Below are 72089 nucleotides of genomic sequence, written 5' to 3'. Positions count from 1 at the left end.
TTAGATAGGGAAAGTAGATGGGGAAACAATGGAAACAGTGACAGACTTTATTTTCTTGGGCTCCAAAATCACTGCATATGGTGACTGTAGCCATGAAATTGAAAGACACTTGCTCCTTGGAAGAAAAGCTATGACCAACCTAGACAGCTTATTAAAAAGCAGAGACATTACTTGACTGACAAAAATCTGTCTAGTCAAAGCTATGGTTTCTCCTGTAGTCATGTATGGATGTGAGAGTTGGACCATAAAGAAAGTTGAGCACTGAAGAATTGATGCTTTTGAACTCTGGGGTTGGAGAAGAATCTTGAGAGTCCCTTGGACAGCAAGGAGATCCAACCAGTCTTTCCTAAAGGAAATCAGTCCTGAATATTCATTGGCAGGACTGATGCTGAACCTGAAACTCCAATACTTTTGCCACCTGGTGCAAAGAACTGACTCACTGGAAAAGACCATGATGCTGGGAGAGACTGAAGGCAGGAAGAGAAGGGGAGGACAGAGGATGAGATGGTTAGATGGCATCACTGACTCGATGGACATGAGTTTGAGTAAGCTCTGGGAGTTGGTAATGGACAGGCAAGCCTGGCATGCTGCAGTCATGAGGTTGCAAAGAGTTGGACACTACTGAGCAACTGAACTGAACTGGACCTCTGTTAGCTGCTGAAAATAAACTTAGAGTAAGTAGAGGGGGAAAGTGTGACATGCAAGAAGCTGCCCCCAGAAACATTCTCCTTAGGCCTCCTGGGATGTTGTCTCACTTCTCTGGTCCATCACCATCATAGTCAGCAGTGTCATGGTCATCATCATCTTTGTCATCCGTAGCAGCAGCAGTGGCTCTCAGTGACCTTTGATGGAGCACCTACTGTGTGCTGGACCCCATGAGAGGCTGCAGAGGCAATGACCATCAAAGGCTTGCAAATGGGCAGGGAAGAGAATGGTTCCCATGCCTTTAGTTTTATCTGTGATGATTAAAAATTAGGCACATTGTTACCTGTGCAATTAGAAAAGTAAGCATGTGATCTGTGTTACTGTACCCCTGAGCTGATGCAGATCCTTCAGTCTCAGAGCTGGAAGACACCTTAGAGATGATCAGATGCACTTTTCAGATAAGGACATGAAGGTCCTGAGAAGTCGTGGAGAGTAGGCACTGGACCTTAGATCTCTTGAGTTCAAGTACTAAGAAGCATTTTATATATATATATATATATATATATATATATATATATATATATTATCATATATATATCAGATATGAAAATAATATTAGTACTCCTGGTAGAAGTAGTAAGTAGAGAATATTTCTGAAATTGTGATGGTTGATCTAATTTTCTGGGGTTCCGTTTTTCCATGACTTAACGTTTCGAAGTCTCAAATTTTGTTAGTAAAGTGTATTTGTCACTGCTGTTCAGTTGCTCAGTCATGTCGAACTCTTTGTGATCCCATGGACTGTAGCCCACCAGGCTCCTCTGTCTATGGGATCTTCCCAGCAAATTGGAGTGGGTTGCCATTTCCTCCTCCAGGGGATCTTCCCAACCCAGGGCTCAAACTCCTGCGTTTCCTGAATTGGCAGGTGAATCTTTTACCACTGAGCCACCTGGGAATCCCTGTATATGGAATAGATGCAGGTACAGTGCCTGAGACATAAGGCCTCTCATTGAATGACAGCTAATTTTAAAGTTGCTAAAGGATCACTTTCTATAGACCAAAAGCTCTAATTATTATTTCATTTAATCCTCATAATTCCACTGCAGGAAAACTCAGACTGAGAGAATTTGGGCCATTTGCCCAGCACCTCCCGTGGGGTAAGGTCATAAAAGAGGCAGAACTGAACTAAGCTTGACTTGACTCTCCAATCGAGGGTAAATGTACCTTTTTTGAAACACTCTAACGGCTCAGGGGATGGTATGGGAAGGGAAGATGGTGAAAGCTGGTGGACCTTCAACTTTGCAAAGATTCAGTGCCTCTTTCTCTCCTACTCCTTTGTACTTTTAAAACAGAATGCCTTGGAAATCTTTGTGTTCATCCGACGTGTGTCAGCTTTTCCATATGACTCTGTATTTCTGAGCAGACTGCAAACGATTCATTCCAAGCTCAAACCATGCACTCTGAGAGGAATTCAATTCATTATTAGGAGACAAGGGTAGTACTCCTGCTAATATCCCCTATCCTTCACCTCCCAGCCTACTTTCTGGCTGTCAGCATGTTCATCTTTTTGCATAAAGCATCCAAGAGCTGACAGGTTGGCACGATAATCGATATAAAAGAGAGCAGATGATTATCAAGGGCACAGAGACAAAGGTTATCACGACGAGTTTTAACTTCTGTTTAAATCTCATGGGACCTGCACGTGGAATGGTGAGCATGAAATAACTTGCTAGAAAATTCAGAACTAATTAATCTATTACCATATTCCATTAAAATACATTTAAACAAGGCACCTACTCTCTTTTGTAAAAGTCATGCATCCAATTCTAACAAGCTGTTTTCCCTCTTTTGCAATGTGGAAAAAAAAAAAACTATTTTCTACTATGCTGAAAATTAAATTGGCTATGTGTACAAAAAAAAAACCCCACAAAACAATATAAGGCCCATGGCACTAAAAACTCATTAAGATTTTTTTTTTGGTGGCAGTGCACAAAATGCTATAAAATAATGTGAAGTCCAAATATTCCTAAATAATCAAAAATTAAATGAGATGGGATACACTCTTTCAGTACCAGAAGGAAGTTTCTTTCAGAAATCATCTGTAAGTATTATATTTAGAACCAGCTTTGGTAGCATTGATAAGAGATAAGATAATCTGTGGAGTGTTCAGTCATAAGAAATAAAAAGTTGTGTTAGCTTTCCTGTAAGATATATCATTCAGAATATTGTCTTAAACAGTTAAATATCACTATAATGTTTTTAAATGCAGTTTTTTTCCTTTGGTGTCTCACTCCTACAGTGGGAGCCCTAATGAGCCTCAGCCACAATTATTTGGCTGGGTAAAATGCTCAGCTTGGTGAATGATTTGGGAGAGATAATATGACTAAAAGCCAGAATTTTGTCTCTTATTACCATTCAATGGTTTGCCCTAAGGTCACTGATCAGATTTATTAAATTCCCTCATGATAAAACCCAAGGCAGTTCCACCTTCCCCTTAGGCAGAGTTAATTTTTGCAACTCTGAAATGATTTGTAAGTTAAGATGTTATTTTTGCTGAAATAGCAAGTACCTCTCAGGCCAGTGATTTTTTGAGTGTGTGAGTTTCTGGACAACATACTCTTTGCTAAGGATCAGTTTGATTGGGGGGTGAGGTAGGGTAGAGAGGCGATTCATTGAAGACCTAAGTCTGGAATGCAGAGCAGAAAGATCTCTTTGGAGACTGCAGTGGGCATCTGTTGTTCTGTCCAAGCAAAATTCATACTTTGCCTTCTGGTCAAAACCCCTCAGCGTCCTTTTTGGGGAATTCCTCTCTCTCACTGCCTACAATTCTGATGAAACTGTCCAATAGTCTGTCCTGCCCTCCTCAGGATAAGGATGAGCGCATGACATTAGCCAGGATATTTGACCCTCTTTGGAATTTAAATATGAGAGCATGACAAGATTAAAAAAAAAAAAAAAAGATTGGAGTTGATTCCTCCCGAGGCTGGCATGCTGCAAAGATAGTCACTTACTTCCTGACATATTAGGTCCTTGGAGCAACTCATATCTTTCTATTTTCTGTCCGTAGCTTTCGATTTTTATAAACTATCCTAAAGGTAATTATTGAAAAGATACCTTATTCTATCAACAAAATCCTTTCAGTGAAAGCAGTCACAGTGTCGCTGTTAGTGAAGGACATAACACCCCCAAATATGCCACTTTGCTATATTGATTATTTTGAGCTGTAGGCACTTGAAAAAAAGCAAATGTAGGCGAGGCTCTCCTTGAATCCGCTTTATTCTCCTGAAGACCAGATCCTCTAGAAGGAGCTCCCATTGTCATGATCCCCTCCCTGGGAGTGTATACGGTCTTGCCTGCTGACTCAGGATAGTAAAGAATCTGTCTGCAATGCAGGAGACCCAGGTTTGGTCCCTGAGTCAGGAGGATCCTCTGGAACAGGGAATGGCTACCCTTCCCTCTCCAGTATTCTTGCCTGGAGAATCCCATGGACACACCATGGGGTTGCAAAGAGCCGGACGTGACTGAGCAACATGCACTTCATTGACTTGGTAGTATATTTAACTAGGGAAGAGCACCTCTTATCCTGGAGACAAAAGTAGGCCCCATACCCAGACAGACTTTGCCACAAACCGTCACACCTTCCACCCATCTATTCTTCTGGGGGCTCTTTCATCTTCTCTAAAAATCATTTCCTCTCCCTTAGGAGGCATACATCCTCCCTCGCTTTTCCTGATTAAGATGGTATTCAAGTCTGAATTCTAAGCCACCCCTAAAAGTTACTCATTTTTCCCTGGGTCTCTCCCACATGATACACATGTTAACAAAATTTTGTTTGTTATTTTCTCTTGTCGATCTGTCTCCAGTCACAGGGGTCTCAGCTAAGAATTCAGAAAGGTAGAGGGAAAATTATTTTCCCCCTTTACACCAGCAACACGGAATCCTAACCAGCACAGATATTCTTAAGGAGATGTAGACAACATGAGTCACTGGGAATCTGGGAATAAGCTCTACCCATAAAGGGGTGTTAACTTAAAAACACACAACATAAAAGTTATGAGTTGAAGTGTTATTCAGATTTTTACTGGGGACTATAGCACAGGAGACAATTCTGAGAAACTGCTCCAAAGAGGTAGGAGAGGAGCCAGTATATATTGTAAATGAGTTTTTTTTTGGCTAGGAAATACATGTAGTCAAGCATACATTTTGAGAAAAGATTACTACTAATCACAAAGAACAGATATCTCAAGTTTATGGTTTTAGTGATGTTCTAGGTACAGGAAAATGCAAGAATATGGGGTCTTTGAAATTCTTCCTGAGACATGCATCTAACTTTCTAGGGACCCATTTATTTAAAGCACTGAGTGCCTCATCCTAGTTTTCATCCTGAGTTCCCTCAGGGCTCACTGTTGGTGAGTGACTGCAGTGGGTGGCGACTTAACCCTTGTATAACCAGATGATGAATGAATGAATGATGAATGATGCTTTGTTTTCGTTGCTGTTCACAGAGGTGTGGGGTGCGCAGTGTGGAGGCTGAAGACTGCCAAAGGCAGCCTTCAACCTTGTGCAGTCTGGTCTACACTTTTGATAAAAGTAAAGTGACCCTGAAAATCGAGACTTTTGCTTTTCACAGAATTCAGTGCCCTCCATAAATCTATCTTCTCGTTAGAAGATCTGTGAGATCATTTGCAAAGTCACCAGGGGAAAGAATATACATATGTGCTTTCTCAGAGTCCTTGAAAACCCTAGATAAAATGGGTTTCTGTCCTTGTACAGAGTCTTCCCAGCTGTGGGAGTCTAGAGGCAGGAGAGAAGACTTAATCTTTCCCATCTCCCAGGTCCTCCTAACGTCATCAAATTTGTGTCTACCGTAAATCTCTTCGCTCTTCTGTGACCAGGGTAGTAATCCAACAGAAACCTTGTGGCAGCATGGATCAGTGGCTCCCAGATTTTGATTTCAGATGCCAGTGAAATTAAAATAAAAATTAGGCTGACTTGGAATTGCTACTTTTTTTGTTTTACCAAATGAGGATATTAAAGTAGAAAAATGAACAAATATTGTTTGTATAATTGTTCAAATATGTATATATGTAACAAATATCATTGTTACATAAAAAAGGTAAATTTAAAGACCAAAAGCCACCAGTTACATAAATTTACATACACATACAAAATCAATTGTGTGAACTTTAGGAAAAACCTAGTTTTCTTCAGTTTGCCGTGTGAAAGGCCCTGGTCCAAGACATGATGAGTAGTTGCAGGCCTCTGAGAGCACCCTGGAGGCACAGATCAGACACCTTGCAGAGTGTCAAGGATATTCCCAGGTCTGGGCTCCTGCTTTCCAGGCTCACCCTTCCGGAGGTTGATCACAGCCACACACCCTGGTGCAAGGGCTACAACAGTTTTGTTCATGTCAACACATAAACACCCTAGGCTGATTGAGGGCTTAACAGGTTTGGTTTCTTAACAGAAACCTCCATCCCCAAGGGCAACCAAGAGCATATTACGTGATGCCTCAGGGCTCAGCAGAGCTTCTGGGAACCTCATGCAGAGTTCCCTCCCTTTCCCAGCCTTCTTCTGAACCCTGGTTCCAGGTTCTTCATTATGCCTGAACCCCACCTCTCTGCTCAGTGTATTCACTTAGGTGCCAATTCCGTGACTCCATCCCAAGAGATCACTGGCCCTACCCTGTAGACTTCTAGCCAAGGCTTCCCCACCCTTGACCTAAAACTAAGTTCTAGGAACCTCTTCCCAAGTACAGTATCCCCTGGCATGCACTTTCCAGGAGGGATTTAGGACAGCTAACTTGATTCCTTTTGGTCATGACAGATTGCAAGCTCAATGTGACTGTGTTATCACCATGTGCCGGCACTAATGTACTCTAGTCTATATCAGCAAATCTTGAAATATTTTTTAGTCCTCTGAATTCTCTTTTTAAAGAGACCCAGGAGGGAAGGACACTGTACTGGAGACATAAATAGAAGATCACGTAGGCAGGAGAAAGGGACATATCATCAGCCTTACATGCAGAAGTAATGGTAAACACATGCTGTAGGTCAATCCAAAGAATCATGTGCAGATAAAAGAGAAGGGTCAACGGTAGCTGAGACTAGTATGTATATCATTGAAAACCAGTCCTCTTATCATCATTTGTTCAGGTTCATGGGTTGCCAGTGTTAAATGTTAATGTTAAAGTAATTAGAATGAAATAGTCCATATTATCTTAAACATGTGTTATGATCTATATCAGCCATCTTAAGGTAAATTACTCTGCAGTAATAAATTATCCCCAAATCTTTGTGGCTGACAGCAGAAACAGTTTAGTTTTGCTCAGGTTACATGCTTATCATTCATGGGCTGGCTGGGGCTCTGCTCCACATGTCTTTGTTCTGAGATCCAGGCTGAAGGAGCAGTCCCTCTCTGGGATGTTCTGACCTCATGGCAGAATCACATGACAGCTTTTAGAGCTCACGCTGAACATGGACAAGTGGCACATTCAGTACCCTCTCAATGGTCAAGTCATGTGGTCAAGCTTAGGGTCAGTGGGGTAAGGAAGCATTGTAGAATCCATTAGAATCCACCCAGAGGGAGAGTCTGGAGAAGGAAATGGCAACGCACTCTGGTATTCTTGCCTGGAGAATTCCATGGACAGACGAGCCTGGAGGGCTACAGCCCATGGGGTCGCAGAGAGTCGGACACGACTGGGAGAGTCAATGGATAGTTTAGGTAATAATACAATAGACCCCATGAATACTCTACTTTTCTACTCTTCTTAAGTAGAGTAGAATACTACTTAAGAAGAGTAGAATACACTACTTCTTATTGAATATCTCCTTGAAGTACAAGTATCAACAGTCTTTAAGGATCTCGTTACTCTGGAGCTGCAACTAGCACATTTAAGCTGAGAGCCAATCCTTCGGAGGCCCTGCGTTCTGCAGGGGAGCCGGCCTACAAGATGGCAGCCATGCCGCCACGTGGGTCAGTGTTTAGAGTGCATAATGCAAGTGCAGCATTTCACCACAGCCCTGGTGGAGTTGAAAAATTATTTATGGCTTCCCCATTTATGGCATGCTGCTCAGTTTCCCGTGAGTTGCTAGGAAAGATTCCTGATAGCTACTATGAGCCATTGAAACCTATGAGACTTCATTTATTATGGCATAATATCCACATTACCTCACTTGTGCTAGACCATATGGAGAGCTCTCTGTTGAATTTGGCATAGTTACTGGGGTGAAACGGGAACGGATTCTGTTCCTCGTCCTCCTCAATTATGCTGTATGTTGGATCAGGCGGCCAACTTCAACAGATCATCTGGGCAAAGCAGTCAGTCCTCCGGACTGCGTCATTGCCGTCACCTATGCCAGTGAAGGATAACAGACGTGATCCTGAAGCCTGTCTGAGTGGTAGGGAAGAGCATCATCTCAAGAGTGGATCTGTAAGAGTCCTGAGGACCTGAAGCTTGTGCTTGAAAGTTGAGGGAGAAGCGGGACACCCGTTTGTCACTCATTGTGGGTGGCGTTTGGAGGGAGAGGCAGGAAGTTCAAGAGACTCTGAGAAGCAGAGCCGATTCTAAATCCCAATGAGCCACCAGCAGCAACAACTTCAAGAGAGAAAGGTGCGCGCGGGGCAAAGTCGGAGCACACAATCTGCCATGCCAGTTTACCTGGGAATAAATCAATAGGAATAAAAGGGAATAAATAAACAGTTGGACTCTGTGAGCATTGCGAGAAGGAATGTTTATCCCCATAATGTAGCTATAAGCTAGGCGGTGAGGGGTGGGGATAGGGGCCACTATACAGATATTTCCATGTACCTTTCCTGATTTTGGGGTGGTTTATGCAAGACTGGAGAGACTTAGTGTGTTCCCTTGTACACATGATTGGAAACCCTTTGGGGGAGGGCTTTTCCTATTTGGATGGTAGTGGGGAGCACTAACCCTTATAGGAACTCTCAGGCATTTTACTGACAATTACAATGAATTCACCTAAAATAAAAGCAAGCACATTAAAATTGGTCTGAAAATTCACATGATAACTGGAAAAAAGAATCCTATTAGTTTTCTCCATTTACAAAAGAACTGTTCTGTGGTTTCCATTATAATGCTATTCCATCTAAGATTTTTGTGAATCTGTCTGTGTGTCTGTCTCTCTCTCACATGCAGACCTAAAAATCAAAGTAAAACTCAGCAAAATATAAGAAAAGTTACCAAGTGCTTTAAGAAACTTGATGTATAAGCTCAATCCATCCTCATATTTCTTTTTCCACTTGGCTTCTTCTATGTTTCTCATCTTTATCAAACTGGAACATTAATAATTGAAGAGTTCCCACTGCACGGTATTATCACTAATAATGAGCTGTGGGTGAAACAGACCCTTCCCTTCCAAAGGACAAGCTCGAACCTTGCTTATCATTAACTATTTAAAATAAAATCAGAAGATTGGCTCCCACCTTCCTACCCCCCCAAAAAAAGTCTAATTAGTGTTCGTCTATTGGAGAGGAAGCTGAGCACGCTGCTCCACCACTGCCAAATGAAATTAGGGCCCAATTATTGATAAATGAAGAGTGGTTTGAGCTGGAGCCTGGCCTGGAGTCGCGGAAATACATCTGTCATTTGGCCTGTACAGGAGTCATTCATGTGTGACATAACATCCTGTGCATTTATCATGCATCTGTAGATTTTTGTTTTAATTCAGTTAGCTGTCTAACTCGATTCGGTGCTAGATGCCCCGAATGGAGTCAGGATTTGGACTGACAGATGCAATTCTAGTCTGAAATGGTGTGTGACAGGACTAGCTATCCTGCATATTAATTATTATTGAAACCATTATAGGCAGCGCTTTTACACTAATGGTCGATTCCGTTATCTGTTTTGTGGCTTCTATGGTTAACAATTGCCCAGTTGCTCCAGGGCAGGTAGGAGACACGCTGGATCAATGGACCATTGTTGTTAAGTGCACTTACTATTACCATGAAAATTAGAATGGAAGTGCTTGAAAGGCAAGAATGAAAATGCCCCTGTCTTACCATTATGCAAATGACACATTCTAGAAACGAGATAAGTAGGGGGAGAAACACTTTTCATAAATCTTAACTAGGTAAAAGAGTTTATTAAATCCATTGTCAAAAACAAATTGAAAACAAACATTTGTTAAGTTGATAAAAAAAAAAAAAATAAAGGAAGAAATGTCTGCAGGGCTATTCCCAGCCTAGCTCTGCACAAAAGCTTAGTTTGGTAGCAGGCTAAGGTTTAATTTAAAGTTCCTGTCATTTTATCATTTGATTGTGCAAAATATTGAAAACAACTGTTGCCTTCAAAAAGAAGTCACTAATGCGATTTTTTGCCCAAATTTCTGAGGAAATATTGTATTGGGAGAACTTGAATGGGACCAAGTCCAAGGGCAGCCATCTTGCCTCAGCCGTTGGTTTTCCTTCATTCTTTCATTGTTTTATTCGGGTATCCTGGTCACTTGCCCACCCCTGTTGCCCTTCTGATTTAAACCATCGAATGAACTTTGTGAAGCCTTGCAAAACACATTCCAGTGACAGGACTGAACAAAGTAAATGTTGCTGAAATTGAATGAAAATTGTCGTGAAATTGTGTGAAAGTTTTCTTGTCATTTGCTTATCAACCTCCTGTGACAGGAATTGTGTGGTTACCAACATGGGTGAGTACTGGTTCAGACACAGCTCAAATTGCACATTTCCATTCCTTAAAGAATTTGTAAAGTTGCTGAGGACTTTGATGAAGCAAAGTACAAAATGGTAATACAATGAAATGTAATATTTTGTATTAAATAGAAAATTAATGGTAGAGTTGAAGTCATAATGTTGAATTTGCATCTTTTCAAAAGATTCATACTTGTTAAAGGGCATTTCATATTGGTATTTCAGGTCCAAAGAAGCTTCTTTTTTTCCCTAAACAATTAAAAATTTGCATCTTAGCATAAGTGCTTTTTCATCTCCCGATGTTTGAAAATGAGGTGCTTATAAAGAACCTGGCTTCAATTTAAAAGTTCAATAGCTTGATTATGATATTGGCTTACAAGATTTTCGCTGTTAAAGAACATTTTGAATAAAAGAGCAGATTAGAAAGCAAAGATATATCTTAGTATAAATAGATCTTAAAATTTTAATAGTCATAATATTCAGGAAATATAAGTAAATTTTGACTTTATAGTTTGGAAGCTATTATCATTTTTTGTGTGATTAGCTCCTCCAATTTACAGTGTTTGCCTCACTGCTTTATTTCTTTCAATAGGTTTTTTTTTTTTTTTAAAAATAAGGCTCCAAAAACTTAATTATGGCTTATGCAAATATCATTTGAGGGAAAAGAGGGTAATATTAAATCTTTAAAGGCATTGTTACGTTAATGCAAGAAAAGTCGTTGTAGGTATTAACTGGCATTCAGAGGAAAAAAAATTGAGTGGAGGTGGGGAGACCTCTTGGAGATACTCTCATTTCTTTCTTAAAGCTATGTACTTGGATCAGTTTTTCCCAACTTTTTATCAAAGGTGAGTGTTTTAGAAACCTGAAGTGGAAAAAAAGAAGAGATTTTGCTTCTGAATTCTGTACAGATTGAAAGCCAAACTAAGTCATATGATGCCAAAACCACTGAATATGAATACATGAAGCATGGCAGTCACTTTCTTTATAGGCATGGTGCAAAGCTTTTTTTTTTTTTAATTTCTTTATTGAATCACCTACATTTTTGCTTTATTAATTGGGATCTCCAATAATATCCAAAACCTACAGAAAAACACACAGGTGAATCGGAATAACAATCATGTTTAATTAAGCTGGTGAAATTAAAATTTTCACCTAAGAAGACACGAAGTTGGAAATCAGCCACATATTTTGAAAGCACCCATAGCCTGCTGAGCACTGGGCTTAAAGAGTGAAGAATGCTTAATATCATGAAGTTGCCAAATGATGAAAATACTGTTTGGGAAGTATGGGAGTGACATGATAGGAAGGAAAAGAGGTTGGTGGACAGGATGGGGACCAGGACAGATTGAGTTACGTGGCTGTAGGCCAGTGTTTCCCCAGCTTTCTGACTCTGGACCAGGATGAGTCTATGAACATTCATGGCGCTGCTGCCTGGAGAGAAAACGGAGTGTCAGGGGAGAAAACTTGACCCTCGTAGATGTAGTGAGTGGGGATGTGTGAATAAAACTAACAAAAGGCCGATTAACAGGAGAAGAGGCACACGGGTTTTACTAAAACTAATGTGCATGAGAGTTCACAGAAAAGAAGTGAAACTAAAAAAAGCAGTTAGACCCAAGGGCTTTTATTTATCTTTTTATTTTAATTTTTTTTCATGATTTTTAAAAATTTATTTTAATTGGAGGCTAATTACTTTACAATATTGTGGTGATTTTTGCCATACATTGACATGAATCAGCCATGGGTGTGCACATGTCCCTCATCCTGATCCCCCCTCCCACCTCCCTCCCCATCCCGTCCCTCTGGGTCATCCCAGTGCACCAGCCCTGAGCACCCTGTCTCATGCATCGAACCTGGACTGGCGATCTATTTCACATATGATAATATACATGTTTCAATGCCATTCTCTCAAATCATCCCACCCTCTCCTTCTCCCACAGAGTCCAAGAGTCTGTTCTTTACATCTGTGTCTCTTTTGCTGTCTCAAATATAGGGTCATCGTTACCATCTTTCTAAATTCCATATATATGCATTAATATACTGTATTGGTGTTTTTCTTTCTGACTTACTTCACTCTGTATAATAGGCTCCAGTTTCATTGACTTCATTAGAACTGATTCAAATGCATTCTTTTTAATAGCTGAGTAATATTCCATTGTGTATATGTACCATAGCTTTCTTATCCATTCGTCTGCTGATGGGCATCTAGGTTGCTTCCATATCCTGGCTATTATAAACAGTGCTGAGATGAACATTGGGGTACATGTGTCTCTTTCAGTTCTGGTTTCCTTGGTGTATATACCCAGGAGTGGGATTGCTGGGTCATATGGCAGTTCTATTTCTAGTTTTTTTAAGGAATCTCCACACTGTTCTTCATAGTGGCTGTACTAGTTTGCATTCCCACCAACAGTGTAAGAGGGTTCCCTTTCCTCCGCACCCTCTCTAGCATTTATTGGTTGTAGACTTTTGGATAGCAGCCATTCTGACTGGCATGAGATGGTACCTCATTGTGGTTTTGATTTGCATTTCTCTGATAATGAGTGATGTTGAGCATCTTTTCGTGTGTTTGTTGGCCACCTGTATATCTTCTTTGGAGAAATGTCTGTTTAGTTCTTTGGCCCATTTTTTGATTGAGACCCAAGGGATATGCTACCCACTCCAGTATTCTTGGGCTTCCCTGCTGGCTCAGACGGTGAAGAATACACCTGTAATATGAAAGATCTGGGTTCGATCTCTGAATTGGGAAGATCCCCTGGAGGAGGGCACGGCAACCCACTCCAGAATTCTGGCCTAGAGAATCCCCATGGACAGAGGAGCCTGGTGGATTACAGTGCATGGAATGGCAAAGAGTCAGACACGACTGAGTACCCAAGCACAGCACAGCACAGTGGCAAGGTTGGCTTTGTTAAGTTGTTTTTTTTTTTTTTTTTGATGTGGTGGTGTTGGTTTATTCACTAAGTCGTGTCTGACTCTTGCAACCCCATGAACTATAGCCCTCCAGACTCCTCTGTCCATGGGATTTTCCAGACAAGAATACTGGAGTGGGTTGCCATTTACTGATATTTAAAGTCTTTATTGAATTGGTTACAATATGGCTTCTGTTCTGTGTTTTTTGGCCGTGATGTGGGATCTCAGCTCCCCAACCAGGGATTGAACCATATCCCCTGCATTGGAAGGTGAAATCTTAACCACTAGACCACCAGGGAAGTCCCATAAGGTCTGTTTTAGTAAGATCTGTTTATGAAAACTCATCTTGCTCTTGGCTACCCATCTTCAATGATGAATCTTTCTCTGTCCTTGGTTGGGGTAAGGGTACCTTCCTCACAAAGAAATTTATTCCTTCTTTTTAGGCAGATAAGGGAAAGGCTGAGAATTTTTCTTGGATCTGTTGATTCTCAGTTGCCTTCAGCTCAAAATAATCCTATGCCAAAGTGGCATATTTTGGAGTGGCTTTTTCTGATATTAATAGTTTAAAAAGATAATTATAAATGCCTTAAATTAAATGGACTTTTATCCTAAGATTTTCTTTCCTCCATTTTCAACTTTTAAAATAACATGTATTTCATGAAAAGATGTCTGTAATTGGGGGCATATATTTTCCTCTAATGTCTTTATTTAGCAAAATAAAACCTTAGGGACTCAATGCTATTCTCTCAATTTTTTTTTAATTTATTTTTTATTTCAGTGGTCCATGTTTTAAGGAGAAGGGGTGGCAGAGGGTGAGATGGTTAGATAGCATCACTGACCCAGTGGATATGAATCTGAGCAAACTCAGGGAGATAGTGAACAACGGGAGTCTGGTGTGCTGCAGTTCATGGGGTTGAAAAGAGTCGGACACAACTTAGCGACTGAACAACAGCAGCAGTGATTTCTCAAGCACCTGGAAACACTGCCTACAGTGCATTTTCTGAAAGAAATAGTAACAGTAGCCACTTTTATTGAGTCCCTGCTATGCCTCAGGCAATGGTTGGGGAAATGCACATATATTCTTGATGACACTAACACTGGTCCTAGGAGGTGGATGATATTGTTCTGATTCAATAAAGGAGGAAAGCAAGGCTGACCGTTGTTTGCTTCAAGTGGCATAACCTGGGGGTAATCTTAGCATCTGTCTTTTAAACAGGACAGTCTTGGAACTTCCCTGGGGGTTCAGTTTTTAAGACTTCACCTTCCAATGCAGGGGATGTGGGTTTGATCCCTGGTTGGAGAGCTGAGATCCCACATGCCTTGTTGCCAAAAAATCCGAAGCATAAAACAGAAGCAGCGTTGTAACAAATTCAATAGAGACTTTAAGAAAATAAACAGGACACTCTTTAGAGTAAAAGAAGGTAATAGTCACAGCTACCCCAGGACATCAAGTACCAATGGGGTCTTTCCAGGACAACGCAGCACAGTCACCCTTCCGAGCTACTTCACATCCTCTGTAGGCCGGGATTTCAGCCAGCTGGCATCTGAAGGCCAGGTGTGCTCTAGTCACTGTATGAGGCTGCTTCCGAAAGTTCTACAAAAATAGGGATATAGGCTTCCCTGGTGGCTCAGTGGTGAAGAATCCACCTACCAATGTAGGAGACACGCGTTTTATCTCTGATCTGGGAAGATCCCGCATGCCTTGGGATGCCACACTAGTAAGCCTTTTCTCTAGTAGCCAGTGAGTCGCAAGTACCGAAGCCCAAGAACCTGTGTTCCACAAGAGAAGCCGCCGCAATGAGAAGCCCACACGCCCGAACCACAACTAGAGCGTAACCCCCGCTGGCCACAGTTGGAGAAGAGCCGACGCAGCAACGAAGACCCAGCACAGCCAAAAATAAATAAAATAGATAAATAGAATTGGAAAAAAAAAATAGGGAAATCAATTCTGGGGAGACTGAATGTACCAGACTGTTTCATTAGGGTGGACAAAACAGTCCTATTCAGCACTGTATTAGGGATGACTGGATCATAGGACATCTATTTGCCATGGCAATTTGGCAAGTAGTTTGAGGTTGAGAAGGCGATTCACCAGCCTGTAGAGAACTATGTTAGTGCCTGATCTTAAGAGAGGAATTGATTTTCCACATGTCGAAGGTACATTAAGGTAGTGGTTGGTGGGACTCTGATTTCATCTCCGGGTGCCCACGGGACAGAGATAGGAATAGATCCTTTGGTTGTCATGACTGCAGCCCAGCACGCCAACCCCAGAAATGATTCTGGGAGGGACTGAGCCTAACTCTGGAAGGGAAGTAGGAGTCTGGCAGTCATTAATATTTTCCTTGAAATGAGAGCCTGGGACTCTATGGGAGTTACTGCTATGTGCTTGACTTGCCCTCTGTCATCCAGGAAGATGCAGGCGAAACCTGCCTGTCTTGAATAGATGAAGATGGTGGTGGGAAAGCAGCCCAACGACCCTGAATCCACACGAGGCCCCATCCCTCTCTGCTACCTCGTGTTGTCAGGAGTAAACGCAGTTCAGCTTCGGGGCTGACTCCTGGTGCTCTCACCTGCACCGTGACCTGTAACCTTCTAATTTTGTGTTTTTTTTTTTTTTTTTTTTTTGGAGAAGGGTTCTTCTCTTGCCAGAAAGGGCTTTCTGTTTGTGAAAGAATATGTAAAACAGCACCAGGTGAAGAATGACTTTTTCACCCAGTCTCGAAACCATCACAAAGAGACAAATTTTGCTGCTTTTGCTTCGTGTGTGAATTTTTTTTTTCCACACAGCTCTATTCATCGCCTGAAACAATGGGGCCAGTGTTGGCCAGCAGAGAATGGTGCTATTCATGTAGCCCCATAGCCTGAACTTGTTAGTCTTGGCTGCCCTGCGCTGCTGGCTGCTGGCAAGAAAGCCGGTCTGTGTTGTTGGCCAGAGCAGGGTAGATCAGAGACTGAACGTTGGCAGCCAGATTCCCAGATAACCTCAACTCCTCTGGAACACTCTTGTTGACATAAGCCTGTGCTTTAAGGGGTGTCTGGAATTCCAAGACCTTGAGCCAGGTGTGCGGGCAGGTGCGTGTGCTCTCAGCATAGCGATCCCCACCATCCCGGGCCATCAAATGTGCTTGCATTAGGGGTTAAATGACTGGGGTAGGAATCAGACACCAGATCTGAATTCTCGCTCTGGAGCTGATTGGCGGTAGGAAGTGGGATGACTCTCAACCCCTCTGAATCTCCACGCCTTCATCTGCAGAAAGCGGCTACCCGTGCCACCTACCTCATGGGGCACCATGAAATTCAGTGATGTAATACTCTGCTCTGATCAGTGTGGAATGAATGTTAGCTACCATGATCATGAACCAAAGGGTGACGCAGTGATTACTGTTGTGGATGACAGCCTGGTGTAGGGCCAGGTTTCTCTGGGTGGGAAGGTACCCCTGTGGAAGGATGAACAGGCTCACTGTCATGCAGAATGGATTGGGGTCGGGGGCAGAGAGAAGACAAGCTTCCAAACTCCATTTCTAGTGCCGCAAGGGTAGGATGTTTTGCAGAGAGGAAAACGCGCTCTGGCTGAGGCCACTCCATTCCTCTCAAGGACAGAACAGAAAACTCCTTTGCTTTCCCTCGGCGTGATCCCGCAAGAAGGGGTCTGTTAATGTATGCGTGAGATGGTCTCACTCACCATCCTTGTCCTTCCTCTCCAACACAGCCTGAGTGCAGTGCACAAGCTACACCCTGCTTATCATGTTCTTTTTCCGAAACGAGGTGAAGTCTTAGAGGTCTTATTTGGCTTCGGTGGAGGAGCCAACTGCAAATTATAAGCAACCTGTGGGAAACTTCGAGACCGGTAAGGTGGCTCCGCCATCTCTAGATTCACCCCAGTGCACCGCCCCGCAGACTGTTGGAATCCAAATGTGTTACCAAGATTAGTGCAGCCGTTCCAAATCAAGTAAAGTCTAAGATGGATGTAGGGCTGGAAACAGACAGTCTTTCAAGTTCCTTCCAAGCCAGCATGTTGTGATTTGTGAAGTTTTCCTTTGAATCAACATTCTTGAGTCACCTTGTGTCTTGTGTGAGGTTGCCACCATGAAAGCCAGACGCACTTGGCACTGATTTGCTTGGCATGGTTTATGTAGCCATACACTTGTTATAGTGTCAGCACTTGGGATTCTGCTAATGTACTATATGAAGCATAAACCGTACTAATCACAAGGGCAATTTTCTATGTTATGTACATTACAGAGAAAAGATAGCGTATCCTTGGTGATTCTGGACATCTCAACCGGTCGTTCTGGGAACAGCAGACTTCACTTGGTGTGATCCCATAATTAGAAGACATTATTGTGGTTCATAAATGGCATTAATTAAAATTTTAATTAAATTTTCAAAAGATAATTTAATAAGAGTGGGATTGATTAGAAAATTATCAATGAATTTACAGATTCATTTAAGACATTTATCTCTGTCACTTTTAAATTTCATTGAAATCTGTTCAAAGCTATGGTGGATATGTCCACAGTAACATTTAAATAGTCACTGTATTGTTTTGAGATGCCAGTTGTTTGGAAGATGTGTCTTGATGTGTTTTATTGAGCAGTGAACTTTACACTGTTTATTTTGATGAACATTGTCTTGAAACAAATTGACAATAAAATGAAAACTGTCCAGTGTTCATTCTAAAACCAAAATCTTTAGCCAAGTACATTTTTCTTAAAAACATAAATAAGGATTTCCACACAAATGAATGACTGTGGCAAATTTACTAATGGTCAATTTGAGTCTTGGTCAGGGAGCTGACATGAGTGATTCTGAATTCTAACATAAGATGGATAATAGGTGTAAAATCTATAAAAACAGTAAAATAAGTGGATAAAGAAGTGAATAAATGAATCAAGTACTGGGCCAGAAAGCAGGAGATATGGTACTTAAACAACATGGTAAACAATATTTAACTTAGGCCCACCTTATTTTATTTTATTTATTAATTTTTTTAGGCCAACTTGAACCACAACAGCAAGACACACAGTTTCCATTTCAGCAATGTAAATGGTGTCCGTGAGTACCTGGAGGCAAGACATTCATTCACTTATCCATTGCTTCACTCACTCCCTCCACAAATACAAAGCTAGAGTGATGCAGTCAGTGAATCCGCTGGACTCTGCCCTTAGAGTGCATCTAGAATCCAATCACTCCTTTCCACCCCTGAGGTCACTGATGGACTCAAGCCACCATCCTTTATCTGCCTAAACAATTGCCTCAGTTTCCTAACTGGGTCTCCCTGTTTCTACTCTGGGGACAAAAGAGTCATCAGTGGTGGTCTTCTGAAACGTGAGCCAGATCTTTCAAAAATCTTACAGGGGCATCAAACCTCATCCATAATGAGACTCGAAGTCCTTCCTGTGTTGTCCTGCCTGGCCTCCCGTCTTCCCGCCGCCCACCCTCCCCTCCCACTGCCTTCTCCCCAAACACAGTGCCTGCATCACTGCAGGGGGCTGCGCCTCTCCCCCAGACACACCTCTGTCTGCCTCCCCATCTCACTCAGGTCTCTGGTCAAGTCTTCAGAGCTCAGATCATTCTATTGATCCCCATCTCCTCACCGGGCTTTATGTCTCCCCAGAGTGTTTATCTTCACTTGTGTGGACTGTTCACAAAAACATTTTTACGCTTGTTCATTTTTGGTCTCCCTTCCTGATGGACAGGAGACAAATGATTCTGGTAAGGCACCGTGGTAATTATGACAGGATAATAGAAAATAGAGTAGTGGGAATAGAAACAAGAATTGTCTGATTTTTCTTAAGGAAGTATTATTTAAGTGGAGGCTGATGAATGAATATAAGTAAGCCAGACAGAGAGTTCTGGGAAGGGCAAACAATGCATATATTCTAGTTTCTGAGTTTGTTAATTTCCTTCTGCTGCTGCTGCTGCTAAGTCGCTTCAGTCGTGTCCAACTCTATGCGACCCCATAGACGGCAGCCCAGGAGGCTCCCCTGTCCCTGGGATTCTCCAGGCAAGAGCACTGGAGTGGGTTGCCATTTCCTTCTCCAATGCATGAAAGTGAAAAGTGAAAGTGAAGTCGCTTAGTCGTGTCTGATTCTTCATGACCCCATGGACTGCAGCCCACCAGGCTCCGCCATCCATGGGATTTTCCAGGCAAGAGTACTGGCATGGGTTGCCATTGCCTTCTCCTAATTTCCTTCTAGATCATGTCTTTTTTCTAAAAGTTTAAAATTATTTATTATTCATTTTTGGCTGTGCTGTGTGGCTTGTGGGATCTTAGTTCCCTGATAAGGGATTGAACAGGTACCCTTTGCACTGGAAGTCCAGAGTACCAACCACTGGACCGGCAGGGAAACCCCATCTACATCATGTCTTCTTGTCCTTGTCATTTTAATTCTTGTAAATGTAACATCTGCTTCTTGCAACAGTTTGGATTAAATAATATGAGAAAGTTCTTGCTAAAAAATAAATATATCAGAAAGGTGCACAAAATATTTAGAAACATGTTTCTAAGTAGACACTTGAGTCCTTAAAGAAGTAAAGAGTGTGAGAGAATCTTCAACCCAGACAAGAAGGACTAAAGATCTGAGCATGACAGCATTGTTATCCTGGGGTGGGGCGGGTCGCAGACCGGAAAGATGAGTGCCCAGCCCACAGTTATGAAACAGGGAGAAAATAATCTCTAACGGATAGCCCACCTACACACAAAATAAAAGGATTAGAGCCCAGAGAACTTCAAGTCATAGACTATTAGAGGGAGACTCTAAAATATGTTTAAAGTGATTAAGGAAAGAAATCAGAATAGCATCAAATAGTATAAATAAGGAATGGGAAGCTTTGAGGTTAAATTTCTAAAACTGAAGCATAGTGAAGTGAAAATCATATCAGAAAGTTTAACCAAGGGATCCTAACAGTTCAGTCAAGATTTTCCCAAACTGTAGCTCAGAGAGATTAGGACAAGAAAAATAGTTTTTGAAGGAGAGGAAGAGTGCTCTTAGGAGAGTGCCAGAAGCAATAAAGGAAAGGAGTAAATAAAGAGATAATATGGGGCAGCGGGAGCCTGAGAGGAGACGAGGCTTAGAATCTCCCAGGTTTGATGAAAGATACGAAATCTCAGGTTTAGGAGGCCTGAGTGGGGTTAGGTGATATCTGGACACAGCTCATAAAAATGCCAAAAATCAACAGAAAATCTTAAAGAGTTGCTGTTGTTCACTTGCTCAGTTATGTCCGACTCTTTGTGACCCCGTGGACTGCAGCATGCCAGGCTTCCCTGTCCTTCACCATCTGGAGCTTGCTCAAGCTCATGTCCATTGAGTCAGTGATGCCATCCAACCATCTCATCCTCTGTCGTCCCCTTCTCCTCCCGCCTTCAATCTTTCCCAACATCAGGGTCTTTTCTAATAAGTTGGCTCTTCACATGCACTCTTCAGGTGCCCAAAGTATTGGAGCTTCAGCTTTAGCATCAGTCCTTCTAATGAATATTCAGGACTGGTTTCCTTTAGGATGGACTGGTTTGATCTCCTTGCAGTCCAAGGGACTATTAAGAATCTTCTCCCCAACACCACAGCTCAAAAGCATCAATTCTTCAGTGCTCAGCTTTCTTTATGGTCCTACTCCCACATCCGTACATGGCTACTGGATAAACCATAGCTTCAACTCGACAGACCTTTGTCAGCAAAGTAATGTCTCTTGCTTTTTAATTCGCTGTCTAGGTTTGTCGTCATTGACACTGACTGTAACCTTCTCAGAAACAATAGGAGAAGGAGGAAGACACTGGCTTCAAAGCACCAAGGGGAGCCACTGCCGACCTGTAGATTTTGTATCCAGCCACACTATCACTCATGAATGAGAGTGAAAGAGATGACCAGCTAAAAACTGAGTGCTTACCACTATCGGCCCCATGCTGGAAGCACAGAGTAAGGACTGCAGCTCGGGAGAGAAAGGGATTTAAACTCCAAAGGAAGGAGATGCAAGATGGTAAGCAAAGGAACTGGTAAACATGTGAGTTTATATGGGCAACAGATGATTTTATAAAATAGCCATAACAATTATGATAATTTGATAGGATATGAAAATAAGGAAGAAAAAATTACTGGACAAAATAATGTGTATGGTGGGAGGGTGGTAATCAGAGTTAAAGTATTTGAAGGCTCTTGCCATATAAGAGCAGAATAGAAACATTGATTTAACTTTGGCCTTATTGTGTCTGGACTCGTGTTAAAAATTTAAGAATAGCTGAAACAATAGACACAAACCAATAGAGGAAAACATGAGAATAGAGGAAACTCCATCATTCCAAAAGAAGTTAGAAGTTAGCAAAAAAAAGAATCAGATAAAGTATGGTAAGGAAGCAAAAAGTAAGATGGAAAAAAGTTGAAATACATGTGCAATTACAATAATCCTAAACTCACTAAAATGATACCAGCAATAGCAGCAAAAATATACTTCGCCTAGACATTAATAAGATGACTAGATTTGACAGTCATCTAATATGTAGATATTAGAAGGTCCTTGGTCACTGTAACATTTCTTTCTTTATATAATACACATAGAGATGTAGATATTATATAGATATAATATGTACACACATATAGGTAATGTGTATGCATGTGTGCTTAGTCGCTTCAGTCATGTCTGACTCTTTATGACCCCCTGGGCTGTGGCCCGCCAGACTCCCCTGTCCCTGGGATTCTCCAGGCAAGAGCACTGGAGTGGGTTGCCGTTTCCTTCTCCAGGGCACATGTAGGTAGGTACATAGTATAAATGGGCTTCCCTAGAGGCTCAGCGGTAAAGAATCTGCCTGCAGTACAGGACACTTGGGTTTGATCCGGGAATTGGGGCGCTCCCCTGGAGGGGGAGACGGCAACCCACTCCAGTATTCTTCCTGGGAAAAGCTCATGGTCATAGGAGCCTGGCAGGCTGGGGGATGCACAGAGCCAAACATGACTGAGCATGCATGCACAAGGAAGACAGTTTATCTATGTACATAATATAAAGTATATTTCATGAATAGATGTTACATATTCATATCTATACCTATATCTGGGCTTCCCTTGTAGCTCATCCGGTAGAGAATCTGCCTATAATGCAGAAGACCCTGGTTCGATTCCTGGGTCAGGAAGATCCTCTGGAGAAGGGATCGGCTACCCACTCTTATATCTTGGACTTCCCTGATGCCTCAGATGGTGAAGAATCCCCCTGAAATGTGGGAGACCTAGGTTCAATCCCTGGGTTGGGAAGATCCCCTGGAGGAGGGCATAGCATCCCATTCCAGTATTCTTGCCTGGAGAATCCTATGGACAGAGGAGCCTGGTGGGCTGCTCACAGGGTTGCAAAGAGTCAGACATGACTGAGCGACAAAGAACAGCACAGCACGTACCTGTATCTGTCTGTCTATCTAATCTATTTCAATTCACCAAGCACTATTTCGCCATTTTCTCGTGTAGGAAATCAATATGGTCCAAGGATATGGGTCTCCAGAAAGGCAAGTTAGCCCAGTATCAATCTGATTGAGCAATGGGAAGTGTGCTCAGTGCAGAAATTCAGGGTTCCAGGCAGTGATCAGGAACTCAGCATTTTAGGCTACAAGTTTCAAGGACCTCAAGGATAGAATGATGAGGCAAAATCAAAGCCGTAAAGTTAATAAACATTCAGACAAATAAGTACATGAGTGCCTATAGGAGACACAGGAGTTTCCCCTTCAGAAGAGCCCTGCGTAAGAAAAAGCCTACATAACGCCCTGTATCTCACCGATCTGGAGACACTTTGAAATCTGTTCCCCCAGGTTTGTTTTTCTTCTCCATCACACCTCACATGGAACACAGAGAGTGATGTCCTGTCACTTTGATCTCTCTCTCTACTCAAATGGCAGAAACCAACCAGGTGAGTTGTCATAACTTAGGTGAGGTTGGGATAAAAATACACCTTGGAGAGCTTGCTTCCTGATGACAGACTGAGAGTGGTTCTTTTTGATTTGAGTTATTTGGAGCTTAAATTCAGTGCCAACCCATATGAGTGTCTCAGAACACCGGGTTAGAAATGAGATTATATTAGGAGCATAAAGCCTTTTGTCTGTCTTTTCATAGAATTTTCTTTGACTGATGGATGGGGTAATCTTGTCCAGTATTGTGATTTAAAATTGTTGGTGAATGCAAACAGTTGAATTTTTGAATTCAGAATTCATTTCTGGGTTTACCTTTAAAAGCAACTCGACTAGTGCAGAGTTAAGCATCTTCATTAATGACTCCATCCAAGAATGCGGCTATTTCATGGATTCAATTTAAATCATTTAGTTTTATGAGAAGCAAAGCACCCTTCCCTGCAATTTAATAATTGAAAAATCCTTAATCCTAAACCCCAAATCTTGGTCTTCCTTTGGAGTAAATTGTATGAGCTAGTTCTAAGGTGTGTCTCCCGAGTTGCTCAAAGAGGAGTTGCAGCCAGCAGTGGACGCATGCCATGGCACCAACGGGCAGAACCTCCAAGTGGCCTCTTAGCGGGCCACAGAGAGATGACGCTGAAGTGAGCATCTGCTGTGCTCGGGGTCCCCGTGATTGCTAGCGAAGTGGAGGGGATGTCTTTCTTTCACCTTTTGAGATATCTTTAGGTGGTAATGACCTTGAGCTCCTCACAGTTCATGGCTGTTCATGGCTGGCATCAGTTCTGATTCAGTGATAGCCTTCTCTGATTTTATAAATGTTCTGAAAAGCATCCCCTGGTTTTCAGGGTATCCGTGCAGTACTGTTGCTTGCTTGTTTCTGATTTATTGCAAAGCAGCTGCGCTGTGAAAGTCGTGTCCAACTCTTTGTGACCCCATGGACTGTAGCCCGCCAGGCTCCTCTGTCCATGGGATTCTCCAGGCAGGAATACTGGAGTGGGTTGCCATGCCCTCCTCCAGGGGATCTTCCCAACCCAGGGATTGAACCCAGGTCTCCCACATTGCAGGCGGATTGTTTACTGTCTGAGCCACAAGGAGGCCCATCAAAGGAGCTATTTTAGTTTTATTTATGGGCTCCCTTCACCCAAGACCAAAAAGAGAGTCCATGAGATTGATTTTAAAGTAGACTTGAATAACTTAAAACCATTTCTTCCTGCAATAAGAAACCTTTTACTTTTTGTCTTTTTTTTTTAACTAGAGTCTGTTGCTTTGTTCATTCTTACCTTAGAACACATGATCTACCTAGAGACCTTCGGTCTCCCCGAGGGTTATCTTACTCAGCATTTCACTAAACGTGTTCAATCGCTTCTGAATCCCCAGTTTAGATTCAAGTGAAGACTTCAAAACAGTAACAAAAAATATTGATGTGTGCCCACTGTATTCTGGGCACTTGTCATTTCATGTAATCCTCACACAACTTGTTTTATAGGAGAACATCACATAAAGCTCAGATTCAAATTCAGATCCAGGGGACCTGGAAGCCCAGGCATGGTCTCTCTGCTTTGCAGACGGTCTCTCCTTCCTGCATTAGGTTCTCAAAAGACTGGGACACTGGGGGACATTAAGACCTTATCTTTCGTGTTTGCTGAAAATATGCTGTGCGTTGGATATTGTACACTTGACTCATGGAGCTCTTCCAGAAGGTTGGGATCCTGTTTAATTCTTGGGGACATTGGAACACTGAGAAGGAACACGACGGGGTTCAGAGTTACAGGCTGACACATTCCTGTAAGACCAGTGCTAAAGACTTAAGGTTCAGGAATACCTTCTGCGTGCCCTTTGTCCTTATCTAGTTCTTTGCTGCCCCTCCACAGTCCTGAGAGGTGAAGTAAATGTGGCCACTCCATGGACCTTCCTCTAGGCACGGAGGCCAGGCATGAGGCTGGTCAGTGAAACCTGGCCTCACTGGGGACAGGCTGCACTGTTTTATATATATATAAATAGCAGATATACAACATGTATATATACAAATATAACATGTACATGCACATACATACATACATATACATATATATAACATGTATACACACAAATATATGTATATATGCATGTTGTGTATATACATATTATATATGTGTGTATATATATGTATGTGTGTGTATATATATATGTGTGTGTGTATATATATATATATATAAACTTTCTATTCTGGAAATTTTCAATATGCATAAAGATAAAAGGGCTACTTTGATAGATTCCTATGTATCCATCACTTAGTTTCAACAGTCAGCATCTGCTGTTCTGATTTTGTCTATCCCCTTGCCATCCCTTTTTAAATTGTTTATTTGTTTTTAATTTGTTCTCATTTATTTCTTGACAAATCATTTCACTTAGACTTATTTCAGTAAGCTGATCTAACTTTACTTTTTCTAACATAACCACAATATTATTATTAGATCCCCCCCCAACCTCACAATTCCTCCATATACTCAGTTTGTGTTCAGTTTTTCCTGATTGTCTCAAATATGCCGTTTTTTATTGTTGTTTTTGTTCATTTCAGAGTCTAAACAAGATTCTGTGGAGATTGCATATGGTTAATATGCTCTTACATCTTTTTTGTTGTGTAATTATTTCTCTCCTTTGTTTGGTGTGTTTATTATAGAAATTGAGAATTGAGTCTTTTGTCTTGAAGAATTGCTACATTTGACTGATTATATCTTTTTGTTGTCATTTAATATGTTCCTCCATCCCCTATAAATCAGTAGTTAGAGATAGATTCTTGATTAGATTGAGTCATGGGGTGGGGTGGGGAGTAGGGTAGGAATAATGTATTTATCCCATTGTCCTTAATATTAAGATTGATTGATGGTTCGGTGTTGTGATTGGCTGAAAATAGTCCCATAAAACAGCAGCCCACAACGTTTTTGGTACCAGGGACCAGTTTCATGGGAGACACTTTTTCTGCCAGGATGGGCGGGTTGGGGAGAAGTTCAGGCGTCAATGAGAGCACTCGGGGGACGGGAGCAGCGGGTGAAGCTCTGCTTGCTTCCCCAACGTTCACCTCCTGCTGTGTGGCCCCATTCCTAATAGTTAGGGTTACTAGAGATGAATTAAAAAGCAAAACTACCGTCCTATCCTAGCTCTAATGCCTCTGTTTGGTATTTTAAGGCCATATTTAGTCTTTCCTTCTTGGTTTTGCCTTCCTTTTCTGAGGACTTCATCGTCTTATGTCATTTGTGTCCAGTGAAATCTCCAATAAACTGTATGTAGGGGTTGTGTCTAATCCACTTTTGTAGAGTTACTTCCTCACACACGGAGCAAGATTTAAAGATAATTGACATTTAGTAAAGCTTGGTTTGTTGCAAGATCATTACCTGGATAAAATTCTATTTTTTCTTCTACAAATCCTTGCCCCTGCTAAAAGTAAAATCTTATTGGTTTCTCTTGGATAAATGAAGAAATTTCCATGCACTTTATCTACATAAGGTATAGATAATTACTCATTTTGCTTCAATGTGTGCAGTAAGGACTCTGGGTAAAAGATTCCAAATTTTACAAAGATACATGAAACTTAATCTGCGTCTCAACTTTGAAAAGTTTTTCTTTTTGAATATATCCTGTGATAATAAAGGTAAACAGGTGTTTGAAAACATACTGTCATGAAGTACCAACCTGGCAGAAAACCTGTAGCATTTATAATGAGAACACAATCCAATTGAATTTGTAATTAGCACTTTTGAAATGTGCTCATTATTATTGTTATTATTAGCTACAAAACTATGCAGCTTTGGCTCACACCCATTGGAATTTTAGGGTGTGAATCTAGCCAAATCAGTATAGAACCCAATAAAAGAAATATGTTGCAGATTTTATGGAAGTAATTTTAAGTTAAATATCCAAGCAGGAATATCAATTACGTAGAAATTATTCACTGTCTGTATCCAAGACAATGTTCACTTTTGAAGCTACAGATCTTTACAAAAAATATCCTAATGATTTGAGAAAACTGAACACACTCATTAAATAAATTCTGCTTAATGTTATGTGGCAGCCTGGATGGGAGGGGAGTCTGGGGGATAATGAACATATGTATATGTGTGGCTGAGTCCCTTTGCTGCCCACCTGAAACTATCACAGCATTGTTAACCAGCTCTCAGTTCAGTTCGGTTCAGTCGCTCAGTCGTGTCCAACTCTTTGCGACCCCATGAATCGCAGCACGCCAGGCCTCCCTGTCCATCATCAACTCCCAGGGTTCACCCAAACTCATATCCATGGAGTCGGTGATGCCATCCAACCACCTCATTCTCTGATCCCCTTCTCCTCCTGCCCTCAATCTTTCCCAGCATCAGGGTCTTTTCAAATGTGTCAGCTCTTTGCATATAAAATTAAAAGTTTAAAATAAACAAATGAATACATTCATAAATGGATGCTAATGGATTGAGAAGTAATCCTGAAAAAAGAATAGACATAATTGAAGAGACATATCCAATGGAGCAGAAAGATTTCCAGAATTCAAAGACCTGTCTTCATTGAGCTTCTGGAGAAAGCTACCCCAAAACACTTCCCAGAACATAAAAGGGTTCTCTGACTGACTCATGCCAGGTGATTCAAATAGGAAGAGTGACTGGACACCCAACAAGTTAGCAGTTTACTCTATTAACAGACATGGATTGACCAACCATAGTATACTATGTTAGGTACTATTAAAGAAATATAGAAGATCTGGTAAATTGGATACATATAAATAGGAGGGGATTCTGGGGACAATCTTCAGTAAGTCAAAGCAATAATTGTGAGCCTAATACCAAAACTAAGGGAGATACAGAAAAAAAGCAACTGGGTAAGGGCCAGGCATACCAGGAAGAAAAGATTTCTGGAGAAGAGTCATTTTGATTTAGACTCTAAATGATGCCTTGGCCTGATTGGTGGGAAAGTTGAAGACACCCTTTCAATAAGAGAAATGACATGAGTTAAGACATGGACTTAGTGTTGTGTGAGGCTTGTGGAGGGAAGGCCACCGTATTGTTTTGTGTAGTATGGAAGAACTTAGCTTGGTGCTATGCTGGGATACTCAAAAAATAAGAATAAGTTACTCAAAAGAACAGATACTCCATAAATAAGAACAAGAATTGTTCAGTGGCTAAGTCGTGTCTGACTCTTTGTGACCCCGTGGACTGCAGCATGCCAGGTTTCCCAGTCCCCCATCATCTCCTGGAGTCTGCTCAGATTCATGTCCATTGAGCTGACGATGCCATACAACCATCTCATCCTCTGCCACCCGCTTCTCCTTCTGCCTTCAATCTTTCCCAGCATCAGGGTCTTTTCCAGTGAGTCGGCTCTTCTCATCAGGTGGCCAGAGAATAGATTCTCAAAAAAAGTATTTAAAGGTGCTCAATGAATATTTGAGACATCCGTGACTTTTGCTTTTCTGTTTTCCCAGGAAGGTATATAAATAACACATTAAGGGACTCTAACTTAACACTTAACAGTGATGTAATCCAATGCTACACAGGGACGTGCCCTTTTGATTTCTGTCTTTCATGAATCTGTTGTCACTCAAACTCTGCTCATTTGTATGACCTGTGTGACTGTGTGTCATTGATTGTATGATCCTTGGTTTGGGAAACATGGACAGACTGCGTATTGAATTTACCTGTATTACCACAATCCTATATTTTGAGACCACGGTGACATTTTCAAAGAAAACACAATAAGCACTTACGAAGTCTGCCTTGCCTTTCACGTGACCTCTTGTCTCAATCTCAAGAATAGGTTCATGGCCATCATGTTTCTAGTCTTATCCTGCCCCTTACCGCAACCCTCCAGATTTTTTTCCAATGAAGAATTATTGAACTCCTTTTGTTTGCCACATGAAAGTGAAAGTGTCTGTCGCTCAGTTGTATTTGACTTTTTGCAACCCAAGAACTGCAGCCAGCCAGGCTCCCCTGTCCTTGGAATTCTCCAGGCAAGAATCCTGGAGTGGGTTGCCATTCCCTTCTCCAGGGCATCTTCCTGACCCAGGGGTCAGACCCAGGTATCCTGCACTGCAGGCAGATTCTTTACCATCTGAGCCACCAGACTGACTGTATGGTATGCATATGATATTGCCATTTGCCTCCCTAGCAAGAGAGCAAACTACGGACATCTCAAGGCCATCAGTTTTAAGAGATGAGTCAGTGGAGCAAATAGACAGTTCCAGAGAGTGTGAGGATTTCTGTGAATGGCTGTCTAGAGCAGCCCCCCTCCCCAGAGATTGTTATTTCACAGATCTGCTCACCCCAGGTGGAGAATCACTTGGGTTCTCAAGTATTTTTGTCTTCGGACCAGCAGCATCAACATCTCCTGGTAATTCATTAAAGATGCAAATTTTTAGGCCTCCTGAATCAGAAAGGCTGGTGAAGCAAAGGACAGGCAATGGTATGTTTTAGGAGGCCTTGCAGGTGACTCTGATGTACACGCAGATGGAGACCTAGTGAGCTAAAGAAATGCAGATTGGTCCTCTGTCCAGGCACCCTCTCTGACCCTGTTTCCCCCACCAAACCTCTATGCTATTCTTTGCAGCTCCGTTAGTCTCTTCTGAACTTACTCTGTTAATCAACTTCTTTTTCTTCTTCTTGTTTTTTTTCCATACCTGTATGTTCAGGGCCCGGAGGAGGCCAAACTCACTCAAGCCCAGCTCAACAGGTGTCCATGTGGGAATCAGTTTCATCACAGGAATTACATAGGATATTTAAGAGTATATGGAGTGGATCCTGGAACCTTTGAGGAGTCGGGAGTCTTAAACCAGAGCCTGGTAACAGACAATAGACTGCTCGTCTATGTGCTTCAGATCAGGGGAGTGACGGGATTTCTATGGGGACCGTGGGCAGAGCAACCCTGGGAAGCTTCGTGGAGCAGGGCAAACTTGAACTGAGTCCTGACATGTGAATAGAATTTGGACCGTTGGGAGGACAGGGCGGATATTAAGAGCAAAGACGCTCTTTATGAGCACCAGTGCAGACATGGGCCCGCTGGGAGGACCGGACCCAGAACAGAGGCATACTGACCCTCTCCATTAAGCGCTGTGAAATGTCTGGTGTCTCACTGACATCCCACAACACAAGTCAAAGAGGCAAATTTTCATTTTCTTTATTGCAAACTCGTGTTCTGGCAAATTAGCCTTGGATGGTTAGCTGAGCTGGCATGTAAGAGGCAGCTGTGACAGCAGAAATAGAAGCAGTCAGAGACTTCCCTAGTGGTCCAGTGGTTAAGACTTCACCTTCCACTGCAGGGAGTTCGAGTTCAATCCCTGGTCAGGGAGCTAAAATCCCACATGCCTCACACCTGAAAAACCAAAACCCAAAACTGAAGCAATACTCACAAATTCAATAAGGACTTTAAGATTGATCTACATTAAAAAGCATTTTAAAAAAATAGGAGAGGTCAGCAATCAAGCTGAAGCTGGCTTAGAACCATTTCCTAGATGTGAGACTCAGCCTCTCTGAGCTTTAGTTTCCTTTTCTATACAGTAGGGATAATGCATTCTCCCCAAGCTATTTTAAACGTTTAAGTAAACTCACAAATGTGAGATAACAAACACTGCACTTGGATAGCCCCAGGTGGTCCCATGTATGTTATGGTCCCTCTTGTCCTCCGTTGATGTACATGGGATCAGTCATTGGACTGGATAAGAAGAGACGCAGTAGTGGTTAAGAGTGAAAACTGTGATGCTGGAAAGACTAAGGGCAAGAGGAGAAGGGGGCAACAGATGGTTGGATGGCATCACCTACTCAATGGACCTGAGTTTTAGCAAACTCCGGGAGATGGTGAAAGACAAGGAAACCTGGCGTGGACATGACTCAGTGACTGAACAATAGCAATAAATCTCAGACTTTCCACTAAAGGACTGTCATCTTGACCACATAACGTAACTTCACAAAACGCCAGATCTGTCTTTTGTCATAATCTGGAATAATGATGTTACATACCTTCTGGGATGATCAGGATGATTTAACAAGTAAAATGGCCAGCACAGTGCCTGGAGCATAGGAAGACCTAGTGATGGTTGGCAATTATCAAGGAGGGAGGCTATCCGTTCATGCAGCAGGGCGTCAGTGCAGACTAATGGTCCCGCAGCGGTTGTGTGCCTCTCTAGAAGGAAGTGATGCTGGTCAGCAAGCAGGTCACCTTGCTATCCTCTGCTTCTTTGGCCAGTTCCAAAGACCGCAGTGATCATACCTCCCATTACTGGCTCTGCTTTCATTTTTCAGAAGAGCAATCAACAATTGAATTAATTTAAGATATGCTGTTCATGATACATAATGGCTGCCCCGGGAATATCTTTTTCAGTGAAATGAATACTTGCAGAGAGCCCAGACCTGTCCCCAATAATACTCAGGTACATGAAAAATGAACAGAAATCGAAATACAAATGTTCTCATCTCCAGGGTCCTCACTCTCTCCATCTGCACCCAAACCCCCCTACATCTCCCATCCCTGTTTCCGTCAGATCCGAATGGAAAAATCCAATCCAGGCTAACGTTCTACAGCTGATTTACAAATCCCTTAAAAGTGCCAGATTTAGCTCGCTGTTGTTCCTTGTACACCATAAAAATAAATGCATTGAGAAGCCTTTGGGGTCCTAGTTCTGCTGAAGCACTTCGTTTCCATGCTTTTTTTTTTTGTGCCTCTCATTTTACTTCTTATTACTTCTCATGAAGCTGCTACTCTGGGGACAACCGCACACCCGCCCACTGGAAATCCCTGTTATTGATCATGTACTTACATGGTTGGCAGCCTTTTATGTAAGAGGAATAAATGATATAGTTGTTTCTACCCATTAAACTATACTGTTATCAAGGGATTGAGAAACTGCCCTGAACATGGCCATTCTTTTCGGAGGCTCTGTAATGTTTACATATAATTGCCTAGTAATCTTGTATTTACTATGCGGTGGCAAAGCAGAGCTGGCGTTGTGTTTGCACGTTATAAAACATAAGGCTCTGGGGCAAGTTTAATTCTCTGTGGTCGTCGTCCTCCTCCTGGCCTTTTGCTTTTCCTGGGATGTTCCACCCCCAGGCATTTGGATATGTGGCTTCTAGAGCCTTCCCAAGTGCAATAGTCTTTTTCCACATGAACGCATCCTTGGAGATCGGTCCCTTCCTACTTTGCATGACGTGGGGCTTCCCAGGCCCCGGCCACGTGGGGAGGAGAGCTGGGCTGTCGGAGGCAGGCAGGACTCCGCATGGCTAGTAGAGCTCTGAGAGCCAGGGCGACGTGCCTCGTGAGTGAGCACCCCAGCCTGGAGGATGCTTAATTATAGTCAAGGGAGGCAGCAGCAGCTGCCACTGCCCACGTGTGTACACACACGCGTACATCCACGTGCACACACGCAAGCACACGCCACCCTTACTTGGATGTTTTTGGAAGTCCATTTGTTCCTCCCATCCCTTCCCCTTAAGGCCCCTAGCCATGAGAACTGTAAACCCTAGCCTTTAAGTCATTGGTGGAGAAAGCCTTGATACTTTCAAAGACCAAATATACCCAAATGGTTCAGATAAAATAATGGAGTGCTTGCTAGACATGAGGCAAGGAGCTGTTTCTTACTCAGGTATGTTAGATAGCTGAGAGTCTTACATGTTTTTCTGTTTGTCTCTGAAGGTGCCAGGAATTTGCATGTGAGTTTTTTTTTTTTAATGTGGATAATTTTTTAAATCTCTATTGCACAACATTGCTTCTATTCTATGCCATGGTCTTTTGGCCGCAAGTCATGTAGGACCTTAGTGCCCCCTGACCAGGGATTGAACCTGCCATTCCCTGCTTGGAAGGTGAAATCCCAACCACTGGGCCACCAGAGGAATCCCTACATGTGTGATTTTAAATGTGCTTCTGTTCCTAACTTGCAGGAGGAGATTTCTAGACTGTTCACGCTTGTTATGATGGTGGTCATTTAAGATCCAAATGCTTGATTCTTTCCTTCTATAGAACTTGTCTTTTCCAGTCTATGAAGGAGGCAAGAAAGGGAATACTCTCTTGTTCTGTTCCTATTAACAAGGTTTACAAGCCAAACCCAGGGGATTTACTTTGATGTTAGGAGAAAGTAAGTTTAGATCTCATCGCTTGTTAGAACTTCCTAAAGGTGTTTTTCCTTGTCTGAGGTTCAAGGTGTTCTGCCTGGCTGGCTTTCCAGTCCCTGGGAGGCTGTCTGCATCTGTCCGTCCACATGATCATTATCCACATCTCTGCTCTCCTTCTTGCGGCCCTTCCTCCAAGTCATTGGAAAGCAACTTTGGAATTTGCTTCTTCCATTTTTCAGGAGCTCCTTGGAGGAAGAGCACATGGTCATGGATCAGAATGCAGGCCTTGAAATCAGCTGCTTGGGTTGGAAACCTGGTTCTTCTCTTTACAGCATGTTTGTTGTAGGTCAGTCACTTATGGTCTCTGTCTTAGTTTTCCCGCTTGGAAATGAGGCTGCTGATAAGAACTCCTTCTGAGGGCTGATGCGTGAATTAGCTGAATTAGCCTGGGTGAAAGACTCAGGGCACTGCTTGCTCTTCCTGTTTCCTGAAATCCATTTTGAGACCAACTTGGACTCCATCTTTATTTTGGTGACTATCTCTATTCCCAAGCCTTGACTTCACTACACCAAAGCAGTCAGCTGGTTGATTGAATCATAATGATGACAAGCATAAAAACAGTGGACCCTCCCCCTTAGAAAGAGGGCGTGGGGTCAAGCTGAGCAGTTACTTGCTTGAATTTTTTCTCAGGATTCATTCTCTCCTATGAACGCGGGTTGGCTTTTCTAGGTTGCCTTTCCTCGCTCCTCTATTTTCCTTTTCTCTCCTTTATATAACCTCACCCCACTAGGCACTTTCACCACAGTCTTCTGTTATGGTAGGACAGACCACAGAACACATGCTTCCTCTCAGTTCCCCCTTGTGGCTTTCAAGAGAGTCTATGCATATTTTCTAGGGTCATTCACCCGCCTTGGCAGAGATCCCCATTGGACCAAGAAGAAAGGATCTGAGGAGGGGAGGGAGGGCAGAAAATTCTACCTCGAGACTGCTCCCAGGGCTCCTGTGGTGGTCCAGTGGTTAAGAGTCCAACTTATAGTGCAGGGGACAGTGGTTCAGTCCCTGGTCCGGGAAGACCCCAGATGTCGTGGAGCAATTGAGCCCGTGTGCCACGGCTATTGAGCCTGTGCTCTCGAGCCCGTGGTCTCCAAGAAGAGGAGCCGCCACTGGGAGAAGTCCTCGTGCCAGGACTAGAGAGGAGCCCTGCTCTTCACAACTAGAGAAAGCCCACGTGTAGCAAAGAAGACCCGCAGAGTCAAAAATATCCATCACTCAAGAGCCTTCTTCCTCCTCCCCCCCTCCCCCCCTTCCCCCACCCCCTTCTCCCAATTCTAACTGGCTTATTGTTTCCAGTGAAGACTAGGCCTGCTGAGTCCCTGGTAGGAAGGATGCTGCATTTAAAACCTTTAAGTCCTCCAAGATGAGGCTATTTTTCTGATCAGCTTCATCCCCTCCCCCCCTTATTTTTATGGAAAAAAAAAGGAAAGCTCTTTTCTGATGTAGTGAAACTAAAAGAGAGGGAGGGTAGGCGTGGGAGTGTGGGGGGCACCATTGTTTTTGTCTCAGAGGGTTTAGTACCAGGACTGGTAAATTCTCAAATTCGATGCTGTGTTATGACATAGATCAGCTGTTGTTTTGCCAGCCTCAGAGGAAACCTGGAGGAATCTCATTCCTTCAATTGTATTAAATTATTTGTCAACGTTGTCCTTTCCTTTCATCGAAGCATTTGGCCTGGGCTGCAGGAACAGCAAAAAAATGTCTTTGAAACCATTGTTTCTTTGGATGCTTGGTTTACCTTTGGGTTCCACAACAGAATAACCTAATAAATAAGGGTGAATAGAATTGTTACTATAGCAATCCCCATGGTAACATCCAGATGCCAGGCAACTCGCCCTTCCAGACCTCTGGAGGCATTCGCCTAGTGCGACCCATGTTTCAGGTACAGCTTCCCAGGCTTCAGCTCTGATGGCTGGAGATTTTAGAATATTAAATTAAGTCCATTTTATTTCCATCCTAGACAGGGAACAGACTCACGAAATACCAAGAATTCTTATCAACTTGTATCCTGTGCAGAAGTGAATTTTCTCTGAGCTTGACAGGATGTAGGAACTGCTTGCATTTCAGTTGCTTTTCCAGTTTTAGGTCTGCCCTTAAAAACAACAACAGTAATCCCAGTCAAGGCATGAATTGTTCTTTGTTGATTTCAATAGTCTTACATAACTTACATGGGGGCAGGATGAGGAGATGAAACAGCTTCAGAATGCAGCGTTGTGGGAACACACATGTTTTTAATCTCCTATTTTCCAGAAGATAGCCAGAAGGGATCCCCAAGAGGTCGCTTGGAGAAGCCTTTTGCCACCTGGTAGGGTTATAAATTGATTCGCTGATTAAGATGGCTGTTGTTAGGTTGAATGAATGACCGAGAGGTTATAGGAAAATTAAATGGGAGGCAAAACGGATTTTGAACATCATGTCATAACTTTATATAAGAGGTATTCATGCATACATGTAAATAGGTATACCACTGTGCATATTTAGCATAAATTTATAAACCAGCTGATGAATATCAAATAGTGGATCTGTGTATCCTGTTTCTTAGCTCGTTGTGTCTTGAATATTAATACTGACACCCTAAAGGCAGAAACTGCAACTGGAAAGCAGTTGTGTTACATTCAGAACCAGTGGGGTTCTGATGTGGTGTAAGCTAGAGAACTCTGGTCAGACTACTTCCCAAGGAGAAAGCTTCAACAGACCAAGAGAAGACGCAGAAGAATAAGAAAAAAGCCACCAACAGGCAGTTCATAAAAGAGAAATAAGACTATTAAGAAACACGAGAAACATGTCCAATCTTACTGCTAAGCAAGGAAGTACAAATAAAAATTAGCATACCAGAACGTGGAGTAGGGCTTCGACTTTTGCCATGGGATCAGCCCCAGGCCCCCAGCCAAAAACAATAGGTGTTAACAAGGGAAAGAGCAGCCGGACCCCAGCTCCACAGCAGCCTTATGTAAGCAGAGGGCAGGAAGAGGGCAGGAGGGAGCAGGAAGCAAAGCTGGGAGTGGTCATGCGGAGGTGGGGCGGCAGTGTTCCTCCTCAGAGGTTGCTCTATCTCTCCCTTGGGCAAGGAAGGAGCTTGCCCTGTCTCCCACGATTCTGCTCATCCTGGATTGCAGAAGAACTTAACAGAGATTCACCCATACAACTTGTAGATGCTAACAGGTAGACAGACTGGGGTTTACTTCCCAGCCTTGAACTCTCTGCTTTAAGAGCAGACAGACTTTCTGATCTGCTTCTGTGTCTACAGGCAGTCGCAAGATGAGGTGACCGAAGCAGCCTGAACTGCCCCAACTGGTATCCCCAAGGATGCTCGAGTTTCTAGTGGGCAACTTGCACTGGAGACGGTAGCTAGTTTTGATTTGATCAAGAAGTTTGCCTAATGGGTGAGGTCATCCAGTGGCAGGAACTGAGAAGACAGAGCCGGCTATCCCGCAGAATGAAGTGTGAGGAGGGGCTTCTGCAAAGGTCTTCCAGAATCTAACACATCCAGAAAGACTTGGGAGGAGCCAGCCACCCCTGGATGCCCACCACATGGAGATGTCACCGTCGAGCTAGAGAAATAGTTGTGTGCCAAGAAAGAATATTGCCACTGCCTCCATGTGAGTAAGAAGATACTGGTCCTTTCCCCTCGCACTCTTCTTCTCTAATAAAACATTTCATAGATGTGGCTAGGCGGACTCTCCATTGATATTCTTTACCTGGCGAGTTACCGTAAGTTTAAACGCCTGAGGGCACCGTGAAGAGAGACACACTTGCTGATGTGACAGTACACTGGTTTGTCTTTTCCTGGAGGGCATTTTGTCAATTACGCATTTAAAAAGCTTTAAAACTGGGCAGGCTGTGTGACCTACTGATTCTACTTGTAGGAATTTACACTAAGGACATAATCAGAGACGTGCACAAATATACAAACAAAACATATTTACTGTGACATGATCTACAAAAATAAAAATGAGAAAAATTGGATTTCGAGTTGAAAATAGCTAACTAAATGATGGCACATCCATATAATAAAATATGTGCAACCATTAAAATGGGCCTTTAAGACCGCTTAATGGTATTGCAAGTGCTCATAATATAATGTTTAGTAAAAAAAAAAAAAAAACCAAATAGCATAACATCTGCCATTACATAAAACATAAGAGGGAAGAGCAAAAAAATATCCCTAGTAGCGGAAGACATGAGTATATAACTGGAAAGTCCAAGAGACTTAACGGCAAAAGCGCCACAGGAAATAAGAGGATTCAGTAAAGAAGCAGATAGGGAAGAAATCAACATAGACAGTCTTCACACATGCAAACTAAAAGTAGTTAGAAGATACATGATAAATATATTTAAGATAGTAATAATGATCAACTTAGATACATTAAAAAAACAAAAATTGTGCAAAAACTACATAAAGAAAACTAAAAATACCTCTAAAGGATAAAGAGGAGATTTGAAGAAATGGAAAGACATATCAGTTTCTTGGATAGACAGGAGTCAATTCTCTCTTAGTTAACTTATAGATTTAATTGAAAATTAAACAATTAATGTAATTGTTAAAATATCATTTAGGAGGAAAAATAAACTGGAGTAGTCAGGACATCCTTGTTAAAGAAGAGAAATGAGAATAAAGTCTGGCTTGTCTAGATACAAAAATATGTTCTGAAGTCTCTATAATTAAAGATTTGTATAGGCACATGAATGGATCAATGACTAGAAAAATCCAGACATAGACCTAATTGCATATGGAAATTTAATACATAATAAAGATGGCATTTCAAATTGGTGGCAAAAGATGGACTTATAAATTATAAGTGGTGTTGGGATAAGTGGATAGCCATATGGAAAAAGATAAAATTGGATCCATTTCTCACATTGTACACCAGGATAAATTCCAAAGGCTCAGAGATCTAAATGTGAAATGAATGAAGCTATACATATTTGAAGAGAAGGGTATTTTCCTCCAATAACTGAGATGAAGGAAAGTGTCTCAACTATTTAACCAAGTCCAGAAACATTAAGTAAAAATCTAGCTAAATTTTATGGTATTAAAAAATAAAACCTTTTTCAAGTTAAAAAAAAAACCTCTAAGCAATGTAAAAATAATGACACATGGGAAGAAGTTTGCAACTTTTATCACAAAGGGTTAACATGTCAAATATATAAAGAGTGTCTAAAAATAGAGAAGAAAAAGCCTATAACTTGGTAGATAAATGGACTAGGGAAATGAACAGACTGTTCCCTAAAAAAAGAAAGGCAAATGGCTCTTAACCATATGAAAATATGTGCAGCTTTGCTCCTAATAAGAGAAATGCAAATGATAATGCCCTGAGATACCGTTTCTCACATTTCAGCTTGGCAACGATCCAAAAGTTGCAGACACGCCTCTGGAAGTGGTCAGAAGCAAGCCACTGGGAATGGAGGGAGGCCGGGAGGGTGGATCTGGCTGGGCACGTGGAGCCCTTCTGTGCAGTGATGGGGCTCCTACGGCTCCTTGCTCTGGTTTTGTCTGAGGTGAAGTCACGGGCTGGCTGGAGACAGGGGCTGGCGGGGCTGGGAGTGAGTGAGCACAGGTCTAGTGAACAGGACACAGATACAGGAGGCCATGTATTTAGAAACATAAGCACTAGGAGTTCCCTTGTGGTCCAGTGGTTAAGAATCTGCCTGCCAATCCAGGGGACACGGGTTTGATCCCTGGTCCTGGAAGATTCCACATGCCACAGAGCAGCTAAGCCTGCACACCACAGCTACTGAGCCTGTGCTCTAGAGCTATCCACGGCAACTACTGAAGCCAGGAAGCCCCAGATAACAGTGAAGACCTGGGCTGTGCTATGCTAAGTCTCTCAGTCGTGTCTGACAGTTTTCAGCCCCATGGACTGTAGCCCTCCAGGCTCCTCTGTCCATGGGGATTCTTCAGGCAAGAATACTGGAATGGGTGGCCATGCCCTCCTCCAGAGGCTCTTCACAAGGGATCAAACCTAGGTCTCCCACACTGCAGACGGATTTTTTACCCTCTGAGCCAGGAGAGAAGCCCAGGGATACTGGAGTGGGTAGTCTATCCCATCTTCAGGGGATTTTCCTGACCCAGGGATTGAACTGAGGTCTCCTGCATTGCAGGCAGATTCTTTACCACCTGAGCTACCAGGGAAGCCCATGAAGATCTAGACAGCCAAAAATAATTTTAAAAAGGCAATGTAAGCATTGGCTGTGCTTTTATTAAAATAGACCTAATTCAGGAAATATTCATGGAGTGCCTTCCCTGTGCCAAGCACTGTTCTAGGCACCAAAGATACATCAGTGAGCAAAACAGCCCCAAATCTTCATTGTTAGGTTTCTTTATCACCTTTTTGTTATCATTTTGCACTTGTAGCCTTGGATACATGCTAGAACTCAACCCTAATCACCCACAATGCTTACCTGAGAATTGCAGTCACCGCTTTGACAGCATAATTTCAAAACTGTAACAAAATGCCAAATTTGAGTTAAAATGCTGCAGGACTTAAAGATGGCCGGGTAGCAAATGGCTGACTTTTTTGGCTCCTCCCTTGTAACTGAATTGTCACTAATCATTTGCCACATTCATCTTATAAACTTGTCAGTTTTCATTTATGCAGGTGCAAAAACACATTCTTGTAAGCATGGGGTGATTTGCATTTTTTCTTTCTTTTTCAACATTGCCTACATTTGGAAATATGACAGACCTAGACAGCATATTAAAAAGAAGAGACATCACTTTGCTGACAAAGGTCCCTGTAGTCAAAGCTGTGGTTTTTCCAGTAGTCACCTGCAGACATAAGAGTTGGACCATAAAGAAGAATGAGTGCAGAAGAATTGATGCTTTCAAACTATGGTGTTGGAGAAGACTCTTAGAGTCCCTTGGACTACAAGGAGATCCAACCAGTCCACCCTAAAGGAAATCAGTCCTGAATAGTCATTGGAAGGACTGATGCTGAAGCTGAAACTCCAACACTTTGGCCACCTGCTGCAAAGAGCTGACTCATTGGAAAAGACCCTGATGCTGGGAAAGATTGAGGGGAGGAGGAGAAGGGGATGACAGAGGCTAAGATGGCGCTAGGCGTGCATCCTCTCTCAGCATCCCACAGTAACCCCTCGCTGGGGCGTGTCTCCCACGGCCCTAGGGTGCTGGTAAACCCAGTGCTCCTTGGCGCCTCTGTCTCTGGCATCCCCTGAATTTCCTCCGGACCCAGTTGTTCCTACCTCTTTATCTCAAAATCCTCAAAATTATGTCTTCTTTTTCCCAACTTGCTGCTACTCAAAGGCTTAAGGAGGGTGGAATGGGGAGTATGAAATAGTGAGAGGGAAATTTTCACTTCTCCTACAGGAATGGGAGTAAGAATAGAGACGTTTGGATGTACAACACTGGCTTCTTATTCTCAAAGTTAGAGTAGGGAGAGGAAATGTTTATACTAATTACTTTTTGTGCGTCATAAATCATTCTACTATAAGTAATGTAATGTTAGGAATGGCTTATTTTGACTTGGTATAATGTTTCCATGTTTGAGCTTGTAGTTTTTTTAGTATTTATTTGTTTGGGTGTGCTGGGTCTTAGCTGCAGCCTGCAGGATCTTTAATCTTCATTTCAGCATGTGGGACCTTTTAGTTTCGGCACATGGAATCTAGTTCCCTGACCAAGGATCAAACCTAGATCCCTGTGTTGGGAGCCCAGAGACTTCGCTACTGGACCCCCAAGGAAGTTCTTTTAGATGGAAGTCCAAGTTATCAAAGGTCTTTTGTAAAAGAGAAAAAGGTCTCCAGAGCCAAATAGAAGCAGATTAGAGGTAGACTCTAGTTTGTTTATCTTTGATGCTATTTATGACTTTAGGATAATAATAAGCCAAGCTAACATGTGATCGATGCACTCAGCAAGGCCCCAATCCTCTACTGTAGATGTGAGCCCTTGGACAGGATGGTCTACATAGCACCTTCACAGTGTAAGTTTCTATGCTGTATACCAGAAAAGTGACACATTTATGGCACTCCCTATAAAATAGACAATTGGATATTCAATGAATAAGGAATAATTTCATAAACCATCTTCCCTAATTTATATTGGACCTCCCCGGTAGCTCAGACGGTAAAGCATCTGCCTACAATGTGGGAGAAACTGGGTTCAATCTCTGGGTTTGGAAGATCTGGAGAAGAAAATGGCAACCCACTCCAGTATTCTTGCCTGGAAAATCCCATGGATGGAGGAACCTGTAGGTTACAGTCCATGGGGTCGCAAAGATTCAGACACGACTGAGCGACTTCACTTTCTAATTTATATCTTCTGTGAGTTTAAACTTCGTTATGTATCCTCTTCTTTAATATGGGACTCATCACAAACTGTTTTAAAATGATAGGCTATTCAAAGAATGTTTCTGAATCTGAGAGGAAATTAATAATAAAAATTACTCTGATTACTGAATCACCCATATGGTCTAAGTTTATGTTTCTAAATATTTTTACCTACACTGTGAGATGCGGCATCGTCATCTCAGACATGGGATTAATATCACTTCACAGAGTAGTTCTGATGATAAATCAGATATTATTCATGAAATTGTATGATGACTTATAAAGTAAAATGCAACAATGAAGAATGACTATGAGTATTATTCTCCCTCCTCTAAGTCTTATCCAAATTCAAGTCACTGACCGAGGCCTATATAAAGTTCAATCTTCTCTTTGAAGCTTTTCACAACCATTCTAGCGAACAGCTGTCTCTCTCTCCTTGGCATTCTAGCAAACACAGCAAATGTGGTGTGTTGCGTACTACCCATCCTAATTCTCAAAAACTTGGTTAATATCACTTTAATGTACTTTGTGCATGCATTCATTCTTAAAATTAAGATCTGGAAGAAGGAAACTGTCTCCTGTAGTACTCCATACATGGAATGTATTGAAATCCTCGTTGCTGTTGTTTGGTCACTAAGTTGTGTCTGACTCTTTGTGACCCCATGCACTGTGCCTGCCAGGCTCCACTGTCTATGCGAGTCTCCAGGCAAGAAATTACGGGGGTGGGTTGCCATTTCCTTCTCCAGGAGATCTTCCCAACCCAGGGACTGAACCCACGTCTCCTGAATTGGCAGGTGGATTCTTTACCATGGATCCACCCGGAAAATAGGTCCTTGTGTGATGGTGGTTTCATTGCTAAGGTGTGTCCGACTCCATGTCTTTTGAAAGTGAAGTCACTCAGTTGTGTTCAACTCTTTGCAACCCCATGGACTGGGGAAAATCCATGGGATTTCCCAGGCAAGAATACTGGGGTGGGTTGCCATTTCCTTCTCCAGGGGATCTTCCCAACACAGGGATCAAACCCGGGTCTGCTGCACTGCAGGCAGACTATTTACTGTCTGAGCCCCCAGGGGTTCCCAGCACCAGGTCCTTATTAAATGGATGGATGATGAGAAGGTGGATAAATATATCATCCTTGTTCTGCTCAGCCAGGTGATTTGGGGTGATGAGAAGCAACCCAGATGTCAGTGCCTGAGTGCTCCCTCTTCTTTACTGTCAAAGTCAAATGGCTCAAGCCTCCATCCGGTATCAGTGGAAGTCCTCCACACTCTCCCTGATAACCTCTGAGGATACCCACAGAGAGGTTTATATTCTCCTGGGTCTGTCTCTGTGCAGCCTGCCTCCAGACTAACTCTCTCAGCCCCAGTGGCCAGCATCCTCTTTCTCTTCTTTGGTCTAGCCTGAGCATTGCCCCCACTTCTTCCATTCTGTCCCTAACACATCTCGGGGTAGCTCTTTACAGTGACCGATTTTACCAAAGCTTTCAAGGTAGGAAAGGATGGTATCAGCACAGAATGGGAAACAATTGACAATTGTGTACTAATCACCGTTATTGTTAAAAGTCCCCGGGGGCCATGATTTCACCTTGACTTTCACATTGGCTGTCTTTCTTTTCTTTCTCAGGCTCCTTGCCAATTTCTTGCCAAGTTCCTCAGCCCTCTCTAACCAACAAGAAGGTATCAGTGACCAATTCCTAAATGCCAGTTAATTTTTAAGGTAGAGTACTTTAGTTTTCTGCTTTTTTTTTTTTATCCTATCTTTTAAGACAGAGGGAGCATCATTTATATAAAAAGGGGCCCATCAGGATATCTTCCGCAACCAAAGTGCTATCTCCTCTAAGATGAATAATTCCACATCTTTGCCAGGTGAAAATAATGGAAAATCAGTGTATCATTTTAACTAGTAAATACTTCCTGGATTTGCCCTTTTAAAAATTCTTTCACTTGAGGACTTCCTGGTGGCTCGGTGGTGAACAGGCCACCTGCCAACGCAGGAGGCACAGGTTTGATCCCTGGCCTGGGAGGATCCCGCGTGCCACGACCCCTGAGGCTTGTGGTCCAGAACCCAGGCGCCTCCACTGCGGAGCCGGTGAGCCACCAGCACTGAAACCAGCGCGTCCTGGAGCCCGTGCTCCGCAGCAAGAGAAGCCGCTGCAGTGAGAGGCCTGTGCATCTCAGCTCGAGAGTAGCCCCTGCTTGCCACCAACAGAGAAAAGCCCCGAGCGGCAACGAAAACCCAGCATGGCCAAAAGTAAATAAATCAATTAAAATTGTCAAAAAATATTAAAAAAAATGTTTTTTAACTTGAGATTTCCAGAATGATGCTAGACACACATGTTCCTTCAGTAGCCTTCTCTCTGGTAATTAGATATCCCAAGGGCCATTTCTTCCATCCATTCTCCAGAAGCCATCAAAAAAAATTAACTTCTCAGAATGCCGAGACTTAATGGACAGTATTGATGTCATGAGGTTCTGTCCGTCTTAAATATATTCACTAAGTTATTAACACATGCCAGACATGGCAGTTGAGTACAGATTACGTTTTTACATCCTAAACATTGATTATAAGAAACGCTTGTCTTATCACCACACTTGGAGCTCACCAGTCAGCTTCCATCTGGTTAAGAAAAAAGTGATTTAGCTTTAGGGCAAAAAGCTCAATAATGCATATGCTGAGCCTACCAAATTTTCAATCTTAAACTACACATTTCTTTCCATTTTCTGCTTTCTTCAAGGCCTACTTCCTGCTTTGTCTGTCAATAAAGTTTTGTCTTGTAACTAATCCCATGACACTATTCCCTAGTACTGAATATCCTAATACCAAATATCTGCCTATGTCAAGTTACACTATTCTACACCAGCTTATACAATGCTTCTCATATGGGATATCATGGCTCCACAAGCAAATTGTATGATTATTTATTGGCAGAAGCAAGTCTTATGTTTATTACAAATTCATCTTGGTGCCTAGCTTAATGCTGAGCACATAGAAACTACCCAATAAATTCTGTTTTAACATCTAAACAAAATAATTGCTGAAAATTTTTTATCACTTGAGAATGAAATGCAGAAATTGAAAGAGGAGTGAAATGTAGTGTTCCCTACTATACCAAGCAGAGAACTTATGAACCTTGTCACTAGTCATTGAATATTGAGCCCCATTGGTGTACAGTTGTCTGTTGGGAGTTGGAGGAGATACACATTTAAGACAGTGTTGCTCTCATGAAGGCTGAGATAGCTGTTTTCCTTTTGCTTCACTGGAAGGGCATCCAGTTTGTTGTACATTTATAAGATACACATAGGCCATGAAACAGCCATACATTTAAACTCAGGTCACATTTTAATCTGGAGAAGGAAATGGCAACCTACTCCAGTATTCTTGCCTGGAGAATCTCATGGACAGAGGATCCTGGCAGGCTACAGTCCCTGGGTCTAAGGTGGCGACAGAGGATGAGATGGTTAGATAGCGTCACCAATTCAATGGACGTGAATATGAGCAAACTCTGGCAGACAGGAGAGGACAGAGGCTGGGCCACAGTCCGTGAGGTCGCAAAGAGTCGGACACAACTTAGTGACAGAACGACAACACCACCGACAACATTCCCTTACAGTAAATAGTGGAGAAAATAAAGAAATAATGTCCATTAAAACATCGAGTGATTACTAATCCTTTCAAGGCCACAACCAAAAACAGCTTGTCTTCATAAAGCCATGTGAATCGAATCCAATTGTTAGACAAAAACATTTTACAATGCAGACATTTTGGGGAGACAATTGACTGTGCCTTTTAGAACTGTGTACTTTTAAAGCAGAGGCAGTCAAGTGTTGAACTTGCTGTGGAGGTTGGCTCTCCAGTAGCGTATGTGATGATTTCATTACCACCTTGCCACGAATTCTTTTAAGAGATGGAAATGAGAAGTTTTGGGTTTCTTTTCTGAAATTTTCATCACCTCTGTTAGAGACAAAAATATGGTTTCCCCTTAAAAATGATTATTTTAAAATGTACCATTTAAGCAAGCCATGAGCATTCTACCAGATTGTCAATACTAATGGTCATGAGAATTGAAGGCAGGATGGTGACCCCAGCACATGCTGTCTTTTTGGAAACATTTGCAAGGGTGGCCTGGAACCTGTGAGGTGAGAAATAATTTAAGAAGTAATCTTCTATGGCAAGAAAGCCAGCTTGGAAACTTCCTGGAAAAATAAGCAAAATCAAAGGCCATTGCTGTAAAAATTTCCAAAGTACTCCATACAAGTAGAATATTGTAATTCTAAATAAAATCCATGATAGTTAGGGAGTTTGGGATGGACATGTACACATGGCTATACTTAAAAATGGATAACCAACAAGGTCCTACTGTATAGCACATGGAACTCTGCTCAATGTTGCATGGCATCCTGGATGGGAGGGGGGTTTGTGGGAGAATAGATACTTGTATATTTGTAACCGAGCCTCTTTGCTGCCCACCTGAAACTATCACATTGTTAATCGCCCCTACTCCAATATAAAATAAAAAGTTAAATTTTTTTAAAAATAAAGAAAATCCCTGATAGAAGGGCAACATGAAACATCAAGTCTTATCCAACTTTTCAACAATTAATCACAACTATGTTAGGTGTTACTGGGTTAACTGTCATTAATCCTTTGATCTATGAAGCATTGGCAGATAATTTATGTATTTCATATGTAATGATGCGAATCATCATACCAGTTTATCTAAGTGTCTTCTCCTATTGCTTTCCCATTGGCTGAGATCTAGATGACATAGACATTCCTAAGGCTTTCTGGGCACTGGCAGAAAAAGTGTTTTTCTAAGTGGTTTTATCCTCCCAGTAAACACCTTGGCCTCACTGAGATGTTAGCGTCTGGGTTCATCCAGCTAGACTAAGAAAGGAACAGTAACACAAGTGTTTCATTTGCTCACTTCTGCCCTCATTTGATTTCTTTTGCACACTTTGTTAGACATAAAATGTGTTATCAACTCTTCGTTTATCTTATGTATCCAGAAGGTTTGTCTGAAAGATTTTGATCTAATTCCTGATACTCATGGACTATCACTCTGTGGCCAATCCGTAGAGGCTCTCTAGTGTCTAAGCTCTCTGGTCTGTAGTGTCCATTGGTTTTAGAGACATGTTTTCCAATGCAGACTGTCCAAATGCGAGTTCCTATCACTGCGCGTGGAGAAACAATACTGACAGTATTTCTACTCATCTTTTAAGTCCCTTAAAGGTGATTATATAGCATAGGGCTGCTAACTTTAACTGAAGTGGTGGTGGCGGGAGGTGGGGGGGAGAGGCGAGGACGGGGGAGGGAGCAGAGTGGGGAAGAACATTCCAGAAGCTGGAACAGCGCCACCTGAAGGAGTCAGGAGATCAGTGGCCGGATGTGCACAGATCCCTGGGGGGCAGGGAGAGAAGAAGCCAGAGCAGCTTAAATGGTCAAAGAATCAAATGTAAAGTGAGCTGCGAGGGTCAGATCTGGACTGAAGCCCAAATTCTGAGTCTCCGCATCCGTCCAGGGATAAACTTGGCTCCTAATCAGGGCTGACAATTAGGCCGTACAGTTAATATTTTTACAGCTGTTTTATTAATAACACATACAGTGCATCCAGCCAGGATTTGTTGGAGACACCTCAGGAAAACGAATGATGTAAATAACAGATGGATGTAGAATATTCCTACAAACAGGCATAAAGATATTCCCTTCTTGTTTAAAAAGAATTTAAATAGACAGATTGTAGATAAACAGGCAGACAGAAAGGGGGAGAGAGAGAGGATTTATGATATTTGAGGTAGTGGCTGGATGCATTCACACGGTGGGGAACATGGACGTAGACTCAGAAGCTTGCTGGAGAGGAGGAGAGGCGCAAAGCCTTGGCTTCGAGAAAAAAATAGGTCCCATGGTTCCAGGGGGTGAGCGCAGCAGTGTGGGGACCATCGGGAGCAGGTGTGTGTGTGTGGTTCCTCTGACACCTCTGACGCATGTCCCTGGGCTAGGGACCACTTGTGTCACTGATCCAGCCATGCCCTAGCCCAGCCTGGCCGCACAGCGTGCCTCAGGTCGTCCTTTCCTCTTTCTACATATGTCAGTCTCCTATCCAAAGACCCCTGTGCACGCTTGCCCATTTTGCATCGGGACTGGGAGCCGTGATATTTCAATCTGAAAAGAGAAATAAAACATTCAGGATCTTCGTCTTTTGTTTTCACTCCTACTATGTTTTTTTTTTTTTTTTGGTGCTGTTTTTTCATGCGCCTGCTGCACTGTGCTCCTTCCATGCTTTGCAACCAGATGGCTCAGGAACGAAGAACAAAGGCCACTAAAAAGTGGGCGGGGAGAGGAGGAAGAAGCAGAGAACTGAAAGTCAAGGCGAAACCTGAGATCGGAGCAAAGCCCAAAAGCTTTAATCACCCATGACTTCTGGTTGAGTTATGAACCTAGAACAGATATTCTTTTTGTGTGATCCTCTCTGTGTGTGTGTGTGGTGTGCACGCCACATACAGACACATACCGGCTGGTTTATTTCACTGATAAGGATTAAAGCCAGAGACCTCTTTGCGTAGGTCCGTCTCCATGCTACCTGACACATGTCAAAAGGGGCGTGAGGCACCTTTGCCCAGAGGAAGATTGCTGAGGGTGGATGTGGGCACAGAGGGTGAACCCTGGCCCCCAGGGAGAATTGTGGTGAGTTTGAAGGGCTCAGGAATTGTGCGAACTGCCGTTTCACAGCTGGGTGACCTCGAGCAAGTCACCTCCTTTCTCTGCTTCAAAGGGATGTTGTGAGTGTTAAATGGGCTAGCACGGGTAAAACTAGAAAGCACCAGATGAAAGATTATGGTTTTCCTGGAGTATTGCAATTTCTTCCAAAACTAAAGTGAAAGTTGCTCAGTTGTGTCCAACTCTCTGCGACCCCATGGACTATACAGTCCATGGAATTCTCTAGGCCAGAATGCTGGAGTGGGGGTAGCCTTTCCCTTCTCCAGGGGATCTTCCCAACCCAGGGATCGGACCCAGGTCTCCCACATTGCAGGAGGATTCTTTACCAGCTGAGCCACCAGGGAAGCCCAAGAATACTGGAGTGGGCAGCCTATCCCTTCTCCAGTGGATCTTCCTGACCCAGGAATCGAACCGGGGTCTCCTGTATTACAGGCGAATTCTTTACCAACTGAGCTATCGGGGAAGCCTAAACTTGAAGGTGGCCACAAATTGTTTTCAGCGCTTTTCTGTGACCCTCTACACTCTTTGAGTTTTACACGGTATTGGATTCCTACCTAAGCCTGCCTCTCCAGATTGTGCTACCAATCTTTCCTCTTACCCCCGGGTGAATTTACTGCTCGTGTACCATCGAAATTTTGTTAGATTTTAGGATGACCCAATTGTGACTTGGGCTACTAATTACCTTATATGTGAGCCATGGAAAGGTTTCATTTTTCATCAGGAATTTCTGTAGATATAATGCCTTAAAACAAAAGAAATTACTTTCTAATGGTAAAATTTCATGCAGGTTGAGAGGGCTCGATAACTGCAGGAAGGAAATGTTTGTTATTCTCCTGGTCAGGGCTACACACAAAGGCCTATACTGCATCCTGGTAAGGCCAGGCCAGTATCCATGCATTTGTTGGGGTATGGACTATGAGGCATGGAAGACTTCTTGTAGAATTTGTAACTACTTCTGCTGAAAGTCTCTTTACGCCTTTTACATATCCCTTTACACCCTCCAGGTGGGCTGAGGTTTTCTTCTCTCTGCATGTAGAGAAGAATGTATGTAGAATCACACTCCACTTTCTAGATTCAGACAGGGTGAGGACAATTATAAAAAGGTGAGACTTGATATTTTCATTTCATACAAAATCAAATCTAGAGCTTTTGCCTTCTCTGTTATCATGGGGACTCTGGGAGACAGGGAGGGGAATTCGGATTCCAGATGAGAAAAGTGAAATGTGAAGAAAGTGACCAATGCCCTTGCTTTCCAAGCAGGCCTTGGGGGTGCACATTGCACCTTCCCTAGTCAAGAGGAAGGGGCGTGGTCTGTCTCATAATCTAGGCAGAGACTTGCGTCCGTCTGTATCACGGGCTGAGCTGCTAGCTGATGCTCAGAATCTCACATGTTTGGCAGCAAATTGTAGAAAAATGAAGAGGGACTTGCAAGTCAGCCTACGAATTTCAAATCTTGACTGTCCTGCCAACTGTATGTTCCGAATCTCTCCAAGATTGCTTAATTTCCTTAGTCCGTATAAAACGGCATCATGATTACCTAACTCATAGAGTTGCTGGGAGTGTTCAATAAAATGATGCATGGAAAGCAATTAACACGGTGCCTGGAAGCCTAAAAAGTGTTAAAAATGCTACATTTCGTATTCTCGTTATGGGCTTAGTGAGAGTGCCCCTTCCATCTTCCAGAATCATAGAATGTTAGAGGCAATGGAAGCTTAAAGGAGTGGTTTGCAAACCTTTTGACCAAAATCTCTAAGAAGAAATGTATTTTACTGTGTCACCCAGGACAAAAATATATATGTAAATATTACTAATCACAGAATTATGTGGACAGTTTTCAAAAATTGCTAAAAACTAGGGTTTGTTTGTGGTAGCTTCTGATGTTTGCCTCTTTATATTGTTTCATTTTTTAAATTTAATAAGACTATTGTAGAGGAACAAAACGCTTCCAACATGCATACATATTAAAACAGAAATTGCATGAAATCAGACATACTTTTACTGCTTTGCCATGTACTCTGGTATTTTCTTTTTGGTTTGATTCTGGTTTTTTTCTTTTTTAAATGTTGGTCGTGACCCCCAAAAAATACCAACTAATTAGTCATTACTAATGGTTTGAAAACACTCATACAGACAAAGTACTTCTCTTTCAGATAATGAAGTAAGGCTTGATGTGGCTTCAGTATCACTCGTGTGACAGCGGCAGAACTGAGCCTTGAACCCCAGTCTGTGAGCTCGCAAACCCCAAAGACTTATAGTCACTGAGAGGTGCTAAGCTGCGGAGGCCGGCCTTTGCTGTTTAATGTCTCGAGTATCTAGAGCAAGGGTTCTCCGTGATTCGTTGCTGCTCAGAACAGCCAAACAGACATGTGTGGGTCATTCTGAACATACTTGGAAATTTCTCGAATCTCAAGAAAGATCTGTTTTCCGCGCTGCGTTGGCAACACAGTTGGAAAGTTACTTGAATGTTTTTCAAAAATTGTTTATAGATTTGAAAACTGTTTGGGGTTTGTGATTGCTTCTGTTGTTTGCCTCTTTGTATCATCTCGTTTTTCAAAATTTAATAAACACTTTGCAGAGGAGCAAAATAATTGGTCACACACTTGTGGGTTTCCAGATTTGTTTTACATGTGTATGCAATACAGCGTAACTCAAAACATGTTCAAGCCGGGTGCATCACATCATCTCTGATGTCGTGGTCGAGACCAAAGCAGAACTTCAGCGAGCACTCAGGGCCCCAGACCACGTCCCTCCCCAGGCCTTATGACCACGGTGTTTGGGGGCCGGACCCTGGCCCCAGTGACATGTGTGGCCACTCTCAGGGCCCGCGGCCGGAAACCGCTGTGACAGGCTCGCACAGAGGGCACAGGCCTTGGTTCGGGTCCATTAGTGTTGGAGGCTTTGCCCGACTTGTGCCACAGAAGGGAGCGGCAGCCTCTGCAGGATGCCAGCAGGCGCAGTGACTTCTCTGCCCTGTTCCTTTCACCTGGCTATGCTCCTGCCCCACAGTGGGCTGCGAGGCGGGGTTTGTCTTGGACCCACTTGTAAGATAGGTTTAGGCTACGTGATCTCTACGTGATCTGGGACCTCCAGGACCTTCTTCTTACCCCCATGAATGATGCTGTTGTTGTTCAGTCACTAGGTTGTGTCCAACTCTTTGCAACCCCATGGACTGCAGCACACCAGGCTTCCCTTCACTATCTCCCGGAGTTTGCTCAAATGCATGTCCATTAAGTCATGCCATCTAACCATGTCATCCTCTGCCACCCCCTTCTCCTTTTGCCTTCAACCTTTCCCAGCATCAGGGTCTTTTCCAATGAGGTGGCTCTTCATATCAGGTGGCCGAAGTATTGGAGCTTCAGCTTCAGCATTAGTCCTTCCCATGAATATTCTGGTTTGATTTCCTTCAGGGTTGACTGGTTTGATCTCCTTGCTGTCCAAGGGACTCTCAAAAGTCTTCTCCAGCACCACAGTTTGAAAGCCTCGGTTCTTTGGCACTCAGCCTTCTTTATGGTCCAGCTCTCATATCTATGCATGACTACTGGAAAAACCATAGCTTTGACTATATGGACATTTCTTGACAGACTAATGTTCTTTGCTTTTTAATATGCTCTTTAGGTTTGTCAAAGCTTTTCTTCCAAGGAGCAAGCATCTTTTAATTTGATGGCTGCAGTCATAGTCCACAGTGATTTTGGAACCAAAGAAAATAAAAATCTGTCACTGCCATATAAATCTGTCATTCACTAGGGGTGCTAAATGTCTTGTGGGATTTTTTTTTTTTGTCCCAAATCCTTGGCTGGTCTTTTTCTATAGAGATCATTGATCTTTTTTCACCTTGGATCATTCAGTTCTTAGCTGTTGAAAATCATGAGACAACTCCAAAACCACCTTCCACTGTCATTCCATTCCACTTCTTCATAACTGTTTGCACCCAATAAGGCTTGGTTAACTTGTAGTTGTTTGCTTTAACTTCCCCACGGAAAAGAAATAGGTTGAGAAAATTTGGTGAAAATGCCAACAGACCTTTAAGTTGCAATAATCTGCTTTGAGAAGAAAAACAAGCAGCCAAACTATACAATCAATGTTGGCAACCCCATCTGGGTCATTTTAACTCCAAGTATGGACACCTCTGAAATCTATAACCATCATATATCCATCCATTAAATCAGTCATTTATCTATACTTTTATTTATCCAAAGTTTCATTAAATGATGAAGTTTAGGACTTCACTACAGTGAAGTATACTTCACAACAGATTAAGATCCAGCTTTATCCTGATGAAGTGGGTTGGAATATGGAAGTTCCAATCCATATGGGGACATGTATATACCTTTGCCACAGAATGAAGGTCCATAAGCTCTAGTCCTATGGCTCACAGATCTAGTGTCTTATTGGTTGTTCATAGTGAAAAATATCATCGCATGGTATTTTTCCATCTCATATTATAATAGAACATTTGGTACCAGTGGCTGTAAACCCAGTGTGGCTATCCCCTACAACATCTCCAAAACAGTATCAAAATGAAGAGAGCAGCAATTCCTATAATCACAATACCTAGAATGTCTCATTTCAACCCTGCTTAGACGTTCAGACCTGAGACTTTTAGCCATGGAAATATAGCCAAATTGGTTTAACAGTTTATTTGCTCAGAGTTGCTCCCTGTTGATTACCTTAACTCATAGCCATAGCTCTGTAAATATAGACACCATGTGAATGGTCTGGCCAACACATGTCCCTTATGCAGAACTGTAGCCTCCTTTCTCACTCCTCACCCACTGTGCAGTGATGAAGTTATAGTCTCACACTCTAGATCCAGCCTTTGGTCATCTGTTTTGTGATACTGGAGTCACACTCTGCAAAGTACATTTCCCTTTGTTTCCAGTTAGGTTCAGCCAATGGGAGATAGATGTTGAGTAGGTGTTGGTCTGACCAGCGTTGTTCCAATCGTGGCAGGTGCACGGACACCAGCTCTTTTCCGCTTTCTCAGGACCAGCTCCATCACCACCCTCCCAAAGAACCACAACATCCAGGCTGTTTCCCTGCCTGCCTGTGCCCTTCCTTCATACGGCCCCTCCTCGAAACAGCTGGCTCTCCGGCAGTGTTGTCTTTTTGTTCTTTACCCTCTGAATTTCCATCTTAGATTTCCCAGTTGAAATACTTAATGTGATTTTGATTTTCCTCATGGACCCTGACTATACAGTATTTGCACCAGGAGGCCTTCCAGGATGGGGTAATAGGATTGATCTGGTTCTATGCCTGGGCCACAATGCAATTTTGGCACCTACTGATGGGAATGAAATGTTAGTATTTCGTGGCAAGCAGCAGCCTCTCAAGTTATTGTCTGTCATTGTGATAAAGTGATTAAGCCAGTGACTTTGGGGACCAAATGCCTGCTGAACTTGGCCTTCATGGTAGCAAAGTGATAGTGGTAATAATTGATGACAATTTCAAGGATGGTGGAGTGAATGAGTTGAATGAATTGGGGTCCTATTAGGAGGACAATGACAAGTTCTGGGCTTTAAACTCTCAGCTCCAATTACAGTGAGAAAGCTCAAGAGCTTTTTTTTTTTTTTTATGGTAGCCCCCAATGATTTTCTACTTAAAACGCAAGGCTGAACTCACTGAAACTCAGACTCAGAATTTAGTTGTATTGACACAGATTCATTAGAAATCGTATGTGAAATTCAGGACATTAACTGGGGAGAAAGGAGACCTTAACATAGGAGGTGACTTCTGGGTCAATTGAGCTAAAGCTGAGAACCTGGAACCCTCTTAAACCTTAAATCTTGAGTCTTCTAAGCCTTCATTCCCAATGAAAACAGCTCATCCTTGTGGGTTTGAAAAAGCCAGCTTCCCTTGACTTGAAGACCCTGGAATAACTTTACTCGGGGCAGCTGAGCTGTCTGGCCACAAATTGTCCATTCTCCTTAAGACTTGCCCCAAGTACCGCTTAGTGTCCCCAGATCTGTAACTAGGATCATATCTCAGCCAGTTCCAGAGAGACAAATGCACAGTCCGATCTGGGAGGAGATAGCTTATAATAAAAGAAAAAAAGGACTATCTTATAATATAATTACAGAAAGCTAGCTATTGTCAGAATGATTTCCAAGTGTGTTAAGACCAAAGATGATGAATATAAAGTTGGATCAGGCTGACTCTATTGACATGAATGCGCATAACAGTGACTCTAGATTTTAAATAATTACCCACTTGCTTCTCGCACACCTTCAAACATGTTCGTCTGCCACCTCCGTTTTGTCCTGCTGCTCGCCTCACCGGAGACAATTCCTTTTTCTCTTGGCTCGTCTCCTCCACTTTGCCATTTCTTTTTTATCCATTTCTCTTTCTCCTCCTTCTCCTCCCTCCATCACCTCTCCTTCTTTTCTGAAGACAGAAAAATGGTAAGAATAGTGCTAGTGATGGGCCTCTATCAAGGGAAAGGAAATCCATAAATTTTGAAGGCAAGTTAAACAAAGTTAAGAGTCTAGGTCATCAAGTTCCAAGTGCATTCATGCACCTGAAACACTCTCTTCCATTTCCATGCACTTTCTTACTCTCTCCTAGTTAAGGTCTTAGGGATAAAGCCTTTCACAAGCAGCATAACTGAGGCCTAGAAAATGTTAAATCATCTCCCTGGTCCTATTTGTGTTGCCCTCTGTGGTATTTCTCTTCTATTATTTATCATTAAAATCATGTTTTTCCACTAAGGATTTGATTTTTATTTACATACTTCTTTGCTTTTCTTTAATGAGCTAGAGCAGATGCACAAATTTATAGCAGAGTTTTAGGAAAAAATGCATTGAAAGTGGCAAGTAACCAACTTCCAAGAGAATTCGAACTGGGACACTTTTTTTTTTTTCTCTATCACCCATTTTGAAGTTGAGCATTTCTTGGATAAACCTTCAAATTAAAATTGAGAAAGGGAATCAGTAACTAGATTAAATGGTTAAGATCACAGATTTGGGGACCACAATGCTTGGGTTCAGATCTCAACTCTGCCATTTCCTGGTTGTGAGACTTCGGGCAAAATATAAAGAATCTCTCTGAGCCTTGGTTTCTTCATATTTAAATTAATAGCTGTTACATGGTGGTGTTATAGGAATTAAGTGAACTAATAGATGTTGAAGGGGAGGACAGAACTTGGCATATAGTAAGCTCTATGTGAGTAAGTTTTTTTATTAACAGCATTTTGAGGGCATTATTTTTATCCTGACTTGAAACTTAAACTTAGTATCAACTGACTTGCTTCAGCAGCATTGCTAGCTAATGAAAAAGGCTGAGCTTTAAAACCACATCCATTTGATTCTGAAGTCCATGTTCTATGTGTTAGGCCCTGTGTCTTTCCTTTTAATAATCAGATATGCAGAAGCAGATGTGCTACCTAAAAGAACCCACAGATTAAATTACTTTCATTCACATAAGCGACTGTTTGTTTGTTTTTTTAATTGGAAGGCATTTTAAAATTGCTAACTAGTATAAATAAAGTTAATCAGTTTGGGACAAAAAGTCATTATTTTACTAATGATATGGAGGGAAAAGAAGGGAAAGTGGGAAAAATTGACCTTTATGTTAGGATAATCCTCAAAAATGGTCCACAAAACTTCCTCAAGGAATCACATAATGTTTAACTTCTAGACTCGGAAATTGTCTCTTGCTGATGCTGTAGTCGCTACTGCATCTCATGTTTTGGGGAAAGAGAAAATAGCCCATCCTTCCTCCTAATTTATAACTTATTATACAAAAAAAGAAGCCTTTAAATGTCATGAATTTTTAATTTTTTTTCATTTAGTTGATTCTCTTGCTGAGAAAAGTGACTGCCAAAGAACTGTGCCTAGTATGAGCAATAAACATCAACCACATCTACAGCATTAATAATTTAAACACAAATCGTCAAACAAAATGATCTGGCAGATCCCACAGGTGAGTCACGCAGAGTTTTAAAAGATGCTGGTTGTATTTAAACCAGGCAGCTTTAAAATGAAAATTTTACCCCAGGTGTGGTCAGAGATGTGTTAGAGAGTCCACCAATTCAACATCCATTCCACTACCACATGGATCTTTCTGTTCTCACCAGGATTCATCACTACCCAAGATCTCATTAGGCTATGTATTATCCATGAGATCAAGGTCAAGGCCCTCTCTTAAGAGACTACATCCTATTTACCCTGAACTAATGTTCAACATGGACTTCTGATTGGCTGAGCATCCATTTTGGCTGCTCGGTCTCTGTACCTTTTCTTAAGCAGTTATTTAAAATATCATTGTGGGGCTTTTCTGGTGATCCAATGGCTAAGACTTCATCTTCCAAAGTAGAGGGTGTGGGTTTGATCCCTAGTCAAGGAACCAAGATCCCACATGCTACAGGTTGTGGCCAAAAATTAAATAAACAAACACAACAGTAAATCAACTCAAAAATTACAAAATAAAATTTAAATACCATTGTATTAGCTTTCTATTGCTCAGTACCAAGTTTTCACAAGTTTAGTGGTTTGAAACAACATGGTTTATGATCTTACAGTTGTATAGGTTAGAAATCCAACACAGGCCACTCTGGACTAAAATTAAGGTTTTAACAGAGCTATGCTATGCTTTAGAGGCTGCAGGGAATAATTCATTTCCTTGATTGTTTCATTTTCTTGAAGTTGCTCACATCTCTTAGCTTGTAACCCCATTTCTTCATCTTCAAGCCAGCAACTGTGGATTGAGTCCTTCTCACATTGTATCACTTCAAACTTGCTCTTCTGCCTCCCTCTTCTACTTACAAGTACCTTTGTGAATACAATGGGTCCACCCAGATAACCCAGAAATATTCCCCTATTTTAAGGTCAGATGATTAGATTAGTTCCATCTGTAACTCTAATTCTCCTTTGCCATGTATCCTCACATTCATGGATTCTGGAGATTGGAACATGGACATCTTTGGGGGGACCATTTTTCTGCCCACAACTATTCATGCGTCCTCTCTACTGTAACCTCTACAGCTCACGCAGACACGCCCCTTGCTAAAATCAAGCCGAGTTCTGCATTGACTGTCAACATCAGTGCATTTTCCCATCTCTGTGCCTTTCCCTCCTAACTACTTCCCCTCAACGAATCCCTTTCCCTTTCTCTCAGTTGCCCTGTCCTTCTATGACCAGCTTACATTTTGCCTCCCACATGGAACTTTTTCCATTTCAGACTGCTCATCTTGTATTGTTTTATTTGTTCTTTTCTGATCTTCCATTAGAATTCTACTACATGGACATAGATAAAATTGCCAATAGACGTCTTACTTACAGAAAGAGAAACTGTATACAATTTATCCTAATACTCACTTACCCACAATTTATCATTTAGTTATTCCTGAATTATTTTATTTGTGTTTGTTTTCTCTTCTCATTGGGATTGTAATCTCTTTGAAACCAGAACTATGTTTCATACTTTTTTGGCATCATTCCCTTCCAACTCTCACATACTCAGAAGATAGTGGCTCATTTGGTTTTGATGTAACTGGGCAACTCTGTTCCTGTTATGGTTCTTTAGCTGCAAGCAAGAGAATTACAATTTAAAAATCACATAATATAAAGATCAGTCAAGCAGGGCTTCCCTGGGGGTTCAACAGTAAAAACTCTGCATGCCAATGCAGGAGACATGGGTTCGATCCCTGGTCCAGGAAGATCCCACATGCCTTGGAGCAACTTAGCCCATCTGCCTCAACTGCTGAGCCTCTGCTCCAGAGCCTGTGTTCCCCAACAAGAGAAGCCGCCGGAATGAGAAGCCTGCTCACTGCCATGAAGAGCCACCCCAGCTTGCCGAACTGAAGAGAAAGCCCACGCAGCAATGAAGACCCAGCACAGCCAAAAATAATAAATAAATAAAATTACATATAAAAAAGAGCAGTCAAGTATCAGAAAGTAGAGGGTGAAAATAACTCTAGAAACGCATATAGTCTTGGCTGTGAGTCAGTGCCTGGAAGTTTGGTTCTGTGACAGAGTCCTAGAAGAAAGATTACCCTGGCTTTGGCCAGGTCCTTCCTTTATGAACGGCGTAAAGTAACACAGTCATTTGGGTTAACAGCTCCTAGGACCCCATAGAATGTGGGGAGGACAGTTTCTCCAAAGACGAGATGCTCATACCAAAGAAAAGATATAGAGATACTGGGTAGATAAAGTGACCAATGCGCATGAAACTTGTGCGTTAATTGGCATTGCCAATAAAAAACAAGTAGAGACAGAAAGGGCTTCCTGGTGGCTCAGATGGTAAAGAATCTGCCTACAATGATCCCTGGGTCAGGAAGATCCCCTGGAGGAGGGCGTGGCGACCCACTCCAGTGTTTTTTCCTGGAGGATCCCCATGGACAGAGGAACCTGGCAGGCTACAGTTCATAGGGTTGCAAAGAGTTGGACATGACTGAGCGACTAAACACACGCAGAGACAGAAAAGAGTATAAATCAAGGCACAGGCCAGGACTTCCCTGGTGGTCCAGTGGTTAAGAACCCGCCTGCCAATGGAGGGGACAGGGATTCGATCCCTGGTTCAGGAGGACTTCACATGCCGTGGGCTACTAAACCCCAGCGGCAGAACTAATGAGCCCGCAGGCCTAGAGCCTACGCTCCCCAACAAGAGGAGCCACTGCAGTGGGAAGCCAGGCCTCTCTGTCCACGGGGTTCTCCAGGCAAATATACTGCAGTGGGTTGCCGTGTCCTTCTCCAGGGGCTCTTCCTGACCCAGGGATGGAATGCGAGCCTCTTGCGTTCCCTGCTTTGGCAGGTGGATTCTTTACAACTAGTACTATGTGGGAAGCCCTGATAGGGGAACTAAGATCCCACATGCTGTGCAGCGTGCTCAAAAAAATAATAACAAAAAATTAATTTAAAAGCTTTAAAATTAAAGCATAATAATGAAATAAAGTAGGAAGAGAAAGATAAGCCAGGCAAGAAGGCTCAGAAGGAATTAAAGAGTTTTGAGAAATGTAGAGGAAAAAAAATTAATAAATCAAAAGAAGAGGAAGTGTCAAGAATGCAAGTTACCGCATACCCTTCAACTAAGAGGAGAAAATCTTGCCCACAGGATCTGGCTGCCAGGAAGTTACTGGTGATCCGACTGGTTAGTTGGTGTTGCATTGTAGAGCCAAAGGCAGGGAGTTGAGTGTAAAGAGCAGGTGGAGAATGAGGGGCCATGAGAGTATTTTATGAGAATGAGAGCGAGAGATAGTTGGTGAGGGATGGTGGTAAAGAAGAGTGTTTTCACAGGCAGAGAAAGAAATGGAGATGAGGAGCTGGAATGAGGATGAAGATGGGGAATTGACATCCTAGTTGGAAGCAACGGGTAAAGTCCCAGGTGAATTTTTGGTCCAGAAGAGGTGGTACAGCTCCTTCCCCGAGACAGAGATACTCTAATTCTGTCAAGGTTCTTTTCCCCCACTCTGTTCTTTAACTCTCTGACCTTTTAAAATTCGTTCCTAATACGGAGCTCATGACTGAGATCATGAGTGCAAAGTCCTTGGCCCTGTGCTACTGACATAACAGAAGCTCGAATGATGTTCTGTCCTTCTTCCCTCTCCCTCTTTGGGCTGGACCACTCTCTCTTCCCATTTTCTCTTTGCTTAAGAAGGAGATGAAATGCCTCAGGACCAAACTGCCCAGACCAACCGAGAAGCATGTTCATGGTGAGAAAGGCTGGAAGAAACAGTGGGCACTAGGTCCTAAATTCCATCTTATGAAAATGGACTTCCTATTGGAAATATTCTCAGCAGGGACTTCACAGAGTTGGCCTGGGGAGATATTCCCAACCTTTCTTTCCCCCTCCTACTGTCTCAGGTCAGAAGTGAACAGAGCGTGGGTGGATCACGCAGCTGTAGCCAGAAACGGCTAATGTGAGTAGCAGGCTAAGCCTCTGATGAAATAAACAAGGAAGTAATTCTGATTATTTCTGTTCTGTTTGCCTTGGATTCCTTGGTCCAATAAATTTAGGAAGCTCTATGTGTACTCCTTACCATACATATTGGCAAGAAAGAAAATAACTTAAAAACACACACACACATTTTTACAACTTATTTGATTGTGGATTCTGTTTTTAAGCTACACTTTTGTTTTTAGCTACTTTGGATAGAACAGCTATAGATCGTGGTTTGATCTTTGAATGGTCACAAGTCAAAAAATTTCTTAAAATTAATTTTGGGATTGATTTCCCAAGATAGTTCAAGAACATAGCATCACAAACCATCCAAAATCAAGAAAATTTGTAATGGGCTTGTCTTTGGTGGATTTGAATAAATAAGATTTCAATAGCATTGCAAAGATATATTTTTAAGCCTGCTTTTGGAAGATAGTCTTAGTTGGGTGTTCCATTTGGTTTGGTATCCAGTATCCATAAATTGCCAACTTCTTCTGTTGTACTCTATCCCAAATATATTCCATAGTATGTTTTCATAATTAATATGCAAAGCGATGTATAGTTTGTAATTAATTTTAACTGGGCACAGTGAAAAACTTGAAAACCTCAGCGTGGAGGCATCTCTCTTGGTAGAAGTTCAATGAAATCCCCAAATGTCTTTGTTTTAGCAATCCATAATTTGCAGATTATTAATACAATAAATCCTTGTTGTCTGTGAGAGTTGGCATCATACCCACAAACTCCTGTGCAGAAAGCCCACAAACTCAAAATCCAAATGGAAAGGAAAAAAACCATGTGGTTTCTGTGTATGCTCATTACCTGCTTCTGAAACCATAATATCTCGGCCTTTTATAGGTCTTATAACAGGCTCCACAGGAAGCAGCTGCAGTCATTAGCCATAGGACAGACTAAACACACAATCTGCGTGGAGGGAGTCCTGGATGCTGTCGGACCCCAGTTTTAGGCACAGGTAAGAGCCCCATCAATAGCACATTTTGTACATGTATTTAAAATCAGAGTGTAGTGTATTTTATAACTTAAAGGAATTTTATAAATCAGAGCCGATACCCACATTCTGCCTTCTTTTGTTCAAGGTTTGGATCAGTTAAGGGGCTAGGTTCTCCAACCTAGAATTCCTATCATCACACCCTTGTGAGGAAAACACTAACGTGAAGACACCCCTTCCCCAATTTCAAATTCGGATTCCATGCAGCAGCATCCTCATTTTGAAATCACCCAACTTGTTGAAAATTCAGTTAGACTAGTTAGGGTCCAAAGCATTGACAAAACCAAATGCTTGGTGACAGAAGTCATAGTTGCGTCGCGAGCTAGGGTTCACCTTTCCGAGAGCTCCTTGGTGCCAACCCAGAACCCATGTCCTAGCGTGGCTGGAGGGAAGGATGGCACCCCGCATTTCAGAGAAGATTTAAAACTGCGATCCTGACTGCTCATCATCATTAAAAATCTCCAGGCAGTTTTCATAAGAGCAAGGGGGTGGTTGCCTGAGGTTTTGGCTGGCAGTCAACCCAACTAATTACATTCTGTCTACTGTGTCCTCCCGCGGTTTCAATTGGATGTTTTTTTTTTTTTTGTAACTTCCTGTCCTAATCTGAATATAGGGTTACTATGTGTTCTTAGGCAGATGCTGCTGTTCTTCCTGATAAGAGATGTGTTTCAGATTGTTGTTTTCTTACAGAAAGCTTTTGAGATTTTAAATAAAAGACGTCTTCTTAATGATCCTGAGATCCTGGTACCAAGTAAATTTTCAATGTCAAGTCTGCTGGTAATGAGCTATTTATATTGTTATTTTCTTTCACCAAGCATTGGCATGAACAGACATGCTTAACCCCAAGGTGATGATGTCCTACTTATACACACAGAGTCATAGCGTTGCCCTTAGCTTTCCTCCATCTCCTTCTCCTTCCCAGTGACAAACTCTCCTATGGTTCTTCCTACCAGTGACTTTCATGGACAGCTCACTCATGTGGTGGCACAGTCATAATGAGAAAAGCTTAAGCTCATCTTGTCTATCTGTCTCTCTTTCTGCCCATCTATGTCTATCTATCTATTTTGCCATAAGTCATAAAGAGGAAAGGGAAGAAATTATTAAAATGCTGATATTCTCTGGCAGAACTCCTCGTGAACTCTGGCAGATTTAGCTATGAATGGAATAAGACGGTTGTTTAATGGGAGTCAGAAGCCGGGAGACATGACCTTTATTCCTTTTCTCCCACCCACATTAGCCTCCAGCGCCTGACCTAAGGACTTTCCCATCTCTGAAGCACACACCCTCCAAGATTAGAGAGCTGAAGAGGCGCCAATGGTGGGTCTCCAAGGACTCTTAGAACATACACTTATATGCCTCCCTCTGTGTTTGAGAGGTAGGAAATATGGGTTTGCCCATGAAACACTGATAACAAACTTTAACGATGGCATTTCTGTATTTATAAAAAAAATTACCCCAAACTCTCAGATATTTCAATCAAGCAGATTTTAAAATACTGGCTAACATTTTGAGAGGCTTGCTCTATGCAAGGCACAGACCTGGGCCCTTTATTTGTATTAACTCATTTGATCTTCACTTGTTAGTCCCACTTTAGAGATGAAGAAACAGATAAAAAAGAGCAATTTTCCCAAATGGGGACGAGAGAGAGCCAGGGTTCACAACCAGGCAGTCCAATCTGGAGTCCACACTCTTCCCAATTTTGCTTTGCTACCTCCCTTAGGGATGCGCACGCACTTTGTAAACTTTAGTGCATCTCAAACATTTACTAATGTCCATAGGAGTAAAAAAAATATATGTGGTCCCTTCCCACCTTAACCCCCAAATAAGGATTTAAGAGAGAGGGAAAAGAGATTTTCTTCTGTGATTAAACTATAATCTGTACCCAAAGAATCAAAGCAAAAATATTCTAGGTCATTTAAAAAAAAATAGAAGACTTCCTAATCTGCTCACATTGGCTCTGAATGGATGTGATTTTTAAAAATCGTTTTCCTACTTCACAGTGTGGGTTTGTTCAAGACTCGGGTCTCCCTTGTTTCATGGCTCACTCACATCATCTCTATTTCCCAGAAGGGATATCAGAAGAGAATAAACTATATAAAGGATAACTTAGGGCTTCCTGGGTGGCACTAGTGGTAAAGAACCTGCCTGCCAATGCAGGAGACATAAGAGACATGGGTTCGATCCCTAGGTTGGAAAGATCCCCTGAAGGAAGGCATAACAACCTACTCCAGTGTTCTTGCCTGGAGATCCCATAGAAAGAGGAGCATCGTAGGCTACAGTCCATAGGGTCACAAAGAGTTAGACTCGACTAAAGTGACTTAGCATGCATGCACAAGGATAACTTATTTAAAAAAAAATAAAACGATCATTCGAAAGGGGTTTGATTGGCCATGAAACACTGAGGGTGTATCTTTGAGTCAAACATCACCAATACCTATGGGAGCCCAAGCCAGAAAGCAGGATCCTCTGGGCAAAATTCTACTTGATTGCTTTGGTGGCATGTATGTGTCCCTGTGAGGAGAATGGAGGTCATGGGTATCTTGACTTGAGTAGGCTACACACAGCTACGTCCCTCTGTGCTTACGCCAAGTCCATTAGGTTCTCTCCTGTTGACCACTTGCCTGTCATGGCAGTGGCTGCAGGGGGTTAAGATGCAGCCCATTAACGTGGGGACAACTTATAGCTACCGTCCCTTGGCAAACCAGCTACTGGAATTCTGATTACACGTTCTGATTACCCAGAGTCCCAAGAGCTCTGCCATGTGAGTCTGTCCTTGGAACCACCCTCCCTCACTGGGATTGCAAGCTGTTTCCAGAGCCCCGTCCCATGGTGAAACCACACTATAACTACCCGCTCTTCAGTTCAGTTCAGTTCAGTTCAGTTCAGTCGCTCAGTCATGTCCGACTCTTTGAGACCCCATGAATCGCAGCACACCAGGCCTCCCTGTCCATCACCAACTCCCGGAGTTTACTCAAACTCATGTCCATCGAGTCGGTGATGCCATCCAGCCATCTCATCCTCTGTCGTCCCCTTCTCCTCCTGCCCCCAATCCTTCCCAGCATCAGGGTCTTTTCCAATGAGTCAACTCGCTCTTGGGGCCTCTCAAAAGTGCATCTGGTCTCTCCTTAGGACATGCCTTTGCATCTTGGACCCTGCTCGTGTATTCCTTTAAATTCCCCAATCTGTGGTGTGAGGTTTTGGTTATCATTCTAATTTTACGTGTTTATTCTATTTTGGGCTGCGGTGAGTCTTCCTTGCCACGCGGGTTTTCTCTAGTGGCGGCGAGTGGGGGCTGCCCTTCATGGTGGAGCCCGGGTTTCTCACTGTGGTGACCCCTCTGTTGCAGAGTACAGGCTCCAGGCACCCGGGCTCAGTAACTGTGGCACACGATTAGTTGCCCTGGCATGTGGGATCTTCCCAGAACAGGGACTGAACTCACATCTCCTGCATTGGCAGGTGAATTCTTAACCCCTGGACCACCAGGGAAGTCCGTGCAGTGTGAGGTTTTGTATGATCCCAGGAGGAAGTCTTAACAGATGTGTCTCTCAATCCCAACTTGATGCCTTTAATAAGATAAGCTGCAGTTTTCAGTAAGGGATGAGCATAGCAATACATGTTAATTCCCACGGGTTGGGAATATAAACACGTATTGGTGTTTATAGTCACTTGTGTACCTCCATTTGCAAGACAAAAAGATATAATGTGAACTGGCAAAACGAGAAGTATGAAATTTGTGTCTATCAGAATATGATAAATGTCAGGATAAAAAGCCTCTTGCGGGAACAGACAGCCTCCTGGAGCATTCCTGGCTGCCAGGCGCTGTGTGAGGCGCGGAGCACAATCCCTCAGGCCTCCTCTTTGGCTGAACATCGCTCGTGGTTTTAAAATTCAGATGTCGTGACACCGGTGACAAAGGGATCTTGAGAAAGACGTCCTCGGTGCATCTGAGGTATTTCCAGTTCATTGTAAAGAAGGAAATGAATAGACAGCAATTAAAACCCAACTTTAGATATCTCAGCTATTGTGTGAAGTATGTACGGAATTGTGATCCAAGGAAAGACAAAAAACTCCAGCTTGAGTTGCGTTACATATTGTATGAGAAGGATGTGTTTTGAAGTAATTGACATTTGAAGAGTTAGCAGAAATAATTAGTCTTGATGTCACCTCTATGTAAGTCAATCTGAGTGCAAATCAGAAATTAAAATGTTAACCAACTAGCTGGATTGCCTGTTTTGAGCTAGGCAGTAAGTATTTAAGTGACGTCTTTGTCTCCAGCACGGCACTGGTGGGTGGGTGGCTGGGATAAAAAGGTTCTCCCTGCCTGCAGATTCTTGCAGTCTAGTAAAACAGACTTAGCATATCCAAGAAATGGCTGGATTATGCAACCTCCATATCCAGTCTGAGGTTACACCAGTGGAGATTCTCAATCAGGGTCAGTTTGGCCTCCCAGGGATAGTTGGCAATATCTGGAGACATTTTTGGTTATTTCAGCTGAGGGGGTGCTGGGCTTCCCTGATAGCTCAGTTGGTAAAGAATCCGCCTGCAATGCAGGAGACCCTGGTTCAATCCCTGGAGGAGGGAAAGGCTACCCACTCCAGTATTCTGGCCTGGAGAATTCAGTGGACTGTCTAGTCCATGGGGTTGCAGAGAGTCGGACACGACTGAGCAGCTTTCACTTCACTTTCAGCTGAGGGGGTGCCATGGGCATCTAGTGGGGAGAGGCCATGGATGCTGCTAAACATCCCGCAAGGCACAGAACAGTGCCCCACCCCCGACAAAGAATTATCTTGCCCTATCTTGTGGTAGAAACTACGTACGCATACTTTACACTAATGTGGCGTTGTCTCGGGCTAGAGAAATGCAGTGAATTTCCCAGAAAGGGAGAGCTGAGCTGGCACTTCAGTCCCTGGAGGATGAAGCTGTCAAGAGCACGTGCACGGGCCAGGAAACCCACCCCCACCCCGGTCAGCACTGGAATTCTCAGCTGCCACACTAGCTCACTGCCCTTGACTGTCAGCCTAGCCACCTCTTCACACTTGGTGGTATCAGCGCATGTCAAGGTTTAACTAACATTTAATTAAGCATGTATCACATGCCAGGACCTGACACACACTTTACAGGCTTTACAGCATTCAGTCCCTGTAACAATCTTGTAAAAGAGGTCCTATTGTCACCCCCATTTTAAAGATGAGAAAACTGATGCACCAGAGGCTGAGTAATATTTTCCTATTTACACAACTGGTAGATGATGGAGCTGGGTTTAAACCCTACTGCCTCACTCATTCTCAGATGACTTCTAGGCAGTAGTGATCATATTTTTTACAGGTTTCTTTCACCATAAAGCATGTGTTAACAGAAACCACCTGTAGTGGTACCCCCATGGGCAGCACATATGCCTGGAAAATCCTAAGCATAGACTTATATACCCTCTCGAGGTTACCTCCCCTGTAACTGCAAAGGAAACTGGTGTGTGTGTATGTGTGTGCATGCGTGCATGGTGGTGTGGGTAAGGGTTCTTCCCCCTTTATTTATTCATTTATTTTGGTTAATCTCTTAGTTTATTAGGAAAGTGTCTGCAAAGGTAAAATTCAGCTCAGTTCCCATTAATGTAACACTGATTATGTATTAGTGGCATCTGAATTATTGAGGTTTTATTTTTATTAAACTAATTTTTTAAATTTTATTTTTAATTGGAGGATAATTGCATTAAAATATTTTGTTGGTTTCTGCCATATATCAACATGAATCAACCAGGGGTACACACGTGTCCCTCTCTCTTGAGCCTCCCTCCCGTCTCCCAGTCCATCCTGCACTTCTAGGCTGTCACCGGGCACCAGCTTTGAGCTCCCAGTCTTATACAGCAAGTTCCCACTGCCCATCTATTTTACGTTTGGTAATGTGAATGTTTGCATGCTACTCTCTCAATGCCTCCCACCCTCTCCTTCCCCTACTGTGTCCATAAGTCTCTTCTCTATGCCTGTGTGTCCACTGCTGCCCTGCAAATAGATTCATCAGTACCATCTTTCTAGATTCCATATATATGCTTTAATAGACAATATTTGTTCGTCTCTGACTTACTTCACTTTGTATAATAGGCTCTAGGTGCATCCACCTCATTAGAACTGACTCAAATGCATTCTTTCTTATGGCTGAGTAATATTCCATTGTATATATGTACTACAAATTCTTGATCCATTCATCTGTCAATGGATATCTAGGTTGCTTCCATTTCCTAGCTATTGTAAATAGGGCTGCAATGAACATCTTCCAACAACAAAAGCCCAGGGTCAGATGGCCTCACAAGTGATTTCTACCAAAAGTTTAGAGAAGAACTAACACCTATTCTGCTCAAACTCTTCCAGAAAATTGCAGAGGAAGGGAAACTCCCAAACTCATTCTATGAGGCCACCACCAACCTGATGTCAAAACCAGACAATGATAGCACAAGAAAAGAAAATTGCAGGACAATATCACTGATGAACATAAGTGCAAAAATCTGCAATAAAATTCTAGCAAACAGAACCCAATAACACATTAAAAACGTCATACACCATGATCAAGCAGGATTTATCCCAGGGATGCAAGGATTCCCTGTTATTCTTGAGTAAAATCCTTGATAGGAAGAAATGGGCTGTTAAGTTTAAAAGCATAGAGCTTGAAATTCATTTGGCAGAATGAATTTTAGATTGTTAAAATAAATTATGTATCACCTTACTGTGGAACTGTGTTTAAATGGTTACATTCAAGTGTACTGATAAGGAATGATATCCATGTTATCTTGTTCATTAAAAGCAAAAAAACATTATACACCAGTGCATATGTATAACATACTCCTTTTTTTGTTAGAGCAAAATTTTGCTATCATATGTGGAGAAATAAGTCCGGAAGAATCCTTACCAGTCTGTTACTGGTAATGGTAGAATTTCAACCTTAGGATGTGGCATCAAAAAATACTGAGGAATAAGAAGTAAAAGATTTCTCCCCAGGAATTCGCTGGTGGTCCAGTAGTTGAGTCTGCTTGCTAATGCAGGGGACATGGGTTCAATCCCTGGTACAGGAAGATCCCACATGTCGCAGGGCAACTGAGCTCACAAACCACAACTACTAAGCCCAAGTACTGCAAATGCTGAAGCCCACACGCCCTACCGCCCATGGGAAAAAATTTCTCTCCCAGTTGCTCATGAAGAGTTTACTGAGATGCCATCATCCACAGACAGAGATCATGTCCTTGGAGATCCCACTCAAGGTCAATCCACAACAAAACTGGGAATATAGAAAAATGTGTCTTCCAGGCGTTCAGTTGTCTTTATTTCACCTGCTTTTACTATTGAAGATACTTCCTCTACTCAATACCAACTCCCTCACATCAAACTGCCTCACAAAGGAATAGACAGTACATCAGTTCCATCCACCTTCCACCTTCTCAAAGGAAAATCCCTTCTCTTTTTTAACCTTTTGGTGTATTTCAGTTCATGGTTATCCCCATTCCAGGAGAGTTTTCAGGTTTAAACTTTATCTCTCAGTGTAGCATGGGGGAATTTCAAACACAGCTAGTAGATGAAAGAGACACTTCAAAAGAACCTGCGGTCTCCTATAAGTAAAATCTCTGCTACATTATCCCTTTTACTCAGATAGATTCAATAAAAGAGAAAACAACACTTATTTTCTTTGAACACCTAACATCAAACAGCACTCACAGTCCTGTATGAAACACAGAGGTATAATACTCTAGTTTCTACTGTCATGCAATTTCAGAAATTAGTTGGAGCACAAAGCAAATACATGAATAAGCTACACTAAGTGCTCCGATAAAGGTGAGGAGTACTAGGGGATGGCAGGTAGGAAGGAGAGTGCACACCTGCTTCATGGAGTCCATGCTGCCTTCATTGAGGAGGAGACGTTGGAAATGGACTTGGAGGGCGGGTATAGCTGCAGCAGGTGATGCTAAGCATCAGATCAACCAGATGAACAGGAGCAGCATGAAGAAATCTCTGAAGCAAGATAGCGTGGGGCCATATTCAGGGAAAATTCCAGAGAGCAGGATGGCTGGGGCACAGGGGATTGTACGAGAGAAGTGAGAGATCACTCGTGGAGGGGCCAGAGGATTTTTTTAAAAAACCTAGGACACTAAGAAATACCTACCTAAGATGTTACTGGACCCACACATAGGACGTTTGCTTCAGACAACAGAGAACCTCCCTCTATAAAGGAAGGAAGGAAGGAGGCTAGGAAAGAAGGGCAAAAGGAAGGAGGGTGACTTCCCAGGTGGTCCAGGGGTTAAGACTCCGAGCTTCCAATGCGGTGGTGTGAGTTTGGTTTCTGGTGGAGGAGCTAAGATCCCACATGCCTCACAGTGCAACCAGAAAGAAAAAAAAGGAAGGAGAGAGGAGAGAAGGGGGAGAGGGGAATCCCTGCTAACACGATGCAGGAGGAAGTGAAAACTAAGAGCGCTTGAGGTGAGTGACTGGTAGAGGTGTTGAACTAACCTTGAAGTTTTACACAGGCTCGGGAATTAACATAAAATGCAGACACAGACTAGTAATACTTCTGGGGCGCCAAGCAGAAGTAAACTCAAAACCTCTACAGAAAGACAGACAAACTAACCAGGCCATGGACAAATCCCTGCTGAGAAACTGTTCATAATTCAAAATGATATCAACAGGTCTACATGAGGGTGATCCAAAGGGTTAAGTAACACTGGGACTAGAACCCTAAGAGCATCAGGGAACAAAAATTTTACAGAGTATAAAATATATATTTAAATGATTGGAGATTAAAAAAAAGAAGAAGAAAACCCATACCTGCTATCTCCCCTCCAGCCCTCCCCCTCAAAAAAAAAAAAAAAAAAAAAAGATATGAGTGGAGGGAGAAAATGTTAATAGAGAAACAAATGAAAGTTCTGATAATGAAAGTTTTAATCATTGAAATTAAAAACCAAGTGAATCAAACAGCAAATTAAATACTGCTGAAGAGAGAATTAATGAACTGAAGATAGAGCAAGGACAATTTTCTGGAATATAGTAACAGAGACAAATAAAAATGCAGTAGAGAGGCTGTAAGACTTGGAGGAAGCATACGTCTCTGACGACTTCTAGAAAAAGTGACTAACTGGCAACATAGCAATATTTGAAAAGAAGCTGGCTGAGAATCCTCTCGTGTCAGTGTCATAGAAATCCTAAGGTTCAGGATGCTCAGAGATGTCCTGTCCTAACGGCCTCCGTCCCGACTCTGGCCTGGACCGGAATGAAGCGTGAGGGCGTATTCCGCAAATTTGACCCTAGCATAAGGCAAAGAGCCAGACAGAGAAGGATGGCTCCTGCAGAAGAACTGGCTTCTGCCCTGAGGATGCCCGCCTAGAGAGCCAGATCCTGCCCCTTCTCTCCTCCACTCTGCTAATGTGGACTTTGCCCCCAGGCCCGGCCTTCAGAGCGGCGTTGATTCAGGCCTTCTCTGCACGCTGAACAAAGTACCAAACAGCCCCGATCTTTCGTTTTACGCGTGGAAAAAACAAAAGTAACACACCTAAGTTTCCCCCTTTTTTTCCAAATCATACAATTGGGAAAAAAAAAACAAAACTTTTCAGTTCAAGTTAAGTGAAGGATACCTTCCAGTTGACTTGTTTGTGATGGTTTCTGGGTACTCCATCTTCACATTCTCTTATTCTCTTTGCCACTTCTTAGGCACGTTCTAACTATCCTTGTATGATAAGTGATGGAAAGATCCCTGGTTTGAAGGGGAGGAGGCCCGAGTCCAGGCCTTCACTTTTTCAGTGTCTAGCCTGAGCCTAGGAAATCTCCTGACCTGGTAACAACAGTGACTGGCTGTGAACGGCATCCATGCTGCGTGTCTTGTGTACACTTTCTCATTTAATCCTTACAGCAGTACTTTTTTGGCAATTACTCTTTAATTGTTGCTGTTCGTGGTTGAGGCCATTGAGGTCACCTGCCCACAGTCACCTGATTGAAAGAAGAGGTCCTTGTGACTACAAAACCCAGAATCTTACTAGCCTCCAGTCTTGCTTGTCTTAATTTTCCCCTCTCTCAAATGAAGCCATTTCACTGCTCTAAAACTCTATGATCTGCATGTGTTCTCTGCGTGTGGCTGTGTGACCTTGAAGGTCCACTGAAGACAATGAAAGTTACAGCTATCTCCAGGAAAAACATCAGGCTTCCCTGGTAGCTCAGTTGATCTGCCTGCAATGCTAGAGACTCCATTTCGATTCCCGGGTCAGGAAGACCCCCTGGAGAAGGGATAGGCTACCCACTCCAGTATTCTTGGGCTTCCCTTGTGGCCCAGCTGGTAAAGAATCTGCCTGCAATGTGGTTTGATCCCTGGGTTGGGAAGATCCTCTGGAGAAGGGAAAGGCTACCCACTCCAGTATTCTGGCCTGGAGAATCCCATGGACTGTATAGTCCTTGGGGTCACAAAGAGTGGGACACGACTGAGTGGCTTTCACTTTCCAGGGAAAAGAAACCAAAGGTACACCCTGTTTTTCTCGGAGATAATGCCCAATCACTTATAACCAAACATGGCTTTAAAAATTAAAAAATAACTATTGTAATTTGTAGATTTTATGATCTTATCTTGACAGTTGATTAATATATTGGTATATATAGGGAAAAGTTAATCATCCTGGGTAATAACACACCTTAGTTCAATCAGTATAAATCCTGCGTTAGGAAATTAAGATTTTCACCCGTAAAGAGCTTTCATTTCAGAGATATTGAGCCTTTCTGGAGGGAAGGGACTTTGAAAGCATGTACACAGCAACTTGCAATCTGAGTCCTCTTCAAAGCACGTTTGTTTAATCAGCTGCCAGCTCCCCCAAAGCACTGCCCTTGCCTTCTTGCCCTCTTTTCTCTCTCTTGTCCTTGACATCTGTGTAAATCCTGCCTATTCGACTGTTATGGTGTGAGGCCAAAGTTTTATCCTCTTTCTCCTAAGTCCTTCCCTCCACTGACCAACCCAGTCTATAGGCAAATGAACTCCTTCCAAATTCTTTGGAGCCTTTTCAGCAATTTCC

At 42.5% G+C, this 72089-nt stretch overlaps 1 long non-coding RNA gene across 1 annotated transcript; it reads left to right on the top strand.

The window, feature by feature from the left end:
• The first annotated feature begins 34602 nt into the window (after positions 1-34602).
• Positions 34603-36858, top strand: LOC110140731 (uncharacterized). Its single transcript, XR_002314829.2, has 2 exons — positions 34603-35074; positions 36440-36858. It is a non-coding gene; the product is annotated as an uncharacterized lncRNA (long non-coding RNA).
• The last annotated feature ends 35231 nt before the right edge of the window (positions 36859-72089 follow it).

Source organism: Odocoileus virginianus, chromosome 22, assembly GCF_023699985.2.
Source record: "Odocoileus virginianus isolate 20LAN1187 ecotype Illinois chromosome 22, Ovbor_1.2, whole genome shotgun sequence".
Lineage (NCBI taxonomy): Eukaryota > Metazoa > Chordata > Mammalia > Artiodactyla > Cervidae > Odocoileus > Odocoileus virginianus.
The sequence above is the reverse complement of the archived record's forward strand: the minus strand, read 5'-3'. Positions and strand labels throughout refer to the sequence as shown.